The sequence below is a fragment of the Sprattus sprattus genome (assembly GCF_963457725.1).
Source record: "Sprattus sprattus genome assembly, chromosome: 7".
In the NCBI taxonomy this organism is placed as follows: Eukaryota; Metazoa; Chordata; class Actinopteri; order Clupeiformes; family Clupeidae; genus Sprattus; species Sprattus sprattus.
This window is the reverse complement of record NC_137926.1, coordinates 34,465,365-34,536,167: the sequence shown is the minus strand read 5'-3', so window position 1 is coordinate 34,536,167 and position 70,803 is coordinate 34,465,365. Positions and strand designations below refer to the sequence as shown.

At 44.7% G+C, this 70,803-nt stretch overlaps 1 protein-coding gene across 5 annotated transcripts; it reads left to right on the top strand.

Moving 5' to 3' along the window:
• Window positions 1-11,893: 11,893 nt before the first annotated feature.
• On the top strand, window positions 11,894-52,036 carry kif21a (kinesin family member 21A). Of its 5 annotated transcripts, none has more exons than XM_080841932.1 (34): window positions 11,894-12,270; window positions 22,162-22,384; window positions 24,759-24,941; window positions 26,001-26,150; window positions 26,346-26,477; window positions 26,814-26,984; window positions 27,354-27,469; window positions 28,597-28,792; window positions 30,547-30,736; window positions 31,098-31,161; window positions 31,279-31,488; window positions 33,702-33,792; window positions 33,868-33,985; window positions 34,066-34,254; window positions 34,571-34,770; window positions 35,220-35,327; window positions 35,792-35,860; window positions 36,128-36,264; window positions 36,524-36,668; window positions 37,511-37,705; window positions 37,880-37,981; window positions 38,213-38,378; window positions 39,033-39,053; window positions 39,775-39,832; window positions 41,309-41,363; window positions 41,703-41,914; window positions 42,844-42,975; window positions 44,706-44,842; window positions 45,266-45,440; window positions 46,812-46,976; window positions 47,070-47,187; window positions 47,482-47,652; window positions 47,930-48,129; window positions 50,025-52,035. In XM_080841932.1, exons 1-34 carry the CDS (start codon window positions 12,227-12,229, stop codon window positions 50,113-50,115), a joined length of 4,734 nt encoding a protein of 1,577 aa, XP_080698058.1. In that variant the 5' UTR covers window positions 11,894-12,226; the 3' UTR covers window positions 50,116-52,035. The 5 variants fall into 5 exon arrangements, with proteins under 5 accessions (XP_080698058.1, XP_080698061.1, XP_080698059.1 ...); XM_080841934.1 differs by lacking the exon at window positions 11,894-12,270 and adding an exon at window positions 14,325-14,396 and having other exon boundaries at window positions 50,025-52,036; XM_080841935.1 differs by lacking the exon at window positions 42,844-42,975 and having other exon boundaries at window positions 50,025-52,036.
• Window positions 52,037-70,803: the final 18,767 nt, after the last annotated feature.

The following is a 70,803-nucleotide window of genomic DNA, read 5'->3' as shown; positions in this document are numbered from 1 at the left end:
TTGCGCATCCTGCCCTACCTGGACGACTGGCTGATATGCTCCCGGTCGGAGGCCCAGGCCCGCTCCGATGTCGCACATGTGCTCTCGCATGTTGCGGAGCTGGGGCTCAGGGTCAACCTGAAGAAGAGTTCGTTGGTTCCAAGCCAGGAGTCTGTATTTCTCGGCATCCACCTGGACTCAAGGTCGTTGAGGGCTACTGTCTCTCCGGCCAGGATCGTCGCCATCCACCGGCTGCTCGGACGCTTCAGGCGTGGCAGGTCACTCTCCCTCAGGTCCTTCCAACGCCTCCTCGGCATGCTGACCGCTGCCTCTTCTCTGGTCCCGCTAGGGCTGCTGGAACTGCGCCCGCTCCAGAGGTGGCTGAACGACCTCCGCCTCCACCCTGCCTTGCACGGGCACAGGCTGGTCAAGGTCTCCTACACCTGCGACAAGCTCCTCCGTCCTTGGAGGCAGAGGGCTTACCTCCTGCAGGGTGTCCCCCTGGCTGCCGTCCCTTCCCGGCGGGAGGTCGTCACCACGGACGCCTCCCTGGAAGGATGGGGTGCGGTCTGGCAGTGCTGGACGGCCAGAGGCCGCTGGAATTCTCTGCAGCGGCGGCAGCACATCAATGTGTTGGAGCTGCAGGCTGTCTTTCTCGGCCTGCAACGCTTCCTCACGGGCCTGGCCGGCAGACACGTTTTGGTGAGGTCCGACAATTGCACGGTGGTGTACTACATCAACCACCAGGGTGGCACCAAGTCCCTCCAGTGCTTGAGAGTGGCCCAGCGTCTGCTGCAGTGGGCCCATCGTTTTCTCCTGAGCCTCCGGGCTGCGTATTTGCCAGGGGCCGCCAACAGTGCAGCGGATCTGCTGTCCCGGCGGGGCCCCGATCCCGGGGAGTGGCGGCTCAACCCAGCGGTGGTCCTCGCCATCTGGGACCGCTTTGGCAGGGCAGAGGTGGACCTCTTTGCTTGCCAGGAATCGACACACTGCCCCTTGTGGTCTCCACGGCCCCAGTCCCCTGGGCCAGGACGCACTGGCACATGCGTGGCCGCGGCGACGGCTTTATGCGTTTCCCCCGCTACCTCTGTTAGTGCAAACTCTCCACAGGGTTATGGTGGACCGTCATTCGCTCCTGCAGGTGGCTCCTTGATGGCCGGGGAGAGTGTGGTTTCCTCAGCTGCTACAGCTTTTGGATGAAGACCCCTGGTGCCTGCCAATGAGGCAGGATCTTCTGTCTCAGCTGGGGGGCCAGATCTGACACCCGGATCCGGCCCGGATGCAGCTCTGGGTTTGGCCCTTGAGGGGCCAGACCCCTTACTAGGGCTTTGCGAGCCGGCGGTGGTCAACACCATTGCCAGCTCGAGGGCGCCCTCCACCAATGCCCTCTACGCCAACCGGTGGAGGCTATTCTCCGATTGGTGCCTGGCGCTTGGCGTGGAGCCTACACGCTGCCCCCTGCCTACCATTCTGCGGTTCCTCCAGTCACTGTTTGACAAGGGTCTGGCACCTTCCACCATCAAAGTGTACGCTGCTGCCATCTCTGCACATCATGCCAGGGTTGAGGGACGTACTGTGGGATCCCTCCCTTTGGTGGCTCGCTTCCTCCGGGGCGCTCTCCGTCTGAGGCCCCCCCGGCGGGCCTGGGTGCCCACGTGGGATCTGCCTTCTCTGCGGTGCGCCATTTGAGCCCTTGCTGACAGCAGATGTTGCATGGCTCTCCATGAAGACGGCATTCCTTCTGGCTATTACATCTGCCAAGCGCGTTGGGGAATTGCACGTGCTGTCGGTTAGCGGGGACTGCCTGCAGTGGCACCCCGGCGACAGTGGGGTCACTCTGTGGCCTAACCCCTCTTTCCTGCCGAAGACCCTCTCTTCCGGTCTCTCAGCCTGTCTGCGTTTGCAGCAGATCAGGGGGAGAGGTCAGAACTTTTATGCCCTGTTCGTGCCCTAAGGATGTACGTGTCTCGTACTGAGGGCTTCCGTCTAAGTGATGCCCTGTTCCTGTGCCACACCGGACCAAGGAGGGGCCTGGCACTCTCTAGGCAGAGACTGTCCAAGTGGATAGTGGAGGCCATACGGCATGCCTACGGGCACAGTGGCTCCGCGGTTCCTCGGGATGTCCGGGCGCACTCCACTCGTGGTATGGCGGCCTCCTGGGCTTCGCTGAGCCTTCGCTTCGTCCCAGCAACACTGAGTACGGGTAGGCACTCCTCGTGACTTTGTTGGTATTGGTCATCCATGTGCTGTAAGCACCGCCTCTGGCGGTCAGTAGGAACGATATAGAACGATGGTTATGTATATAACCACGGTTCTATGAGTTCCGGATGACCGCCAGAGCTTGGCAGTCACTCGGGAGTCTATGCGAGAAGATTTGCCAAGAGACAGCTTCCTGGGTCCACCGGTGTCTTAACCCCTGTCACGGGGTCACCGGGTGACGTCACCCAGGTCACGTTTGACTTTGTTGTTATTAAGTCTCGACCTGCATGTTCCGTGTGATAATATCCATGTGCTGTAAGCACCGCCTCTGGCGGTCATCCGGAACTCACAGAACCGTGGTTATACCCCGCAAACAAGGAACGTCCCCAGGACGTTAACAGGACATTCGCAAGGTCCCCAATCGTCCCCAATTGGTCCCCGGCACAACGTTCGCTAAAGGACGTTACCAGAACGTTTTTGACGTTCGTAGCAAGTCTACGTTTGGTCCTTCTGTGACGTTCGCATGAGTCTTAAATCGGACTTTTAGGAAACATTATAATTTGGTCTCTCAGCACACGTTCTCAGGACGTCCTTCAAAAACGTCCCTGTTACCTTATCCTGCAGGTCCTCTGCATGACGTTCGCATGAGCCTTAAAACGTACTATTAGGGAACGTTCTTATTTGGTCTCTCAGCATACGTCCCCAGGACATCCTTTAAAAGCGTCCCTGTTACCTTATCCTGCAGGTCCTCTGCGTGACGTTCGCATGAGCCTTAAAACGGACTATTAGGGAACGTTCTTATTTGGTCTCTCAGCATACGTCCCCAGGACATCCTTTAAAAACGTCCCCGTTACCTTTACCTGCAGGTCCTCTGCGTGACGTTCGCATGAGCCTTAAAACGGACTATTAGGGAACCTTATAATTTGGTCAGCACACGTCCCCAGGACGTCCTTTAAAAACGTCCCCGTTACCTTTACCTGCAGGTCCTATGCGTGACGTTCGCATGAGCCTTAAAACGGACTATTAGGGAATGTTCTTATTTGGTCTCTCAGCATACGTCCCCAGGACATCCTTTAAAAACGTCCCCGTTACCTTTACCTGCAGGTCCTCTGCGTGACGTTCGCATGAGCCTTAAAACGGACTATTAGGGAACGTTCTTATTTGGTCTCTCAGCATACGTCCCCAGGACATCCTTTAAAAACGTCCCCGTAACCTTTACCTGTGGTCCTCTGCGGGAAGGAACCTTCACCCAACAGTTTTGTTTTTTTTACAATGAGTGTTATGTAAATGGTAACTCTCAAATTGTCACAATCGGTGGGTGTAATATTTAACCATAAATGTCACTGCTTTGTCTCTTGTACAAAAAAAAAATACAATTTTCTTTCTTTTTTTCTTTTTCAGCCAACAAACTTAGTCATTTTTTCCGAGGGTTTGAGAAAAAGCATATTGTAGCGATCTCAGTCAGGGTTTTCCGTAATGATTCCTTTTTTAATTAACATCCATGGCATGGACGTGCGGGCAGGGAGGCAGAATAACTAGCCAAACTAAGAATGATGAAATAAAATAAATATGAATGCTTCTCTACTGATCTGTGCTATAAATTTAATGTCTGCATGATTCCAATACAATGCATAGCCTACATAGGAAGGTCTATCAAGTCTAGCGTTAACATTGAGCTTTCCACAGGCCTTCAAAGATGCTGCAGCAGAAAGCTCACCGGTCAAATTGTCTGGTTGGAATTTCTTAAACATCCCGTCTCGCAAACACAATCTGGATTTGACAACAATCCAAATATTTAGGCCTATAAAGCAAACGTGCACTGCCCTTATTATGTTTTAAAGGAACAGGCTAATCTGCCGTTAGAAAGTTATTTAACAACACGCATATGTTGCATTATACTGTCTATGCCCGTACGTGAGTGCGCCGGAGCCGCCAGAGCTCGCACTCGCAGCATATTGAAAATTGGAGCTGTGAATTTAGTTAACATTTTTGAATTATGAACAATGAACTGAACTAGTTCATGTAGAAATTGAACTTTCCAAAAACTGAATACCTGAAGCCCTAGATGTTCGAACAGCTTCACCAGAGAAAAGTCCGAAATGTCGGGCGTTTATGTCATTATGGAGTGACAAGTTCTAAGGTGCGAGGATATTGATAGTCACAGTAAAATGTTTTGTTAGCAATGTGAAAAGGCTACGCAAAGGATTCACAAGAGGGTCGAATAATTTTAGAATCTCTGCTCTCATGGCAATGACCATGTTGCGGCGCTCATTTTAACGCCACAGCAGGTTGCGATGGCCACTTATTGACGCGCATCAGACATTAATGTTTTTGTTTCCCATTGTAAACTTAGGAAAATAAACATGTTGCATTCTAAACTACCTGATTATGTTATTTTTTTAAGCTATGCAGGCCGTCAGTTTTCTTCAATAGGCTAATTTAGAAGCAGAAATAGATATTTGGCCGGCTTATCATTAAAATGTCCTCAGACCACAAAGCTGTGCTATTTGACACCTATCTGTCCATTAGAAAAGCAAAAGTTCAGCGTGTCATGTCTTACCGCAACATAAAAAGGTAGAGCCAGAGGCATTTACTTCACTAGTTGCCTCCTATCCTTGCCCTTCTTCCAATGCTTCAGCAGCGGATCTGGTTGACCACTACAACAACTGTATGTCTACAGCTCTTGACAGTCTTGCCCCCTTAAGACACGGACTGTTTCATTTGTGCACTCTGCACCTTGGTTCACTCCTGAGCTACGCCAAATGAAGTCCATGGGTTGACGTCTGGAACGACTTTCAAAAAAGACTGGTCTTGCTGACCACCAAGGGATGTACTCGGAGCACATACTTCAATACAAAAAAGCATTCTTCGGCAAAGAGCTCACACTATGCAAGGGTCGTTAATGAGGGAAAAGGAAACACCAGGGCTCTCTTTTCCACTGTGAATGGCCTCCTCAAACCACCTGATTGTACCATCCATCAGAGTGTCTCTGTTGAACGCTGCTCAGCCTTCCTGAACTTTTTCCATACAAAAATTGAGGCTATCCACCAGCAATTGGAATGTTCAATTACTCAGCTGAAACAACCATGCTTGATGAACACTCTGGGATCTCACAACAATGAACTCTGTAAAAAAGTGCAACTCCTCCACCTGTCAGCTGGACCCTCTTCCAACAAGCCTGGTTAAGAGCTGCCTGCCATCCATTGCTCCGTTGATTACATCAGTACTCACCACCTCTCTCCTCTCTGGCACTGTACCATCATCATTTAAAACTGCTATTGTCAGACCAATGCTGAAAAAACCTGGACTGGACTCTGACAACTTCAACAACTACATGCCTATTTCCAACTTGCCTTTTCTCTCCAAAGTTCTTGAGAAGATAGTGGCAACTCAACTCCAGGATCACCTGAAGGCCAATGATCTCTTTGAGCCATTCCAATCTGGATTCCGTCCTATGCATAGTACTGAAACGGCCATGATCAAGATTACTACCCTGTAAGCAAAATGACGTCCCCTAGACGTCCCGTAATGGTCTCTCTGAACGTTCTAAAAACGTAAATGTGTATGGTTCCCGTGACAACTTTAGGACGTTTTGCACGACGTTCCAAGACCGTCCCGAGGACGTTGCGGTGACAACTGGGAAACGTTTTCTATAGGTCCTGGGGACGTTATGCAGGACGTTGCAAGCACCTCCCGAGGGCATTGTGGTTACGTCTGGGGAACGTGTTTCTATAGGTCCTGGGGACGTTCTGCAGGAAGTTGCAAGAACGTCCTGAGGGCATTGTGGTGACATCTACAAAACCTATTTTAGACGTCCTGGGTACGTTATTCAAGGATGCACCGCGGACGTAGCAGGCACGACCGTTTTTGCTGAGCTAAATGAATAAAATAAAATAATAATAGATCGCGGAGCCGTCATTTTGCTCACAGTGCGCGCACACACACACAAGTTCAAGTTCATTTATATTACACATTTCATATGATATGCATAGACACAGACACACACAATTACAAACTTGATTGCGGGCATGGGAATTGAACCGTCAACCTTCCTATTACTAAACGAGATCGCTACCTACTGTCCTAACACTGTCTGATTACTATAGTGCCACTTTAACAGGTTTATCACAGTGTGAGACAGCCAACAAACTTAGTCTTTTTTTCCGAGGGTTTGAGGAAAAGCATATTGTAGCAATCTCAGTCACTACGCATTGAGGGTTTTCCGTAATGATTCCTTTTTTAATTAACATCCATGGCACATCACGGACGTGCGGGCAGGGAGGCAGAATAACTAGCCAAACTAAGAATGATGAAATAAAATAAATATGAATGCTTCTGTACTGATCTGTGCTATAAATGTAATGTCTGCATGATTCCAATACAATGCATACATAGGAAGGTGACCAAGTGTCTAGCTTTAACATATTGAGCTTTCCACAGGCCTTCAAAGATGGTGCAACAGAACGAAGAGCTCACCGGTCAAATTGTCTGATTGGAATTTCTTTAAAAATCCCGTCTCGCAAACACAATTTTGACAACAATCCTAATATTACGTAAGGCCTATAAAGCAAACGTGCACTGCCCTTATTATGTTTAAAAGGAACAGGCTAATCTGTCGTTAGAAAGTTATTTAACAACACGCATATGCTGCATTTTAAAGCGCAAACCCTCGGTTTCAAACGAGGAGCGAACTGAGTGAGAAGGATCCAACATGGCCAAGCAGACTAGCCTTAAAAGCTTTTTTTCAGAGTCCAAAAACATCTGATGAGGGTAAACCTTCTGACGAGGATGAACCTGTAATACCTGCAGTGTTGCGCGTTTCCTTTTATTACTGTGCGTGAGCGCGCGGAAGAGCCGAGAGCGGTATTGCAGACAGAGATTTTGAAAAATTATAGCACTCGCCTCATATTGAAAATTGGAGCTGTGAACGTAGTTCAAAATTATGAATTATCAACAATGAACTGAGCAAGTTCATGTAGAAAGTGAACTTTCCAAACACTGAATACCTGAAGCCCTAGATGTTCGAACAGCATCACCAAAGAAAAAGCTGAAATGTCGGGCGTTTATGTCGTTATGGAGTGACAAGTTCTCTTGGCTCAGGTGCGAGGTAGTTGATAGTCACAGTAAAATGTGCAAAGGATTCACAAGAGGGTCGAATAATTTAAGAATCTCTGCTCTCATTGAACAGAGCAATGACCATGTTGCGGCGCTCATTTTAACGCCACAGCAGGTTGCGCTTAAAGGCCACTTATTGACGCGCATCAGACATAAATGTTTTTGTTTCCCATTGTAAACTTAGGAAAATAAACATGTTGCATTCTAAACTACCTGATTATGTTATTATTTAAGCTATGCAGGCCGTCAGTTTTCTTCAATGGGCTAATTTAGAAGCAGAAATAGGCTAGATATTTGGCCGGCTTATCATTAAAATGTCGGGCAAATGAAAATCATTTTTCTCTAGCGGAACTTCTGGTTCAGAGAGGACCATCAGAGGACCAAATAAGAACGGTCCCTAAAAGTCCGATTTAAGGCTCATGCGAACGTCACGCAGAGGACCTGCAGGTAAAGGTTACGGGACGTTTTTAAATGACGTCCTGGGGATGTGTGCTGAGTTACCAAATTATAACGTTCCTTAATAGTCCGTTTTAAGGCTCATGCGAACGTCACGCAGAGGACCTGCAGGTAAAGGTTACGGGACGTTTTTAAATGACGTCCTGGGGACGTGTGCTGAGTGACCAAATTATAACGTTCCTTAATAGTCCGTTTTAAGGCTCATGCGAACGTCACGCAGAGGACCTGCAGGTAAAGGTTACGGGACGTTTTTAAATGACGTCCTGGGGACGTGTGCTGAGTTACCAAATTATAACGTTCCTTAATAGTCCGTTTTAAGGCTCATGCGAACGTCACGCAGAGGACCTGCAGGTAAAGGTTACGGGACGTTTTTAAATGACGTCCTGGGGACGTGTGCTGAGTGACCAAATTATAACGTTCCTTAATAGTCCGTTTTAAGGCTCATGCGAACGTCACGCAGAGGACCTGCAGGTAAAGGTTACGGGACGTTTTTAAATGACGTCCTGGGGACGTGTGCTGAGTGACCAAATTATAACGTTCCTTAATAGTCCGTTTTAAGGCTCATGCGAACGTCACGCAGAGGACCTGCAGGTAAAGGTTACGGGACGTTTTTAAATGACGTCCTGGGGACGTGTGCTGAGTGACCAAATTATAACGTTCCTTAATAGTCCGTTTTAAGGCTCATGCGAACGTCACGCAGAGGACCTGCAGGTAAAGGTTATGGGGACGTTTTTAAATGACGTCCTGGGGACGTGTGCTGAGTGACCAAATTATAACGTTCCTTAATAGTCCGTTTTAAGGCTCATGCGAACGTTACGCAGAGGACCTGCAGGTAAAGGTTATGGGGACGTTTTTAAATGACGTCCTGGGGAGGTCTGCTGACAGACCAATTCATAAGGTTCCCTAAAAGTCCGATTTAAGACTCATGCGAACGTCACAGAAGGACCAAACGTAGACTTGCTACGAACGTCAAAAACGTTCTGGTAACGTCCTCTAGCGAACGTTGTGGCGGGGACCAATTGGGGACGATTGGGGACCTTGCGAATGTCCTGTTAACGTCCTGGGGACGTTCCCTGTTTGCGGGGTAATGATCTCCTCTGTGCAGCTGATGATGGACTTATCTCCATTCTGATTCTCCTTGATCTCAGTGCAGCCTTCGATACTATCTCTCACCATCTTCTGCTGGAACGTCTAGCTAATATCGGAGTGTGTGGCAGTGCTCACCAGTGGTTCACCTCCTATCTCTCTGGAAGGACACAGTACGTTCAAATGCTGAGTTGCAAGTCTGAGAGTACTGCTGTGACAAGAGGGGTGCCCCAGGGGTCTGTGTTAGGCCCTCTGTTGTTCATCATCTACCTCCTCCCACTTGGCACTATCCTCAGGCAACATGGTGTTCAATTCCACTGTTATGCTGACGACACCCAGCTCTACCTTTCAACAAAGCCCACTGCTACTCTTCCGCCAGCTGTACTTACTGCCTGCCTCCATGACATCAAATTATGGATGACACAAAATTACCTGAAGCTTAATAGCAGTAAGACTGAGCTGCTAGTGGTTGGCTCCAAATCAGCTCTTGCTAAGATGGAACCTTTCACCATATGTGTAGATGGCAGCACCATCCCTTGCTCCAACCAGGTCAAGAGCCTTGGTGTCATACTGGACAATACACTTTCATTCAGTGCACACATAAACAGTATGTCAAGAAGTGCCTTTTACCATCTAAGGAACATTGCACGGCTTCGCCCAGCGCTCACCCAGCAGAGTGCAGAAGTCCTTGTGAATGCATATGTGACATCCCGCCTTGACTACTGTAATTCCATCTTGTCTGGAATCCCAAATAAGCTACTCCACCGGCTCCAACTCATCCAGAATTCTGCAGCAAGGATTGTAACACGCTCCAAATCCATCAGCCATGTAACACCATTGCTTATGCAACTGCACTGGCTTCCAGTATCCTACCAAATTGACTTTAAAGTCCTGCTCCTGGCCTACAAGTCCCTACACAACAGTACCCCCACCTACCTCTCTGACCTCCTGGAAGCTTACAATCCTGCCCGCTCACTGAGATCCTCCTTAGCAGGCCTACTGCATGTTCCTAAGGCGAACCTCAGCACCCTGGGAGAGAGGGCTTTCAGCTACATCGCCCCCAAGTTGTGGAATTCACTGCCAGACTACATAAAACACTGTGACTCAATTACTGACTTTAAAAGCAGACTTAAAACTAATTTCTTCAAGATAGCTTATGGACTGACTGACTGACTTTTATTTTTCTTATTTTTATTTATTTCTATGAGATGTTTTGTAATTCTCACAACCTGTTTGTGAAGTGACCTTGGGTGTCATGAAAGGCGCTTTAAATAAAATGTATTATTATTTATTATTATTATCATTGTTTATTCAGGGAGAATTGCCTTATGTCTCTCTGCCACTCCAACCCCTTGCGGTTGGGTTCCGCTGCTCTGCTGCTGTGGTTTTTTCTTCTTTCTTGATTTATTTTGCCCCTATGTTGGTGTGGTGGTTTTTCTTCCAGATTTTTCTGTCCTGCTGTCCTTTTCCTCCACTTTTTGGACTTTGTCTACCATTCTCTCAACCTCAGTTTTTTTGTTGTGTCTCTACTTCAGTTGTTCTTTTTCTTCCCTATTAATCTCTTTCTATCTTTCCATTTTCATCAGTTATACCTTTGTTGCTTTTCATGCTGTCTCTCTAGCCTTTCCTTTTCCATACTTCTCTCCCTCTCTCTCTCTCCATCCTGCTTCTCTCTCTCTCTCTCTCTCTCTCCATCCTGCTTATCTCTCTCTCTCTCTATCCTGCTTATCTCTCTCTCTCTCTCTCTCTATCCTGTTCCTCTAGTTGTTTCTACAGTGTTCTCTGTCTTTCATACAGCTCTTCTTCAATGTCTTAATGATAGTCTAGTGACGGTGAGGGAAATAATTGACGCCCTCCTATACCCTCATTTTCAATGTTCATAATTTTATGTTTTAGAGTCGACTAGAATAGATTTACATGCCTCAGTGACAGTGATTTCTCTCATACTGAACATCTCTGAACAGTTTTTCCCACTGGGTGTCAGTATTTCCTTTCTGAAGCACTTTGTTTTCATTCACAGTCTAAAGCCCTGAACAGGGCTGTCTCAAAACACCAGATACTTTTTATGGAACCCTAGATAATACTGAGAATGTGAATGGACTAGGGGAATACGTTGGGCTATATTCCCTGAGAAGTCACAAAGATCCCCACTCTGGAGAGCCCCATAAAGAGACATACTCATGTTGACGGGACAGACCTTGGACCTGACCCCAAACGTCCTGCTTAACTCACTTTTCAGTTGTCAAAGTTGCCAATCATCATCACAAAACTCAGAATACTGATGCACCCACATGTGATCTGTGTAAAATAACAAAGAGGGCTGAGAGTGTTTAAGTATGTCTTACTGATGAGGTTTACTGTCTTTTATTCAAAAGCAACAAATTACCCGATTACATAAAAGTATTTCTGATTCCATGTTTATAAATATGAGGGAGACAGAGAGGGTATCTAGGGGAAGTACAAGAGGGTGGGAATGATGCAATGTGGGTTAGTGTGAAATAGGGATAAACACAAACTACTTAATTTAAAATGTAAATGTATTAGTCTGTGAAGCTACACATTTAGACAAAGTAGGCAAACTTTGAACATCATAGAATGCCCACACGAGGGCGCACATACCATATGATACCTGATCACTGCTATTCTACTTTGCCTTATTCTAAGGCCTTCAATTGCAATTGTTATGCTGTACAGAGATAAGCAGAACAAAAATAAATGAATTAGGAATTCATCTCCATTCCACTTTGCCTAGACTACCACCTCTATTTCGCATGACATGTGTTTCAACCATACACCCCCACCTATGTAAAGATTTTACCCTGCAATGGCCGGGTATTCCTGGAACCGACTAATGCAACGCAAGATTTAATCTAATGTCTCTTGTCAAAATAGTGAAGGCTATTCTAGCTAGGCCATGATTAAAACAGTTTCATCGCATAGTGATGTCAACTCTGAACCATGAGAGTGTTCCGGCGCGGAGGGCGTGGTCTTGTGATGCATTGCGGCTCAGTTGCTGTAGCCGGTGAAACGTATGCCCAGTTAATGTGAGGAGTTGAGTTGCCTGTGGTCCACTCCCAGCGTCCACTGGACACCATGCTGAAATGAAATGATACGGCACGCCACCACTAGGCATTCCGCAAGACGAGAATGGAGGCAAAAGGGATCAGGAAAATATGCACCACTGCACGGGAGTACAGCCGTCTATTCTTTTAGGGCAGTCGTATAGTTTTTCAGCATGTATGGGGTAAAACAGAGGTGAGTTGGGCTGTTGATTGCCCTCTCACTGTTTTAGAAACTGCGCACACTCGCCTCATTGACGGCTGGGAAGCGCACCACTTGCGAGTCTAGACTGGTAAATATTTCCTCTCCGAAATCATAATACACGGAAATCATGACAACGGGACAAGACGAGAGCTCGGTTCGAGTGGCCCTACGGTAAGGTGCTGGCATCACCCTTGCTCAGTGATGCTGCAACGTAAGCTACCATATTTCAGAGACTAACTTGGCCTCTGTCTACCTGCCGCCACAAAACACGCATGTCTGTCAATACCAAGGGACTATTTATTTAAAAGCAGGTCTGCGTCTACTGCTCCAACCCTCAGTAGAAGTTACAATGATTTCATTGAAGAAAAGCCTGCATATATTTTCGTTTCTCTTACTATGGTTAGTGCACGGTGCTCTTTATTTTTTGCCTTCGTGTTCCTCGAGGAGATTTTCAGCCCAAATCCAAGCGATAAACGTTGGCATGGTCACGATAATTTGTTGTTTATGTTGATCACGTTAGTGACGGCGCAGGTGTCAGGGAGATGGAAAGATGATATCGATCACCGTGCCCCTCCGTACTCAGCTCAGGCCTAGCCAAGTGGCCCAGCGTCCTGATAAAGCCACGCAGCAACAAATAGGCTACACATCATGGGCCTTTGTAATCACTGAGTGACGAATTGAGTATTTATTTATTTCAGTTTAGTCTTTGCATATATTTAGGTCAGTGTAGCAAATGTGGAAGCTTGATTTCAAAGCAGGTGGTTGAACGGCGGGTAAATCAATGAAAGTAAAGCGTTATCGACCTTGTCAGGAACCTTCAGCCGGTTTAGGGGGCTCATACTGTCTAAATGTTCAAATGAATTAAGTTCTTATGGTGGTCACTGGGGTGTATTCTATGAAATGTCCTTAAGTTGGCGTAGCATAGTACCTTTTGCATGCAGACTCGCCATTGTGAACCAGTTCCAAAGGCAAAGACTCACCACCTGCTAGAAGTGCATACTTAATATTGCACGGTTCATAGTTTCTCCAAACCTTCAGTTTACTCTGTATCAGACCTTTGGGGGTGTGGAATTAAATTGGGACACAGAAACGGCCTAATGTAAATACATTCATTGCATTGAGTTATGTCATAGAGGGATCTCTCTGCCTCCCCTATAGCAACACAGGTTTATGAAATAAAGAATGTGTCCTCCATTGTGCAGCAGCAGAATTGGCAATTCATTTACAGAAATATTTTGCTTTATAGGCAAATTGATGATTGAATAGATGTCTCAATTTTCCTCCACTGTCCAGCTGGTGACTGGTGTCCATGGATTTCACCCTAAATTAGGCCCAGTGTCCTGAGGTCTGCCTCTTGGGGCCAGAATGGCTAGATGGAGAGACTCACAGAGAAACCTCAGAAGGGAATATCAGTGTTACTGAGTCTGTCCATTGAGTCTGTCCTGTCTTCAGGCTGTTGGAAGCTATTGGAAACGTGTCCATATTAAGGTTAACATATTGCAAAGATAGAAAGATGATTTAATCCTTCATAATGTAGCCTTAAATACAAAAATAAATTGTGATTCAGCAACTTATTCAATCAGTAGTATCGTAGTAGTGTCCTGCAGTGTTGACTACAGGGCCATAGCAGTCTCATTAACAAAATGGCTTTGCAGAGTATCAGTGCTGCACATTTGACCTAGCTGTGTGTCTCACAGCTTCTTACACGCTGTCAACACATAGTCCTCAAGCTCATAGTCGTCAGCTAGGCTCATCAACTGGTTTGGCTCACTTAGTTGCAAGTTCTGCTTGTTGAGTGTGTGGTTCTGACTGTGTGTCTTCCTGTAGAATAATTAAGTGTTCTTTTTTTTTTTAAAGATTTATTTTTCCGCTTTTATGCCTTTAAACGGACAGGATAGAAGAGAGAGACAGGAAATGAGCTGGAGAAAGATTCGGGAGAGGGATCTGGAAATGACCGCGGGTCGGACTCGAACCGGGTCCCCATGGGTATTCCAACCCACTTATGGTATAGGGCTGCTGCCGCTTGCGCCACAGCCCCCCATTAAGTGTTCTTTTATCTGAATTCTTACAATTCTGATCTGTGTCTGAAATTATGCTTTATTTAACTTTGTTAGCAAATACTTAATACTCATTGAACAAACAATGATAATCAAATGAAAAGACAAGATGATTTGATTGCTATTTTATAGCCTTCTACTGCTGAGAAACATATGTGATGTTGACAGTTTTTTCAGATTTGCTTTTGCATAAGGCTGGGGTAACAAGATTGACAGTACTGGTTGAACCAGCTGGAGGAGGTTAGTATGTACCTAGTCAATGTTTAAGATCCAAGAAATGCTACAATGAATGGACTGAAAAACAAAAGCCTTCATGAGCACATCATTCAGAATTGTATTTTTGTAGTATACAGTAGATATGTGGCCATCAAATAACATAATAATAATAATAATTATAATAATATTAATATAATACAATAATAATGCCTCTGTGTCCATGATGTAGGTACTCATGGTTTTAGCTGACCAATGACAAAGCGGTGACAGTGCAGTTTTAGTGTGGTGACAGACCTACTGTGGCCATTACTGGATGAGTCAGCGTCTCCAAGAACAACTGGCGTCTGCTCTGGCAAGGCATCCTTCTCAGGGCTGAATAGATAATGGATTTACATTGGATATGAAATCTCTTTCTTCAGCAAACACTTCTCCTTTTTATTCACATAACTTTGAATTGAAGTTACTAAGTCAATCCATGGGATAATGTATGCTACTTTAACTGTATATGGTTCTGATTCAGTGATCTAACAGCCTCAACCCAGTGCTAGGGATGAAGACTTTGAGTTTGCTGAAAAAATACTCTGTGATTGACTTAATCTGATTTCATGAGCAGTTAAAACATACAAAAGTTAAAAGTTCCTCCTGCTTTGGTAATGATTATTAGGTGTGACTGTATCTATGCTTGCACTGAAATATATGAGTGGTGGAAATCTTTCTGTATACAAATATATCCTATTTCCTAAATGTGTCCTAGAATATCCCTTTTCTGTGTATTTGTTTCGGTGTTTTCTTCTAACCGAGTCCCAAGCATAGCCCACAGTTAGTCTGAGGGTGTGCTAAAATAGACATCAACCTCTCCTGGAGGAGCACTGGGCCTTTGAGTTGACTCCAGTGCAGTAGGCATGTTTTGAGAGTTGAATCCCAAACAGTGTGAAAAACATGCAGCTGTGGAGGCTGTCAACCACTCATTTTTCTTTCATGTTCTTAAAAGGGCCAGATAAATACAAGCATGTCAACGCTTCATGTGCTACGCTTACAGAGCAAACAGTCTATGCTAAACAGATCAGGATAATTATACAGTGGCTGGCATGCATGCCCCACCCATCCTCTCCCTCGTATTTCACATTTCCCTGCTCCTGCTTTGAATGGTTGCAGTGTGCATCTAAGGTGAACTTAAGTCAAACAGCATTATCACATGTTAATGACTACTGGACATGCCCATGCACCAGAACATATAGAGGAAGCATATGTCTTCCCTTCAGTCGAGTACCTCTTTGCCTCTGAACTACTTCTGACCCCACCCAACACTTGAACAGTGTACACACCTGCAACCCCTCTGCTCCCTCTGCAGCCCGAACACTATGCTGTTAACAGGTTGCCCTTATGACCCCTGGCAGGAGGCGTTCATTGGCATGTACTAGTCATCTGTTACCATTCCTGAGTGTAATTCAATACTAGCAAAGGTTGAATTAGGCAAAGTGCTTCCTAAGAGGCCATGTACTTTTGTTTGTTGAAGTATTGTGGATATTGGAGTATTTACAACTTGCTGAAGGTTATTACATCTTTTGACTGCCATGCATCATCTAAAGGTTTTCAGGTTTTGTGATACCCCAAGAGCTGCACACACGCACACGCACACGCACACACACACACACAGTAGTTGCTGCCTGCTTTGTGTGGGATGGCACACTGTGGCCTGTCAGGGCTCTTGTTGACACCGAGGTGAGACTCCTCTCTCTGTCAGCTTGAGTAGCGGTGGCCTCTGCACTGGGGGGTGTGAGGCCTCATGAGTGCTGACAGCGGTTTTTATGGATGTTGATTCAGTCTAATTGAAATGTGTCATTACCCACCATTACATCTCTCGACATATAATGCCGATCATGTTTTGTGTTCAGCTGGTCACGCAGGAGCTGAAGGGATCCACAGGACTAGAGCCCCATACTGCTGACTTTATCCTCAAACTCAGCATTCACGGGATTAAGAGCAGATTAGAGTGGATACTCTGTTTTTTATGTCATTTTAGTGTACTAAAATGCATGCTACTCACTGGAGTGTGCTTGTTTACCCACATATCACTGTGTGATGAGGAGCACTGTATACCTGGAACATAGGCCTATACCTGCTGTTAATTGGGAACATGTCTTACTTTGTACTGTATACCAGTAGGCTACTCATTTTTTTTGACAGAAGTAAGTTGTCAAGCAAACATTAAATGAAAAGAAACAATTAACATAGCTTGTATTCCAATCACTGATTTGACTGGATATTGTGGTATATTGTGAATTATTCTGTGTAATTGTAGGGATGTATATTGAATCTACATATTAATGCATGTAGTGTAATCATCTCACATCTAGCGTCTAACCTCAGTGCAAATAGTGGTCAAGTCTCATAAGCAGTAGTTAGACATAAAGAGATAACTTAAACCTGTCATTTGGCTTGTGATTTGTGCCTTGAGGTGAAACAAACTTTGACATCGCCTGTAAACCAAATGCTTTCTCCCCCTACTTTAATGGCCTTAGGCTGAATAGTGAACACTTTGCCTGTTTGGGACTTGTTGGTACCTGCAGAACACAGAACATGCTTTTCTTGACCTACAGTTGCTGAAGACATGTGAGAATCATCCAGAAAGTGTTAAAGCAACAACACCACCACTGCACTGGGGGCACTGCACAGGTCTCAGTTCAGTGTTCACTAAGGTGTTGAGGAAGGGGAATGCCTCAGTGTGCTCCTGTATTATTCATCAGTCCAGTGAAGAAGGACCTCAACAATCTGACAGTTATCCAGCATGATGATACAAAAGCCCAAGCTGTTTAAATGCAATTTATATTTGCATCCTTTTATTATTTATTTGTTATTTGCATTTGCAAAAGATTAAAGTCCCTCTCCTAGCATTGATTTAACTGCTAAAACCTCATCTCTGTTCCTCAAAATCACATATTTAAAATTACATCTTTTTTTAAAAGCAAAAAATACCTTCATGGCCTTGATGTAGTATTCACAGAGTATGCAAATTAGTCCTGACTGTGTCGGCCGTCGGCTTGACTACCTAATAATGTGTGTTAATGTTAGATAACTTTGGTCCCGTCGCCAGCTCTGACTTTGATCGAAATGGGCCGTGAGGGAGTAATGTTTTTAACTCTGTCTCTGAGGAAAGCCATCTAGTTCATCATAAGTAATATCACACTGTTTGTACATGTATACTGATGTTACTTCTTCCTCCAGCCAGGCAAGTTGATAGGATTGGTTCCTTAGGTTTGTGTCGTATGAAGCCAAGGCTGTGGTTTGGAGACTGTTGCCCCTACTCCTGTTGCCCCTACTCTGCCTTAGCATGTGGTACCCTTATATTACTCATCTGAACCCCTGCCTATAGCCTATGGTATGCTAACACTTTGGAAAGCTATATGAAAGCAGTAATATTTGAGTTTTAAATTCTGTGGGGAGGAGTTCTTGCCATATCAAGAGGTCAGCAAAACAAGGACGGCCTTGTAGGCAGATCGATCTATTATTCTGCACTGCAGCCTGTTGTGCAGCCTGTGAATAACAATGAACTAAGCTTGAGGGAGCTGAGCTTGTTTGCTATAAAACAGATAGAAGTTGAGATGTGAACTGAAAGCTTGTTTGTTGTACAGGTTGTTCAGAAGGGATACTTACTCTTGAGGTAATGCTTTTACCGTAATGTTCTTTAAGGTTACTTGCAGCTCAGTTTTATGAAAGTTTAAATAGTCTGTGAGAGCAAAACTTCAATCCTGATATTGTCTGATTTACTATGAGTACTCTCAGTCTATGCAGACCTGTTTTATCTGCACCCATACACGCCTTGATAGTGTACCCTTTATTTGGAAGGCCCTGCCTTTGTGTCTTGTATAGAAGAATGTACTTGGCAGAAGCAAATCATTTGACATCTCAAATGGCATTATTCTACCAACACAGGAAGTCTCACAACGTATAGCATAAGGGTTATGCTGTTTTTCACTTTCACGTTACAAGCATTAACCACGGTGTGACCTTTGTTCTGGATGAACCAGTCCTGAAATAGAGTAGCCATCCTGTGGAGCTGCCATCTATCTGACCTGGTCCAAACGGGCCTAACCTCTGACCTGCAAGCTGTAAATGGAAGCTCATGATTGGTTGTGATGCAAATAGCTTGCTCATCAGTGAACCTCTAGGTGCAAACATACTCACATCCCCTCAAACATTATTCACTCCAATCAGGAGACTCTTTAGACCGGTGCCAAAAAGACAACCGCACTGCTACAACTATGCTGATGTGTTGTGCAGCATTTCTATTTTGAAGTAGCTGCATTCTCAAATCAAATACATTTTCATGGAATATGTTCATATGGAGTAGAAATAAACGCCCACTAGCTGCCCAGGCTATTCACTATTTTGGTTTGTACTCAGAAACCCACACACCCTGAACACCCCCGACTTTACAACCCAAATACACCGGTTAGCAAGCTTGCTACCCTTAATCAGTATCAACTGTTTTAGTGGTGTTGGTGTTTGCAAGACAAGTTTGTTGGCTTTTAGCTACCCAGGCAGCAAGCATATATCGGTCCACCAGTGGATTTTGGTCGGCACCTCAATGGTGGCTTGCCACTTCTGGTCGGATTTTTGACCACCACCAGTTTTAGTGTTTAACCCGGTGTGTATATTAAGAAAATAAAATGTTATCAATTCATGGAATTTCTAGGCCATATCCTTAGCATAGTCTACAAACATTTATAACATCTATAACAGCTAAACAAATGTGATGGGTTGGTGAAAATGAATGAAGACGTATAAGTAATGAAACATTTTTTTAAAGCAAGTGGCAAAACGGTGGGCCAGTTTGTCTGCCCAAAAACCGATGGGCAAAGGCCAGCAGAGCGCCAGCTTTGCCCCCAGTGGGCAGACAGTGGTCCACTGGCCATCTGCTATCTGGGGTAGTCAGCTAGTTTTAGACTCAAACTGAAGATTGCCTCTTCAAACATGAGATGTTTCACATATGAGGTGTCCTTCAGGCAAGTGCTGGTTGGTCTTGCCAAATGATGATGTGACACCAGACAGCTCTGTGGCTGTCTTCCTTTCTTCATGGCATTGTACCTGCTCATGATGCTCAGGTCTCAGGTTCCCCCTGCAAGCCTCAGCCTGTTCTTCCGGAGAGATGGAGAGCAAATTCACTAGATGTGAGAAAGAAGAGGGATAATCAGGATTTTGGGATAAGCTAGGAACTCGGTCGGAGAGGAGATCTAGACAGAGCAGGATTACACAGACAACTAGAGAGGAAACAGGCTGAAATAGAGATCAAAAGAAACCGCGCTAATGGAGTGGTTTAGTTCCATCTGTTTCACAAAATGCAAGAAGGATTCAGTGTGATCCTTGGTTGTCTCTATAAGGATCAAACGAGTATGAATCTTAACCCTGAAATGCACAATGGTAATGTCCGCCCTTTTAAAGCAGCAATAAGTAGTTTTGTTCAAAAACTAGCAAGCTAACTACCTTAACACTAATCAGTCTATACCCCTCGTCCGGGATATTTTTTTGTGTGTGTCAAAAACAATGAAAGGCTCCGGGAGTTTTCGTCTTAGAGACATAAAAAGAACAACCACGGAAACATTGAACCCTTTTCTTTTATAATATATACAGTTCAAAAATGTAAAATAAATAAGCACTTTGTCAGGGGAATAGAACTGATGTGTTGCACTTTTCGGCATCTGAGTGGGGTTTCTGCTGCTAAGGACCCACCCATTAGCAAATGACAGCTATTCATATGATAAGGGGATGGTGATTCAGTGATCTCCATTGGGTCATGGTGTGGCAAGATCACCTCAGGGGGTAGTGGGCCACAAAGACATTCTAGGGCCATTAGGCAATGCCCTTTGTCTTTGACGAAGGTGTCACAGGTTTGTTCACACCAACTCATCAATATGCATTTGTAGGGACACAGACTTAGGAATGGCAAAGGACACTCTGAAATTATAAATATGTGGTAGTGAAATAAAACACACTTTCTGAATGCTAAACTAACATGTGTTTAGCCAACACCTATGTTTACAAGCTCAGAAATAAAAAGTCTTTAAAATCTTTACAATGTGTTTTTGTACAAAGTCTGAGCACTTTTGAAACAAGGTTTTTCCAAGGATATGTTTACATACTTTTTTTTACTACATTCCTTTTACTTACATGATATTATTGCTGAGGTTTTTGAGAATAGAATCATATATTCCATCCAGCATCAATGTTTTTAGTTAAGGGGAATGTACAAAAACGTCTAAAAGGCCTTGGACTGTAGAGTGTTAAAGGCATGCAAACACAATCAACAGACCAGTTGGCACTGATATTAGTTTGCCAACACACTGACTGGTGTCTTTTGGCAGTGTAGCTGGCAATATCATGCTGTTTACAGCTTTTCTACCATTTTTGCAGGGTTTTCCAGCTTGGAACATATAACTACATAGTGCATATCCTGGATGGTTAGTGGGAAAGACACAAGTGTTCATCTGTCTTTTACATGACCTTGCTATCAAAATGAATTTGAGGATGGTACCAAAACTAGTTGCCTGTAAAACCAAACCTCAAGAAGTGTCAAATTGTTGCATAGTGTTGCTTTAAGATTGTGTTTGTGGAGTATCCCAAAGCTGCAGATAGCCAGTAAGACCTTCTTACCTCAACATCTCTCTTTACATCAAATGCTTAGGGTTCTAATCCCATTTTGAATGTTAGTTATATTTTACCATGACCTGTATCAATTTCACAGACATTTTCAGAAGTGACTTACAATTCGGTCCAGTTTGGAGTTCAGAACCAAAACTGCCAGGTTAGCTAGTTTTGTCCAGATGTCAGTGGAGGATTGGCACTTGTTCTGTCTTTCTGTAGAGAGCATCCCTGAGCCTAGACTCAAAGAAGTGCACATAGAGCCTGTCCTCTGCCTGTCCTCTCACATCCCTTCATTCCTTCTTTCTTCGAGCTTGATCTCTCCCTCTCCCTCCCTCTTTTCACGGTCCAGTGCGAAACTGTGCCAATGGCCAGGTCCTGTGTCACCCACAGACACAATGGAGGCACTGTTGTTCTCCCAGCACTGATTGTCCCCTCTGCCCAGAGCTCAACAAAGCTGCTGTTATGCAGCCTGGGATAGGCAGATGAAGGGCCCAGGAGGGTCCGGTGGCTCTCTTGGCCACTGCTTTACTTCCATTATGGGCTGATTTCGGTTTTCAACACTTTATTTGCTCTTAGATTGAGCCAGATTTATGACTTAACCTTCATGCAGGACAGACAATATGCACTGAAACAGAGGCATCTTTAGGTAAAGGAATGTTGTGATCTGAATCTGTATCTGAGTCCTTTAAAAGTACACCTGTAGGTTTTAGTTTGTCTGTCTGAACTGAATATTCAGCCCCAGAAGCATCACCTGATGAAAAATGACTAGACATTAATTATACTAGCTACTTAACAGAAACAAAAACTCATGTTAATCATATTAAAAATGCGTTTGGATTTGAATCTCTCATTGCTAATAAGTTTACAACCTTTCTGGGGTGACAGTGATGCAGGAGGTAAAGGAGCCGTTTAGGAATCCGAAGTTTAGTTAGTTCCATTCCCCACTCCTTTTTACCGAGTGTATAAGGGTCCCTGAGCAAGACACTGAATAAATGCAATTACTTTGTACCTGCTAAATGACAAAATGTAAACATTTAAAAATGTAAACAAACCTGGCTATGGTGCGTAAATGCTTATGAGGGCCTCAGTTTGAAAGAGGGCTTGAGGAAGCACTAGCATTTAAATGTTTCTGTCTCTTTTCTGTTAGGATTCGTCCACAGTTGGCCCGAGAGAAGATTGAGGGATGTCACATCTGCACATTTGTGAGCCCTGGGGAGCCCATGGTCATGCTGGGAAAGGACAAGGCCTTCACATACGACTATGTGTTCGACATGGACTCCCAACAGGACAACATCTATGGCAACTGCACAGAGAAGCTGATTGAGGGCTGCTTCGAGGGCTACAATGCCACCATATTTGCCTATGGACAGGTTAGTGAGCAGGAATGCTGAAGAAGGCTCAGAGCAAACATGTGCCTTTGTGCCCTATTTCAACCTGAACTTATAGCAAACACATTCACATCTTCAGCAAATCCTGGTCAAATTAGAATTTTTCACCAAAGTTCCTGTTCTCCCATTTTCTTAAATGTACTCAGAAAGCTAATACAGCGCAGCAAAGATGAAGGAGTGATGTAGGGTTTCTGTGATGGAGTGATGTAGGATTTCTGTGATGGGCTGTATACAGATGAAGGAGTGATATAGGGTTTCTGTGATGGAGTGATGTAGGATTTCTGTGATGGGCTGTATACAGATGAAGGAGTGATATAGGGTTTCTGTGATGGCTGTACACAGATGAAGGAGTGATGTAGATGAAGGAGTGATGTAGGGTTTCTGTGATAAAGGAGTGATGTAGGGTTTCTGTGATGGAGTGATGTAGGATTTCTGTGATGGGCTGTATACAGATGAAGGAGTGATGTAGGGTTTCTGTGATGGGCTGTATACAGATGAAGGAGTGATGTAGGGTTTCTGTGATGGGCTGTATACAGATGAAGGAGTGATGTAGGGTTTCTGTGATGGAGTGATGTAGGATTTCTGTGATGGGCTGTACATAGATGAAGGAGTGATGTAGGGTTTCTGTGATGGGCTGTATACAGATGAAGGAGTGATGTAGGGTTTCTGTGATAAAGGAGTGATGTAGGGTTTCTGTGATGGTGTGATGTAGGATTTCTGTGATGGGCTGTACATAGATGAAGGAGTGATGTAGGGTTTCTGTGATGGGCTGTATACAGATGAAGGAGTGATGTAGGGTTTCTGTGATAAAGGAGTGATGTAGGGTTTCTGTGATGGAGTGATGTAGGATTTCTGTGATGGACTGTACACAGATGAAGGAGTGATGTGGGGTTTCTGTGATGGACTGTACATAGATGAAGGAGTGATGTAGGGTTTCTGTGATGGACTGTACATAGATGAAGGAGTGATGTAGGGTTTCTGTGATGGGCTGTACATAGATGAAGGAGTGATGTAGGGTTTCTGTGATGGGCTGTATACAGATGAAGGAGTGATGTAGGGTTTCTGTGATAAAGGAGTGATGTAGGGTTTCTGTGATGGAGTGATGTAGGGTTTCTGTGATGGAGTGATGTAGGGTTTCTGTGATGGGCTGTACACAGATGAAGAGGTGTTGTGGGGTTTCTGTGATGGCTGTACATAGATGAAGGAGTGATGTAGGGTTTCTGTGATGGACTGTATACAGATGAAGGAGTGATGTAGGGTTTCTGTGATGGACTGTACACAGATGAAGGAGTGATGTAGGGTTTCTGTGATGGCTGTACATAGATGAAGAGGTGTTGTGGGGTTTCTGTGATGGCTGTACACAGGGGGACAAGCGTCTGTCTCTTCCAGCTGACTCAGCAGTGGCAGTCAGTAATCCCATGTGTTTACAGAGATGAGCCTCTCCCTCCATTTCCCTGTCAAATCCTGCTGATTACTCTCTCCTCCAAGCGTCCTGCATTTCGACTTTTCATTTGCCCTCTCTCTCTCTCTCTCTCTCTATCTTTCTGTCTGTCTGGCTTACACTGTCTCTCTTTAAAGATCCTCCCACAGAGGATGACAAGTTTAGCTCCAGCAGCTCCCTTCCTTACTTTCCCCCTCACTGAAGTTGCCATGACAACCAGTCTGTGTGGCTCACTCAGAGGGATTTAATTATGGTGTAGTGGTAGGCGGAGCTGTAGTGAGTGGAACTTCCCGGAAGCATTAAGAGCACACTTCATCTGTATCCATGTATATTTCATATTTCATCCCCCTCCACCATGCGGTAGACATCAGTGATGACCTACATCCCAGGAGCTGCTCTGCTCTCCCCAGCGAGCCCATTCCACCAGCCCCATTCCACCAGCCCCACGTCTGCCTGCCTGCCTGCCTGCCTCCCTGCCTGCCTGCCTCCCGCTCATCCCTGTCCTCTTCCGTGTGCTAATCCCGGCTTTGTAGCAGCTCCGCTGTGTGACCTCAGCCCCCAGGCCATGAATGCCACCTCTGGAGAATCGTCACTTTCACTGTCATGACTTTGTCTGCATGATTGTTGTCTTTTAGGCTTGAACTTTTTATACTCTTAGTAGATTTATGAAGGGGTACACCTCACATAATGTCCTTTTTTGGCTCATGATCTGTAATAACTTGTTTATCTCACAACACTGTGCTAGATTTCGATTATACCAGTATTACTGAAATGTGTGTCAACAGATACTTAGCAAGCTATGATTTTCCCCCAACTCCAACTCCTGGTTCTACACAAGACAAGCATGTCCCCCAGGAGGGAAGCTGCTGGAAATAAGATCCAGTTTGAACTCCTCTCTGTTGTCTTATCACACAGACTGGCTCTGGGAAGACGTACACCATGGGCACGGGCTTCGATGTCAACATCATGGATGAGGAGAAGGGCATCATCCCACGGGCAGTCACCCACCTCTTCCAGGGCATCGAGCAGCGGAAGCAGGCCGCTGTCGAACAGGGACGCCCTGTGCCTGAGTTCAAGATCAACGCCCAGTTCTTGGAGGTACAAGAGCATGCTGAGATTTGGTCTTCCGCATAGGACCAATGCACAGGACTGTTGTTTTGATTAGCCTCTGAATTCAGCTGCTCTAGGTTTGACCCTAATGCATTTGAGCAAAGAGGGCTTTCAGGTTATTTATTCTGTTTATTGTGTTATCATGCCAAGCCGGCTCTGGCATTGTCAGTTAGCTGTGTGAGCCTTTACAGCACTGCCAACTCTCTGTCCACTGTAAGGGCCTCAGTCCTGAGTTCCAAATGTGCGTCCACTGTAAGGGCCTCAGTCCTGAGCTCCAACTGTGCGTCCACTGTTAGGGCTTCAGTCCTGAGTTCCATGACAGGTCTCTTGGGTTCACGGGTCTATTTCGGTCCCAGTTTATTGAGGATGGGTGTTATTTATCGTGTCCTTTCCCCTCCTCCCGCCTCGCTCTCCTTCTTAAATTAACCTCTGACAAGTGTCTCCCTCAGCTGTTTTACAGGGGCAAGAGAGCGTGGGGTTAGGCAGGAGGGTTAGTTGGGGGAGAGAGACATGGGGAGCTTATTAGTCAAGCACTATACTTTCAATGTCCATCATGTTGACATAGCCTCCTCCTTATATTATATGTTTTGAAAATCTCTTCAGGATGTTCCTAGTAGACATAAGGGTTTCTTCTCAAACTGTAGTTCTTGTAGTTTACACAGCAGTGATGTTTATGTATATGATGTATACCTTATCTGTAATGTAGGAACCTTTTCTTATATGATTTGTTGAATGAATTTAAATGCAATAGTGTGTGTGTGTGTGTGTGTGTGTGTGTGTTCTTGTGTGTGTGTGTGTGTGTGTGTGTGTGTGTGTGTGTGTGTGTGCTCGTGTGTGTGTGTGTGTGTGTGTGTGTGTGTGTGTGTTCTTGTATGTGTGTGTGTGTGTGTGTGTGTGTGTGTGTGTGTGTGTGTGTGTGTGTGTGTGTGTGTGTGTGTGTGTGTGTGTGTGTGTGTGTGTGTGTGTGTGTGTGTGTGTGTGTGTGTGTGTGTGTGTGTGTGTGTGTGTGTGTGTGTGTGTGTGTGTGTGTGTGTCGGTTTGGTGCAGCTGTATAATGAAGAGGTGCTGGATCTCTTTGACTCCACACGGGATATGGAGGCACGGAAACAGAAGTCTCACATAAAGATCCATGAAGATGCTAATGGAGGGATCTACACAGTGGGGGTGACCACGCGCACGGTCTCATCAGAAGCTGAGGTACGGAGATGGCAAAATGGGACCCATCTTTATCTACTGTGTATCTGAAAGAAGTGGAAACCTTTCTTAAATCAACGCGTTCTAAAACTTAACATCAAAAGTTGAGTGTTTGTGTCATGTGTAGTTATTTCTCTCTCTCTCTCCCTCCCTGTGTGTGTGTGCGTGTGCGTGTGCGTGTGCGTGTGTGTGGCTCAGATGTTGCAGTGTCTGAAGCTGGGTGCCCTCTCCCGCAGCACAGCCAGCACCCAGATGAATGTCCAGAGCTCCCGCTCCCATGCCATCTTCACCATCCACCTGTGCCAAGTGCGCGTCTGCACCAGTGACAATGTAGGCTCACTGTCCCCCTGCACCGTTTCAGAAAGCAGTCACTGGAACATTTGATGCCCATCTAACTTGATGTTCCTTCAATCGAGATCATAATGTCAAATTTTTCAAACATCATTCATTTAAAAGGGGTTAACTGCCTAATTATGATTTTTCCACAGTATGTTTGGTGTGTGGTTCAAATGTGAAAATCTTGCATTGGTAATTGGAGCTAATATTAGATGTACACATGCAACACATGTAGGTACTGTATGCTGCTGTGATAGTCAAGCCAGTCTGTCAGGCATAGAGGTGGTCATAGAGGTGGTCATAGACTGTTTCTTTCCTTGTGCTGTGAAGCAAGGTGATGAGACTGACAATCGTCTGGCAGAGGGCTCGTCTGAGATGGATGAGTTTGAAACCCTCACAGCCAAGTTTCACTTTGTGGACCTGGCCGGTTCTGAGCGCCTGAAGCGGACCGGAGCCACGGGGGACCGAGCCAAAGAGGGCATCTCCATCAACTGTGGCCTGGTGAGGCTCAGGGCAATCTCTAGTCTTTTTTCTGGTGCAGTCTGACTTATCTATGTTAAGTGTATTGCAGCAAAGACATTGAGGTTCTTTTGAAGTGATATATAAAATGATGGGAGTTTTTCAGCCAGTGAAGGTTGATTTCTTTACAGATGCCTTTCTATTGATTGGGTGTGTTTATGCACTGCTCATGCTGGCAGGAAGCTGTACTGTCTACGAAAGGATTCCATGTTTCCAGCCTCTATCCTTTTTTGTTGACTTGATGGCCATCTAGTGGCCACAAGTGACATTGAATTCTTCAAGCAGTTGAAAGTGTATATAATTGACCATGTCTAGAGGTTTAGTTGAATGATCTTCTTTTTCTTGATGCAGTTGGCTTTAGGAAATGTCATCAGCGCTTTAGGAGATAGAAGCAAGAGAACAACCCACGTGCCTTACAGGGACTCCAAACTCACACGCCTTCTGCAGGACTCTCTGGGAGGAAACAGGTATGTGAGCAGCATGCAGTACTCTCAATGAGTTCTCACGTCAGTCTGATACGTCCACATGAACGTGCTGTGTGTGTCTGATACGTCCACATGAACGTGCTGTGTTTGTCTCTGTTACCGTCCACATGAACGTGCTGTGTGTGTCTGATACGTCCACATGAACGTGCTGTGTGTGACTCTGATACGTCCACATGAACAAGCTGTGTGACTCTCTGATACGTAAACATGAACGTGCTGTGTGTGACTCTGATATGTCCACATGAACGTGCTGTGTGTGTGTCTGATATGTCCACATGAACGTGCTGTGTGTGTGTCTGATACGTCCACATGAACGTGCTGTGTGTGTGTGTGTGTGTGTGTCTCTCATACGTCCACATGAACATGCTCGGTCTGTGACTCTTTGAAACGTGCTGTGTGTGTGTGTGACTCTGATACGTACACATGAACGTGCTGTGTGTGACTCTCTGATACGTCCACATGAACGTGCTGTGTGTGACTCTCTGATACGTCCACATGAACGTGCTGTGTGTGACTTTGATACGTCCACATGAACGTGCTGTGTGTGTGTCTGTGATACGTCCACATGAACGTGCTGTGTGTGTGTGTGTGTGTGACTCTCTGATACGTCCACATGAACGTGCTGTGTGTGACTCTGATACGTACACATGAACGTGCTGTGTGTGTGTGTGTGTGTGTGTCTCTGATACGTCCACATGAACGTGCTCTGTCTGTGACTCTGATACGTCCACATAAACGTGCTGTGTGTGTGTGTGTCTCTGATACGTCCACATGAACGTGCTCTGTCTGTGACTCTCTGATATGTCCACATGAACGTGCTGTGTGTGTGTGTCTCTGATACGTCCACATGAACGTGCTGTGTGTGTGTCTCTGATACGTCCACATGAACGTGCTGTGTGTGTGTCTCTGATACGTCCACATGAACGTGCTCTGTGTGACTCTCTGATATGTCCACATTAACGTGCTGTGTGTGTGTGTGTGTCTTTGATACATCCACATGAACGTGCTGTGTGTGACTCTCTGATATGGACGTGCTGTGTGTGACTCTCTGATATGTCCACATGAACGTGCTGTGTGTGACTCTCGATGTTGATGTGCTCACATCTCAGCCAGACGGTGATGATCGCCTGCATCAGCCCGTCCGACCGTGACTTCATGGAGACTCTGAACACGCTCAAGTACGCCAACCGGGCCAGGAACATCAAGAACAAGGTGACGGTCAACCAGGACAAGGCCAGCCAGCAGATCAGCGCCCTGAGGACCGAGATCGCCAGACTACAGATCGAGCTCATGGAGTACAGGACGGTGAGCACTCAAGGGTTACGGCCCAAAATCAAAGCTTCTAGTAATGTGGCTCAGAATATACACATCATGAACCATCATATCCATGAGATTAAATATACACATCAGATCCTGCACATCCATGAGATTAAATATTCACATCAGATCCTGCATATCCATGAGATTAAATATACACATCAGATCCTGCACATCCATGAGATTAAATATTCACATCAGATCCTGCATATCCATGAGATTAAATATACACATCAGATCCTGCACATCCATGAGATTAAATATTCACATCAGATCCTGCATATCCATGAGATTAAATATACACATCAGATCCTGCACATCCATGAGATTAAATATTCACATCAGATCCTGCATATCCATGAGATTAAATATACACATCAGATCCTGCACATCCATGAGATTGCGCTAGCTCTAGGGTGTTCAGGTTTGGGGCTCTGTTAAGTGCTTTGAGGCGATATCTGTTAACCCTAGAATGGTGCTTTATAAATTATTATAAAACAATTGGGTTCCATCGCGTTATTTAGCTGTATCTGATTGGACGAGAGACGTTCCATGCGTTGGATTATCCCAGAACAACCCAACGAGGACTTTTCACAGCCAATAATAAATCACTCCGCGATGAAACATTCTATAGCGCATTGATGATAACCGTTAATTCAAAGTTCTTATAATTCCAAACCAAGACGTTGACAATGGAACTATTTTTTGTTGCAGAGAAACAATGTCGAAATACAATTTTTTTGTATCAATATCTTCGTGTTGAAATGTTAATTGGGTGACTATAAAATTGTTTTATAAAAGCAATATAGCACGAGTGGGAGTGGGGTAGGTAAGGGATATTCCCACGTGTGTTGTTGCCTACGCCACTCGGCCTCCGGACTCGGTGGCTACGGCCGAACACCACCCGTGGGAATATCCCTTACCTACCCCACTCCCACTCGTGCTATATTGCTTAAATAACATTGAATTGAATTCTAGAGTGAGACTATGAATGAAGAGACCCAAGAGAGAGGTATAGAGGTAGGCTAGAGTGAGACTATGAAGAGACCCAAGAGAGACGTATCAAAGAGGTGGGCTAGAGTGATACTATGAAGAGACCCAAGAGAGAGGTATCCTAGAGGTGGGCTAGAGGGAGACCATGAAGAGACCCAAGAGAGAGGTATCATAGAGGTAGGCTAGAGTGATACTATGGAGAGTAGATTTTGGTCAGTTTCAGTTGTAGTTTATTTAAGTTTTATACCAAAGTGTTGTTTGAGGTACTAAAGAACTAGTTAAGATTCAGGCATCTTACAAAAATAGAACTGCTGGCATCTCTGAATCCCATGGCTAGCAGTTTTTTCTAGTCCAAAGCTAATTACAGTTCTGTCTGAGATGTGCAGGTAGTTTTGGCACTGCAGGCAGCAACCTCAGCACAGTGACAGACAGACAGACAGGAGAGACTGAATTAGAGCCAGCTCCTGAGGGCTCTGTCCTGTCGAGTCGACATCTGATGGACATTTCCCCCTAGTATGAACTAGATTAACAAGAGGGATCAGGTCAGGCTAGTCTACTGTAGCTTGACGGCTCTTTTAGTCGACTGGATGACATGATCGCTGAGTACCAAGCTGGTGACAGACTTATATAAATAATATGTCTGGCCAGAGTATCTGGGTCAAGCCTATTTAAAAAGCCTGTACAGTGAGTTTCCTCTTTGCTCTTTTGAGTGGTTGAAGATGATTGAGTCATCCTCTGTCCTGTCACAGGGGAAGCGACTGGTGGGAGAGGATGGCCTGGAGAGCATCAACGACATGTTCCACGAGAACTCGATGATGCAGACGGAGAACGCAAACCTGCGTGTGCGGGTGAAGGCCATGCAGGAGACCATTGACGTCCAGAGGGCGCGTCTAACCCAACTCCTGAGCGACCAGGCCAAACATGCGCTGGCTAACATGGGTACGAGTAGAGCTCAGTGGGTGGAGGGCAGAGCAAAGCCCCCAGAATCAGCTGTGCTCCTGCTGTGTCATCATGACAGGGTTAGGGCACAAGACCACAGCAGTACTATTCCTATATTTTTACACTTTATATTTTTAAACCTGAATGTCTCTTGATTCTGGGCCAAGTCTTTATAAAGCTCTATAAGCTGCCTAAAGCCCTGTGTTTGAGTCTGCATGGCAATCAATGAGGTGATATTTATTTGAATTCCCAAGAGATATGAAACAAAATGTAATGATTGTTTTATAACCCATGTCACCATTAACAAAATAAATCACACACAAATCTTTTTTTTCTGCTCTATCCTGCTCTACACCTCCAGGTGAAGGGAGTGAGGAAATTGGTAACATGATTCAGAACTACATTAAAGAGATTGAAGACCTCAGGTACAGTCTAGGGGTCCCTGCATGTACTCATGCTGCTGTCCTCAGATCAGTCAGAGTTTGTTTGTGTGGATATGTATGTACACTATTTATATGCGTGTCTCTGAATGTCATTTGAAGGGCAAAGCACCTGGAGAGTGAAGCAGTGAATGAGAACCTGAGGAAGAACCTCTCGCGTGCCTCGAACCACTCTGCATTCTATGGAGGACCCGGAGCCTTCTCCTCCGCCCTCCTGGGGCCCGGGCCAGACAAGGAGGCCTCAGACATCATTGAGCTCGCCAAGAAGGATCTGGAGAAGCTCAGAAGGAAGGAGAAAAAGAAGAAGAAGAGGTAATGAGGACAGAAGTGGGCACATATGATGGGATCTGGGTGGTCTTCTCTGGACTGTAGAGGGTTTTCTTTAAATTCATAATGCCTATTTATGTCATCAAAAATGACATGGGTTTTGTTGCGTTGTAAGGTGTATTAATAAAGTAGTAGTTGCACTAAACTAAACTGTATTCTTAAGCTAGTAGTTCAGGAGTAATACACGGACACGTCATTCCTCATTCCTTTCTTTACTTCTTCTCAATTCCGAATCATCTTCTTTCATACTAAAACATCTTACATTCAACGCATAGTCGCCACCTAGTGGTGGTGCGTTATAGAACACAACAGGTTTGATATCACAAGCTAATCTTTGTGGTTTTTAATGTTTTCTTGTATGTTTTGTCTTTGGCTCCTTTTATCTGTATACCAGTGTAACAGGCCATAGTATACCCCTGGCCCGGACTATACCTAGGGTTAAAGGGGCCTAGGCTAGATTATACCCCGGATAAATATGGCCTAGGCCAATTCATACCCCCTCGGGCCAGATTATACCCCCATGATATCAGAAGTGTTGAGTGATATACACAAGAATTAGTTTATTTTTCAACATTTTATTGGGGGTTCAGCTTTGTCAGGTAAGTTAAGTGAGAGACTAACTGACTTAAATCTTAAAACTGTAAAACATAGACCTTTATTACTTCAACCAGAAAAACAGAAAAAATATTAGACTTCCACAAAGATCAAAGATTACTACGTCCTGAAACTTCAACTTCTAAGACTAGCAAGTCCTCGCTACAATATAAATGTTCAAAGTTAAACACTGAAAGCAACATCAAAACATCGACAAAGAACTAAGATTACTTCAACACTTCACATAACGACATCACATAACATAGTTATTGACAGTTACTAGCTTATTTGCCATAGCATAAATTACAGGGTTGTGCGCTTTCAGGTGCCTCTTGAGGTTTTTTACCGTTTATCTCCCGTTTTTGCAGTGCATTGTGTTTTATTTTCTGTCAAGTTATAATAAAAGAGTGTCCAGATATCTATTCTTTTTCTTCCAGTACCAGGAAATTAAGAGACCACTTTTTATCAGTTATCACAATTATCAGTCTCTCTGGTTTTACTATTTATTGGTATGTGTTAAAGTAAAATGGCCAATTTAGGCCAATTTAAACCCCGGAGTATAAATTGGCTTAGGCCATATCATACCCGGGGTATAATCTAGCCTAGGCCCCTTTAACCCCAGGTATAGTCCGGGCCGGGGGTATACTATGGCCTGTTACACCGGTAGAAAGTAGTTGACTATCAGTGACTGCCAGTGGTAACAGACTCATATTATCACACAGAGATAGACCGTGATATGGGTGAACCCACTGCTGCCAGCAAACTTCACATCAAATGACACTTGGTCTCAGTCCTGCTCTCTCCATCATCTCTCATCTCTTTATCCCTCTCTCTCTCTCTCTCTCTCTCTCTCTCTCTCTCTCTGCGTGCGTATCTCCCCTCCCCCGCCCCTCCCTGGTGTCATGTCACCTCTGAGTGAAGGCTTCAGCACCTGCTGGAGGAAAGGAGGGAGGAGGAGGAGGAGATGGAGGAGGACAGGTTTGTGGTTTGTCGCGTTGCCCTCTGCTCATCCTTCCACCCAACCCTTTAAACCCTCTTTCTTTAACAGGTAGTTGCCACACCTGGAGAAGAGCCTACTAACACTCTCCAAGTCCAATAATGCCATTTGACACCAGTTTAGCCATGAAACCATCCCCATCCTTCACCCGAGAGATTTACTGACCGCTCATGTGTCCATTTGGACAGATCTATAATTTGACTGTGATACTAACACATAACATTCAAAGTGCTATTTTTTCGCTATTGTGTTTCAGTGGTCTGGTAACTACCTATTTTCCTCCCCACACTGATTTGTTTAAATTTTGAGTTGCTGTAAACAAAACTTTTTTTTCTTTGTTGTAATTATTTTTTCAAATTTCTGATTTTTCATTGAAACATTTTGACTTCATGAGTCAGACTTATTTAGCCTTTGCCAAATTCATGTCTTTTGCAGTTGGATTTTTGTTTTTGTTTTGCATGTTTTCTTTTTTGTTTTCTGTACTTATCAGTGTGATTCATTTTGCATTTTCACTGCCACCATGAAGTTAAGCTATTATTTCAGCTACTACTTCAGTCAGTTATCTTCTAATTTGACATGCTCTAACATGCCTTCTTGTATCTCTCAGCAATGTTAAGGAAGAGGTTCCAGACAATGACCAAGAAAAAGGAGTGGAGAAAGAGCAGTCTGAGCCAGCCAATGAGGATGCTGCTGAAATGGTACGTGTCACTGCCTACATTGTCTTTACTGATTGGCTGTGGAGATGTTTGCTTGATCATCATGTGCTTCATCAGGGGCAACAGGATGGGAGTGACCGTGAGGAGGGTGAGGAAGAGGAGGATGACGATGAAGAGGAAGATATGGATGCTGAAGAGAGCTCGGATGACTCTGACTCTGATCTGGATGAGAAAGGTAATATGGCCTCTGAAATGCAACCAGCTATTGCATAGCTATTATAAATATATATTTATATATATTCCTTTGCGTATCAGACAACTTCCAGGCTGACCTGGCTAACATCACCTGTGAGATCGCCATCAAGCAGAAGCTGATCGATGAGCTGGAGAATAGCCAGCGGCGGCTGTACACCCTGAAACAGCAGTATGAGCAGAAGCTCATGATGCTCCAGAGCAGGATCAGAGACACCGAGTTGGAGAGGGACCGCGTGCTGCACAACATGGGTACGAGGCCCCTTAGCCAATTAGAACACTACAACACACTGACAGCAGGCCCCTGAGCCAATCAGAACACTATAAAACACTGGCAACAGGCCCCTGAGCCAATTAGAACACTACAACACACTGGCAGCAGGCCCCTGAGCCATTCAGAACACTACAACACACTGTCAGCAGGCCCCTGAGCCAATCACACTCCACATGAGGGAATAGTGACTTTCGGTCATTTCAGGGTGGAGGAACTAAATGAAGTGTTGCTGTGTGGATGTGGATGTTAATGTGAATGTGAATGTGAATGTGAATGTGCTTGTATTTGTCCCAGGCTCTGTGGAGACGTGCACAGAGGAGAAGGCCCGTAAGATCAAAGTGGAGTATGAAAAGAAGCTGGGTGTCATGCACAAGGAGCTGCAGAAGCTTCAGGTGGGCCAGAAGGAGCACGCCAGGCTGCTGAGGAACCAGTCGCAGTACGAGAGGCAGCTCAAGAAACTCCAGTCTGAGGTGGTGGAGATGAAGAAGGTCAAGGTGATGGGATTGGCACTGTCTGTCTGTTGACCCAGGAGACCCATGGCACTGTCTGTCTGTCTGTCTGTCTGTTGACACTTGACTGATGAGACCCCTGGCACTGTCTGTCTGTCTGTTGACCTTTGACTGATGAGACCCATGGCACTGTCTGTCTGTCTGTCTGTCTGTCTGTCTGTTGACCTTTGACTGATGAGACCCATGGCACTGTCTCTCTGTCTGTCTGTCTGTTAATCCTTGACTGGGTAGACCTATGGCACTGTCTGTCTGTCTGTCTATTGACCCTTGACTTGGGAGACCCATGGCATGTGTCTTATCTCTTAAAGTGGTTGAGCTATATCATCCTGAGACAGTGGACAGCCATATGCAGACAGCCTCTGTAATTACTGGTGGTTACTGTGACTGCCTCAGGTCGCGGCTGTTGATAGTGTCCGTGTCCATGTTTGTGACAGGTGCGACTCATGAGACAGATGAAGGAGCAGCAGGAGAAGAACCGCATGTCGGAGTCCCGCAGGAACCGTGAGATCGCCACCCTGAAGAAGGACCAGAGGAAGCAGGAGGTGAGGGCTGTTTGAAAAGATGGAAAATAATATAAAACCTGACATCAATGAAGCTCAGGCAGTTGGTGTGAAAAGCAGGCAATCTTGAATGGTAAATGAAACCGCTTAAAGAACTGACCTCTGTTAAAACATTCCAAATGAAGCCCTGGGGAGTAGCAGAGAAGCTTTTAGAAACATGTGGTGAGACCAACTATAAGGACATTTATCAAAGAGGCAAGCTGCACCTGTTGAATTGATTTAAAGTGCAGTGTGAATCTAGTAGTGTAGTCTTTGCATCCTGCTCAGCAATCCTGTGTGTGTGTAATTGAGTGAGCTAGTGAGTAAGTGTGTGTTAGTGAGTGTGTGTTATTGAGTGAGTGTGTGTGTGTGTGTTAGTGAGTGAGTGAGTGAGTGAGCACAGCGTGTGTGTGTGTGTAAGTCTGTAAGGTGGGCTCTTTTTAAAACATATCCACTGTCCTTTACAGCACCAGCTAAAACTTTTGGAAGCCCAGAAGAGACAGCAGGAGCTGATTCTACGCAGAAAGACTGAAGAGGTTAGAGTTGTTTAGACCAGAAATATGCCCATGATCGCACCAGAATATGCATCATTCAGTATTTAAAGGATGATGTAGGCATAAACAACACTGTTTACTTTTAAAGACAATACTTAAACCCTGTGACTGCAAGAGGGCAATTGTGAATACATCTGTTTGCTTATTAAAGTTGCTTCAGTTGGTTAAGGGGTGTGCGTGTGCGTGTGCGTGTGCGTGTGCGTGTGCGTGTGCGTGTGCGTGTGCGTGTGCGTGTGCGTGTGTGAGAAGGTCACTTCTCTGAGACGGCAGATGAGGCCTGTTTCAGGAAAGATCAACCGTAGGGTCAACCCCCAAGACTCTCCCCAGGACTCTCGCCACAACACAGCAGTGCGCTCTCACACAGGCTCTGCCATGAACGGATCCAGGTAGGCGTGTGTGTGTGTGTGTGTGTGTGTGTGTGTGTGTGTGTGTGTGTGTGTGTGTGTGTGTGTGTGTGTGTGTGTGTGTGTGTGTGTGTGTGTGTGTGTGTGTGTGTGTGTGTGTGTGTGTGTGTGTGTGTGTGTGTGTGTGTGTGTGTGTGTGTGTGTGTGTGTGTGTGTCTGCCAATGTGTGTACATGTGCCTGTACATGTTTAGTGTGGAGGCTGGAGTGAGGCCTCTCCTGACGATGGTGTGTTGTGAGCAGGCTGTACCTGCGCAGGACAGCGGGGGTGTACTCCACTCGAGTGGCTCGGGGGAAGTGGCAGACCCTGGAGCGACGCATCTCTGATGTCATCATGCAGCGCATGACCATCTCCAACATGGAGGCCGATATGAACCGTCTTCTGAAGGTAGGTGGCCCCGTCACTCTAGTAACACACTGCACAGTGCACACACCCCGTCACTCTAGTAACACACTGCACCCCGTCACTCTAGTAACACACTGCACCCCGTCACTCTAGTAACACACTGCACACACCCCGTCACTCTAGTAACACACTGCACACACCCCGTCACTCTAGTAACACACTGCACAGTGCACACACCCCGTCACTCTAGTAACACACTGCACCCCGTCACTCTAGTAACACACTGCACACACCCCGTCACTCTAGTAACACACTGCACACACCCCGTCACTCTAGTAACACACTGCACAGTGCACACACCCCGTCACTCTAGTTACACACTGCACCCCGTCACTCTAGTAACACACTGCACACACCCCGTCACTCTAGTAACACACTGCACACACCCCGTCACTCTAGTAACACACTGCACCCCGTCACTCTAGTAACACACTGCACACACCCCGTCACTCTAGTAACACACAGCACCCCGTCACTCTAGTAACACACTGCACACACCCCGTCACTCTAGTAACACACAGCACCCAGTCACTCTAGTAACACACCTTCACAGCACCCCCTCTCTCTAGTAACACACAGCACCCCCTCTCTCTAGTAACACACTGCACAGCATGACCTTAGACTGGAATCCAATGAAGCCAAAAACAATGGCGCTAGCAAAACATGTATTAAATCAACACACATTTCACACTTCAACACTTGAGTTCCATTTCTCTCCGAAGCATTATGACATTTTGACAGCCTGTGTGTATCCGTTGAATTCTTAAAGCCAGCTTTTATACAGTGGTGTTTCCATCAACATGAGTTCTCCCTGTCACCCACAGCAACGTGAAGAGCTGACCAAGCGTCGGGAGAAGGTGTGCAGGAAGAGGGACAGGCTGTCGTCCGAGGGGGCTGAATCCGAAAAGGCCTTCCAGTCTCTGAGCGAGGAGCTGGAGTCTCTGGTGGCCAACATAGACTACATCAACGACAGCATCGCCGACTGCCAGGCCAACATCATGCAGATGGAAGAGGCTAAGGTGAGTCGGCCGGGCTGTAGAATTCAGTAGGTGAAGAGGCCCAATCTCAAGGGGTTCAGCCATGCAAGAAATAGAGCGGTTTAATTTGAACATGAACTACGGTTGAATTTCAGTGACATCATTTCCTGTCTATTGTGACCTTCTCCTCTGTGTGCCTCCCTTCATGTGTTGTAGGAGGAAGGAGACACTGTGGATATTTCAGCAGTCATCAGTTCTTGCACCTTGTCAGAATCACGCTTCCTGATGGATCATTTTATGACCATGGTCATTAATAAGGTACAGAGACACACTCCATTTCTACATCTTTCTCATCTAGCCCTGTAGTACTGCAGCAGCTCACAAGCCAAGAATGAAAGGTGACGGATCTGTCAAGGGAAAAGGTATGTTGTGTTCGCTTAAGCTGTGCCATCTGTGTTTGCTCTTACGCACTCCCTGGTGTGTGCATATCGCCCATGGGTTCACTAGGCAGATCTGGGGGATAAGTGTGCTGTGTGCTCCTCTCTGTAGGGCCTGCAGGCAGCCCAGAAAGAGTCTCAGATCAAGGTGATGGAAGGTCGTCTGAAGCAGACAGAGATCAACAGTGCTACTCAGAACCAGCTGCTGTTCCATATGCTGAAGGAGAAGGCTGAGTTCAACCCCGAGCTGGACGCACTGCTGGGGAACGCACTGCAAGGTAGAGCACCCCCCCCCCCCCCACAGCACCTCCCCAGTCAATGCCAGGTTACAGATATTAGCCAATCAGAAGCCCTGACTACACATCTGATCACCTCTCTCCCAAAAGCTTCTATTAAAAAAAAAATCCTCAGTATTTCTTTATGTGCTAGGTTCTTATTCATCTCCTAGTCTGTTTAGTGGTCCATGTATGTGTGGATGACTGACGACTCCAGGCGTGTTTCTGAGAGAGGCTCAGGGTGAGAGTCAGAGGTGCCCTGCTGTGCCAGTGCATGGCCAGGTCTGCTGCCTGCTGCTCTTCTACTGGGTGTCTGGGGCTGCATAGGTGCTGGACGGACACAAAGATGAATTGTTATAGTAAACTGAAGGAGGCAAGTTATGAAATGTGAGCTCCCTTTCTTTGAACTATTTACTTTTTTTATATTTGATGTAAGGGGAATACTAGGAGCCTCCTGTAATTTGTTTATTTTTTTGTCCAGTTTGGACAGCATCTATTCACCTTTATCAGGATACTCTGTTAAAGAGTGGCAGCAGCACCGTTTCTTTTTCTTTGCAAGTTTGGGTTTATTTTGGTTTGACTTGGGGGAATGTGTTTTGATTTGTGTGTTGCCTTTTTTTCTGTTCCCCCCATCCCTGTTTATTTGAATTGAAACAGAGCTAGGCAACATGCCACTGGGTAAGTAGCAGATGCAGATCTCTCTGTTAAATGTTGTCTGAGTGCATGGATCCCTTCTCCTGAGACTAACCTAAGACTGTAACAACATGAGCGAGTGCATGAGGTGTCGCGCTGTTGGGTATCTCTCCATCTGTCTGCTCCCCCTGTACCACCATGTAAATACCCCCCTGACCCCAACCCCATGCTGCAGCTACCTCCCATTTAGCAACATGCTATCTGTTAGCAAACCATTACAGCCGAAGGACCCAGGAAGCTGGTCACGGTTTAGGTTGGTTTTGCAAGCTGACCTGAATTATGTGCAGCCTACTAATGTTTTTCTGTCCCATAATTGCTTTGGATTCTGCCCCCCCCCCCCACACCACCCCACCTCAGGCCAACCTGCCCCGACCCATACCCTGCTTACTGTTTAGCCAGACTTCAGTCTCCAGTCCTCTCATTCCATGTCTGAAGGTAGGTAAGGTAGGGAACCACAGCTCATGGCAATCAAATGAAACAATAGCATGGCCCTGCTGAGCTGACCTCTCACCAGCATGGCCCTACAGCTGACCTTCCCATCTGCTTTCCTCATAATTTAATAAAAACAGAATGTCAACTGCCCAACACATCAAACGGGTGGAGGTGGATATGACTTTGTTCCCATGGAAAATAATCTAGGTGTGTAGTAAGTACATTTTTAAATTAAGTTATTGACTTCTTCCCTCTCCTCCTGATCCTGCTGCAGAGAATGGGGATGACAGCAGTAGTGATGAATCAACACAGAGTCCAGCAGCAGATGGAAAGTAAGCATCCCTCTCTTTCTCTACTTTTCTCAGCTTCTCTTTGATGGTCCATTTGAAAAATGAGTCTGTATGAAATGCTTCTGCCTGTGTTTCTTTGCCTGTTGCTCTATCCATTAACAACATACATTCTTGTACTTTTGGCTAGACCTGTATTTGAGCTCTTACATCTAGGTACAGCATGGTGTATATTCTGGTCACTTGGTAACCCTTAACTAGGCCATTTTGTTGGAAAATGTCCAGTGCCAGTATCCAGCATCTGATGCGGGTCCTGTTGGTCATAACTGGGTCCCAACGATCTTGTAAAGAAGTTCTCAGATGCATGCCAGCAATGAAAAGTTGCAAGTTATATGGATTGAAGATGCCACACAGTGAAACATTGTACCCAATAGGAGGCCAATGTTTAAATGCAATCAGGATGAATTCTCTCCAGTTTAAGATTTTGAAATAATCAGCAGTCCTTTCACAGTATTGATTTACATGTATTTCAAAACAGATTTTATAAACATGTGGGAATCATTAGGATTGTCAAAGTTAAAATACATTTGAAGCGTGTGAATCATGCCACAGTATGAAGCGTGTGAATCATGCCACAGTATGAAGCGTGTGAATCACAGTATGAAGCGTGTGAATCATGCCACAGTATGAAGCGTGTTAATCATGCCACAGTATGAAGCGTGTGAATCACAGTATGAAGCGTGTTATAAAAAAAAAATAATAATAATTTAGTGTTAATCATGCCCCAGTATGAAGCGTGTGAATCACAGTATGAAGCGTGTTAATCATGCCACAGTATAAAGCGTGTGAATCATGCCACAGTATGAAGCGTGTGAATCATGCCACAGTATGAAGCGTGTGAATCACAGTATGAAGCGTGTGAATCATGCCACAGTATGAAGCGTGTGAATCATGCCACAGTATGAAGCGTGTGAATCACAGTATGAAGCGTGTGAATCATGCCACAGTATGAAGCGTGTGAATCACAGTATGAAGCGTGTGAATCACAGTATGAAGCGTGTGAATCACAGTATGAAGCGTGTGAATGACAGTATGAAGCGTGTGAATCATGCCACAGTATGAAGCGTGTGAATCATGCCACAGTATGAAGCGTGTTAATCATGCCACAGTATGAAGCGTGTGAATCACAGTATGAAGCGTCTTAATCATGCCACAGTATGAAGCGTGTGAATCATGCCACAGTATGAAGCGTGTGAATCACAGTATGAAGCGTGTGAATCATGCCACAGTATGAAGCGTCTTAATCATGCCACAGTATGAAGCGTGTGAATCACAGTATAAAGCGTGTTAATCATGCCACAGTATGAAGCGTGTGAATCATGCCACAGTATGAAGCGTGTGAATCACAGTATGAAGCGTGTGAATCATGCCACAGTATGAAGCGTCTTAATCATGCCACAGTATGAAGCGTGTGAATCATGACACAGTATGAAGTTGCTAACAGAAGTTCTCCCCCCTCAGCACTCTATCCTCTGACCTCATGAAGCTGTGTGGAGAGACCAAACCAAGAAGCAAGGTGCCATCTTCTGCATTTACTGTTCTAACCTTTTAAGAGAGCACCCATGTCATCACATTTACTGTCATAACCTTTTAAAAGACAACACATGTGATCACATTTCTTTTTTAATCTAGATGTTGTGGGAAGAAGAGTAAAAATACTGAGAACTTTTATAATGAGTCAGTACATCTGCCATGATGGTGTTACCACAAGCGTAGCCATTTACTATATAGTCATTCTGTGAGTGTTCATTGCATTGAATGCTGCTGCAGATGGAGTGGACTTCTTCTCATCTGAAAGTGTGTGTGAACTTGTGTGTGTGTGCGTGTGTGAACTTGTGTGTTTGCCCCCTCTCAGGCTCGCAGGAGAACCACCACACAGATGGAGCTCCTGTATGCCAACAGCAGTGAGAGCACCCCCGACACCACCACTGGGGAGCTATCTGGCGCTCTTCACCCATTGGCTGAGACTCCAGAAGGTGGCGGAGACCTGGACTCAAGCGTCTACTCTGTCAGGGACAGGGACTCAACGGCTCCTGCCTCAGGCTTCTCCTCTAGACTGGGTAGCATGTAAGTCAGGGCTGAGGCTGGAGATGCCATCGCTGCCTGCATGCCCACACTGCTGCTTGTTGTTTGACATTTGCATGACATTTATACAGTTCCCAACCCTCCCCCTCCAGTACCCCCTCCAGCAGTAAAGATGGCAACATCCCCAATGGATCTATAAGAGCTGAGCGTGCTGTAGGGCTGAGACTGATCTAAATTACCTTTAAGAGCTGATGAGCAGGCTGTAGGGCTGAGACCTAAAGGATCAATAAGAGGTGATGAGCAGGCTGTAGGGCTGAGACTGACCTAAAGGATCTATAACAGCTGATGAGCGTGCTGTAGGGCTGAGACCCTTAAGGATCTATGAGATGAGCGTGCTGTAGGGCTGAGACCCTTAAGGATCTTAAGGGGTTAAGAGTAGGGCTGTAGGGCTGAAAGGAGCACCTCCTACTGTAGACTCTTCTATTTCTGAGGCGGCTGGTGTGCATTGTTTCTCCGAAAGACGACTAATCAGCCTCTCACCTGTCTCACGAGGCAAAACTCACACTTTCTCTCTGCCTAGATCTCTGAGATGCTTCACATAGAATGGTCCACTGCTTAGCTTTCCTGGCCTTGCTGTCTTGCTTTAAACTCTTTAACTCTTCACATAACATATCTCTAAACCTTCTCATTAATAGTAACACAGAGTAGTCAGATTGTTGCAGCGAAATAAATACGTGTTTTATACAAAGGACCTCAACAGGGTGCTTCAACCCAGTAGCAGGTAACTGTGTGTGTGTGTGTGTGTGTGTGTGTGTGTGTGTGTGTGTGTGTGTGTGTGTTTTATCGGTTCTGTTTTATGTTTTTTGATTTTGTGTGATTTGGTGTTATGCTGGTTCTGTTTCCTTTATATTTGCTTTATGTTTCTGTTTGTCTGTGTGTGATCCTCACTTGGGGAACTTAAAACATGACAGTCCTGGCTACAGACCTCCATCAGGGCCAGAACCTCAGAAAAGAGTCACAGAACCTTCCCCACTCACCCGGCAGAAGACTTATGACAAGGGACAAGCCCTGACTGACAGGGTTAAGAGCAAGGAAATCAAACAGTAAGCATCAGTGGCCACCAAGCTGCCAGTACCTCTGCACTGCAACATTAAATAGCCATCATGGCAGGTTTACAGATGCTCTGTGCATATGGAGTTTAATACTGATTCAAGGTTAACAGATGCTCTGTGCATAGAGATTAATACTGATTCAAGGCTAACAGATGCTCTGTGCATAAGGAGTTTAATACTGATTCAACAGATGCTCTGTGCAAATGGAGTTTAATACTGATTCAAAAGATGCTCTGTGCAAATGGAGTTTAATACTGATTCAACAGATGCTCTGTGCAAATGGAGTTTAATACTGATTCAACAGATGCTCTGTGCAAATGGAGTTTAATACTGATTCAACAGATGCTCTGTGCAAATGGAGTTTAATACTGATTCAACAGATGCTCTGTGCATATGTTATCTGTATTCTATTTGACTCAGCATTAAGGTCTGTGTTATCTGTATTCTACCTGAGATGACTCAGCATTAAGGTCTGTGTTATCTGTATTCTACCTGAGATGACTCAGCATTCAGGTCTGTGTTCACAGGGACTGACCAGAGTGTTCCCCTAATGATTAGCCCCTTTTGGGGAAACATGCTGTCTGGCTCAATCAATCAGCAAATGGTGCCGTGTTTAATAAGCACCCAAGTCCTGTCCTGAATGTCACGTTATCTTCAGCTGAAAAGAGGGAACAAATATGCCCATTTAAGAGCCACAGGGGTATGCCCACATGGACATTAAAGAAAAAGAGTCCTTTGTACATTGAATGGTTCTTGAATGAAGAACATTGACCGTTTAACTGAAGTCTTTTGCTTAAGTACCATGTGAAATATATAAACTCTTTAAATTAAAGACTCTTCTCCTCTCAATCCTTATGAGATGATATTTACAGGTTCCAAATGCTCCAACCCACACAATGCCATCCAAAGAGCAGTCACACCCAGCATCCAGAGGATGTGGTGATCAGTTTTACAATACTGAGGGTGGGGGAGATGCATGAGACTGCTCATACCATAAGAGTAGTAGAGATGGATTCAACTGTGTGTGTCAAGGCGTTTGAGCAGTTAGTCAAGCTGACATTTTAAGCTAAGTATCAGTGACAGACAAATCTTGTCTAAAGATGGGCTGTACTAATCCTAGTGAAAATCCAGTCCAACTGTAAGAGTTTAGTAAAGACCTGGTGTGTTTGTGTGTATGGCTGCTCATGTTTGTAATGGTTGAGGTGTGTGTGTGTGTTGTGTGTGTGTGTGGCTTCTCATGTTAGTCATGGTTGAGGTGTGTGTGTGTGTGTGCTAGTGTGTGTGTGTGTGTGTGTGTGTGTGTGGCTGCTCATGTTGGTCATGGTACTGTAAGAGTTATTTGAAGAGTTGTAATGTTATGGTCATGTGACTGGAAACTGACTATGTTAAGATAGGGAAGGATCGCTCTACTCATTCATATTTTCATCATTGCCTTCATTTGATTTCGCTGCATGTGGAAGAACGGCTGTATAAGGTCCAAAAGCATTCATGCATGCATTTGTGTATTATGTCTGTAATTCTTGTTCAGTTCTGATTACCATGGTATCGTCCTATGCAGCATGCTGGAAAAATGGAAATAAATGCTGTGGTGCTAGACGACAGGATTTTAAAGAAATTGAAATGTGTGTCTGTGTGTCTGTGTGTCTGTGTGTCTGTGTCTGTGTCTGTGTCTGTGTCTGTGTCTGTGTCTGCGTGTGCGTGTGCGTGTGCGTGTGTTCCAGAGGTGTAATTGTCCCAGTGCCAGTACCAAAGAGCAGTCGCTCAGGGACCCTGCAGTGTGTGCACATGGCAGAGGGCCACAGTAAAGCCGTCCTGTGTGTGGACTCCACTGATGACCTCCTGTTCACCGGATCCAAGGGTCAGTCTCTGTCTGTCCCACACACACACTCTCTCTAGTGGACACATACATCTCTACACATCAGTCTGTGTCTGTCCCACAGACTCACTCCCTCTAGTGGACACATACATATCTACACACTCCTCCCCTTAGTGGAAACATACATATCTACACATTAGTCTGTGTCTGTCCCGCGCACTCACTCCCTCTAGTGGACACATACATATCTACATGCTCCTCCCTCTAGTGGACACATACATATCTACACATGAGTCTCTTTCTGTCACGCAGACTCACTCCGCACTGTAGTGAAAACACTCGTCCCTCTGGTGGACACATACATATCTACACATCATTTAAAGTCTTTTATATTTGAAGACAAGAGAGCTGCATTGATGATGCAGAAAGAGTGACTGCAGTGGTGGGTTTTGTGTGACGTGACAGATCGGACGTGTAAGGTGTGGAACCTGGTGACCGGACAGGAGATCATGTCTCTGAGCGGCCACCCCAACAACGTGGTGTCGGTGCGCTACAGCTCCAGCCTGGTGTTCACCGTCTCCACCTCCTACATCAAGGTGTGGGACATCCGGGACTCGGCCAAGTGCATCCGCACGCTGACGTGAGTCAAATGATGAAACTAGTATTGCTAGATACTCAATTCAGTTTTATTTATATAGCGCCAAAACAATAAAATGGTCTCTAGCCACTTTACAGAGCCCAGAGCCTGAACCCCTGTAGAGCAAGAGCAAGAGCAAGGGGGAGGGGCCTCTACCTGTGACAAAAGGGGACAGGGCAATCAGAAACATGGCAGAGGAATTCATACACGTATTAGGATGAGCATGTTAGCATACATGTGGTGAATTAATGCTATACATTCAAATATAACATGGTATATACATGATGCATACCAAATTAATAGTGGAAGGTGGGGAGAGAAAATTTAAGTATTGTAGAACAGCTTAGTGGGTAAAGAGTGTGCTCGTAGGTATTACAAGGATAAGTAATGGAACAGAATACTATGTTGATGGTGGCAATTATTTACACTACAGGGTACGGGGTAGAATAAGAAAACTAATTAAAAATAATTCTTCTCTGTCCCAGTCATATATGAGCCAGAAAATACTTTTTGCGTTTGCGGTTTCTATTGACCCCCAGCAATACTATGTTGGGGGTCATCCTCGACAACACTGTCCAAATCATGGAAAACAGTTTAATGGGATTTTTCATCTGCTGAGAGCTGAGAGGGCTGTGTCCTTCACAGGTCCTCTGGTCAGGTTAGCACCAGTGATGTCTGTGTGTGTGTGTGTGTCCTTCACAGGTCCTCTGGTCAGGTTAGCACCAGTGATGTCTGTGTGTGTGTGTGTGTCCTTCACAGGTCCTCCGGTCAGGTTAGCACCAGTGATGTCTGTGTCTGTGTCCTTCACATGTCCTCTGGTCAGGTTAGCACCAGTGATGTCTGTGTGTGTGTCCTTCACAGGTCCTCTGGTCAGGTTAGCACCAGTGATGTCTGTGTGTGTGTGTGTGTGTCCTTCACAGGTCCTCTGGTCAGGTTAGCACCAGTGATGTCTGTGTGTGTGTGTGTGTGTCCTTCACAGGTCCTCTGGTCAGGTTAGCACCAGTGATGTCTGTGTGTGTGTGTGTGTGTCCTTCACAGGTCCTCTGGTCAGGTTAGCACCAGTGATGTCTGTGTGTGTGTCCTTCACAGGTCCTCTGGTCAGGTTAGCATCAGTGATGTCTGTGTGTCTGTGTGTGTGTCCTTCACAGGTCCTCTGGTCAGGTTAGCATCAGTGATGTCTGTGTGTGTGTGTGTGTGTCCTTCACAGGTCCTCTGGTCAGGTTAGCACCAGTGATGTCTGTGTGTGTGTGTGTGTGTCCTTCACAGGTCCTCTGGTCAGGTTAGCACCAGTGATGTCTGTGTGTGTGTCCTTCACAGGTCCTCTGGTCAGGTTAGCACCAGTGATGTCTGTGTGTGTGTGTGTGTCCTTCACAGGTCCTCTGGTCAGGTTAGCACCAGTGATGTCTGTGCAGCCAACACCAACAGAACGGTCTCCATCCCCGCGGGCGAGAACCAGATTAACCAGATCGCCCTCAACCCCACGGGCTCGGTGCTGTACGCCGCGGCAGGGAACTCTGTGCGCATGTGGGACCTGAGGAGGTTAACACACAACCATCTCTTCATCGATTTCTTTATTTTTTTCTTTTTCCAATTCTCAATCTCCATCTCCTCATCTCTCACTCGTTTCCCTAGGTTTGTCTCTACAGGAAAGCTTACTGGTCACTTAGGTCCAGTTATGTGTCTGACAGTGGACCAGACTAGTAATGCTCAGGACCTGGTCTTCAGTGGATCTAAAGATCATTACATCAAGGTGTGTGTGGTGTGGGTCTGTCTGGGTGTGTGTGGTGTGGTTCTGTCTGGGTGTGTGTGTGTGTGGTGTGGGTCTGTCTGGGTGTGTGTGTGTGGTGTGAGTCTGTCTGGGTGTGTGTGTGTGGTGTGAGTCTGTCTGTGTGTGTGTGTGTGGTGTGAGTCTGTCTGTGCTGATTGATTTGACTTCTCACTGCTGCATCTGCCTTGATGTTTGCTGTTCTCCAGATGTTTGATGTGACTTGATGTTTGCTGTTCTCCAGATGTTTGATGTGACTTGATGTTTGCTGTTCTCCAGATGTTTGATGTGACGGAAGGCTCCCAGGGCAACCTCAGTCCCACACACAACTTTGAGCCGCCTCACTACGACGGCATCGAGTCCTTAGTGGTGCAGGGGGACTGTCTCTTCAGCGGCTCCAGGGACAACGGCATTAAGAAGTGGGATCTGGCCCGGAAGGATCTACTGCAGGTAAGAAAGAGAGAGAGAGAGACAGACCGTTTGCTCTGGGATTCTCCTATCCAAATGTAAAACTTTAGATAGAAAGAGTATCAGGTATGGTGCCATGGTTTGACCACTGGACCATTTCCCATCATTGGAGACTCTCGTTCCTCCATATTGTTTGCGTTGTCTACACTTAGCAGAAAGACTGCACTGATGAGGAGCCTGTTTGTGTATGTTTCCTGTGGTCAACCCTATGTGCTCATGTTGACAGTATCTGTGCTGGTGTTGTGTTGTGTGGCCACAGCAGGTGCCCAATGCCCACCGTGACTGGGTGTGTGCCCTCGGGGTGGTGCCCGGGTCTCCAGCACTGCTGAGTGGCTGTCGAGGGGGCGTGCTGAAGCTGTGGCACTCGGACACCCTGGCACCGCTGGGTGAACTGAAGGGGCACGAGAGCCCCATCAACGGCATCTCCACCAACAGCAGCCTTCTGTTCACAGCCTCTGAGTGAGTGGGAGCACAAACACAAACAGACAGAAGCATTTCATATTACCTTCAAAACATTTCATATAACATTCAATACATATCATTTGACCTCCAATACATTTCATATGACCTCCAATTAATTGCATTTGACCTCCAATACATTTCATTTGACCTCCAATACATTTCATATGACCTCCAATACATTTCATATGACCTCCAATACATTTCATTTGACCTCCAATACATTTCATATGACCTCCAATACATTTCATATGACCTCCAATACATTTCATATGACCTCCAATACATTTCATATGACCTCCAATACATTTCATATGATCTCCAATACATTTCATATGACCTCCAATACATTTCATATGACCTCCAATACATTTCATATGATCTCCAATACATTTTAAATGACCTTTAATACATATCATATGACCTCCAATTAATTTCATATGATCTCCAATACATATCATTTGACCTCCAATACATTTCATACTACCTCCAACACATTTCACATTACCTCCAAATTACATAGACTTAAATATATTTCTCCACATTCCAATGTCCATGCCACTCTTATTAACATCATGGATCTGAATGGATCCATGGTACTGATCTCTGTATCTATGCTCTGAAGGAGATTGTCTCTAGGTACAAAAGTCTTAATTCATCTGTATTTTTATGTTTTATTGATGCTTCCAAAGCTTTCGATAGAATTTGTCATGAAAAACTGTTTATGAAGCTGCTAGCGAGAGGTGTCCCTAAACCTCTTGTGAGGATTTTGGTGTTCTGGTATGACAATCAAACTTTTCATGTTAAATGGGACAATGTTGTATCGGCTCGGTTCTATGTTGGCAACGGAGTTCGACAAGGAGGAATTTTATCTCCATTTTTGTTTAATGTTTATATGGACGACTTATCAAGCCAGCTGAATAAGACAAATACAGGCTGTCTTGTAGGGGAATCTATTGTCAATCATCTGATGTACGCAGATGATTTGGTCTTACTCAGCCCATATAGTGCTGGGCTGCAACAGATGCTGAGGGTGTGCTCTAAGTATGGCATAGACCATGATATTAAATATAATGCAAAGAAAAGCCACATAATGATAGTCAGAAGTAATCAGGATAGGAAATGAACCTTCCCTACCTTTAATCTATCTGGCAGTCCCCTTGGTGCCCGTGAGGAAATAAGATATCTGGGCCATGTCATTTCTGATGATTGGACTGATGACAACGATATACTGTATATCGACAGCGCTGCAAAATATATTCTCAGGCCAAATATTTTATTAAGAAGGTTTTCTATGTGCTCAGATTCAGTTAAATGTTCCCTGTTTAGAACCTACATAACACCAATGTACACTGCTCATTTGTGGTCTAATTACAGGAAAAGGAGTATGCAGAGACTGAAAGTAGCTTACAATGATGCTTTTAGATTGCTGCTTCATGTGCCTAGGTGGCGTAGTGCTAGTCAGTGGTTTGTTTCTAAGCACGTACCAACTTGTGAGGCGCTCTTGAGAAAATTGATGTATGGTTTCATGTGTCGACTGGACAAGTCTGAGGACTGCATAGTAGAGGCTCTGGTCAACCCTCTAAAGAGCTGTTATCGATTTACCTCGAACTTAAGACATTGGCACAAAAGTCTTCATACTTTTTAATGCATTGTATTATGTGTGTATTTTTGTTTTTCTCTATATATTTTTTTATAATTGTATGTCTGTTACTTTATATGGAACTTGGAGTCTGAAATAAAGAAATAAAGAAAGAATGGGTTTTAGGATTATTAGTAGATTATTATCAGTATGAATCAGCATTAACATCATGGATCTGATAGGGTTTGAGGATTATTAGTAGATTATTATCAGTAGGAATCAGAATTAACATCATGGCCTTGTGTTTTGGCAGTGATCGGACTGTAAAGATCTGGCGGGCAAGAGGGGCTCTGGATGCCACTTCAGATGGGATGGACAACACAGACGAGGCTGGTGCCAGCTAGGAAGGATGCGCCCTCCTCTCCGTCACGGAGGGTGGGCAGAGGCCAGCGCCCATTTGCACTTTGACCCCAGCAGCAGCTTCTGGATATATTACATCCTCTTTGTTGTGGTCATCGAGCTGACCTCATACTGTACTCTGATCTCTTCCCACATAAAGGAGCCTGCAGTTCTCATTTCATTAAGACGTGGCTTCTTCTATTTGGCCCCTTGGGTTTGTTCCACTTTCACTGTGCTACTGTAGCTCATTTCTGTAGCACGTTCAAAAGAAAGCCTCAATATTGCTCCATGGCACTGTTTGTATTGTAGCTGATTTCCACCGTGTCAAGCCCACTTGATGTGGTTGGGACTAATGGGGATGGCTGTGGATGCCTGCAGCTGATAAGAGCAGAGCAGTTCCTCCCTCTGGACACTTATGAGTTAGGGATATTTCAGCATGGAGGCAAGTTGCAATTGAAAATAGCTTTGTGGGAATGGGCTGGATTCACCATACCCTTAACATGTGCCTCTGTGGTCTGGCGTTGTTGGTACCTACAGATGCTTGCCAAAGCTCTTGTCATCCATGCCATGATCCAAATGATGCCGTAGAGTAGCATATTACCACAATCAAAGGAACGTTTTCTGTGTAGTGTCACCTAGCTTCTAGTGTTCCCCCTCACTGCACGTCTCTGTAGGACATCATCTCACTCTCACTTTGTGACTCACTGACTCATTTGAAGTTGACATTACCCCACTGTTGGCAAACGTTCTCTCTCATGTGAATTAATGTTTCTGCTGCTACAGTCTCACTCTAACCTGCGACCTTAGAAGGCTCTCTTTAGAAGGCCAGTTGGGTGGCCTTAACTCAAAGGCATATTGTACTGTATGAATGAAGGACAGAGGAGCATACCTGTGCCTGTAAGCCTAATAATGTAGACCAGACTTCGCTTAAACCTGGTTCATGTAAACTGTTGCTGCCATCGTCACTGGCTTTGTTTATCTTCAGATCTCCAGAGTACTGGAACTTTGCACCTGTGAACTTTAAACAAATAAATGACTGATGCTGTGTATGCCTGTACTAACCATAGGTCTTAAACAATTTGCAGTCAATTGGAATTCATCAAGAATTTAGACATTCTGGCAACTGATGAACCAGGTCTGGCAAAAGGCTGTCACTGACTGCACCGTAGGAGCACTATGATCTCTCTGCTCACAGTAGGGTTGTTCTCTGTCCTGCATAGAGCAATCCTGTTTAGTGTGCAGAGTGGATTTCACGTATGTATTTATGTATGTCAGAATCCTGATTTGCCTGTTTTAGTAGGCAGTCAACAAAGTTGAAATCTAACAATGTCAGTGTCAGATGTTACTTGAATTAAATGGCATCTGTCAAAACCAGTGTATTTATTTTGCATAATGCCGCCATACTGATCCATGTATTTTCATTGTATTTTCTTTGTTTCCATGCAGCCAGCTGACTCTACGATTAAATAAAAAAAATATCTTAAAACAAACAATGCTTGGAAAAATTGGCAAATGGCAAAGATACAAATTATACCTTTTTCCAAAAGACGGTTTCCCTTGAAACATGTTATAAACTAACAATGGTCTGTTAGTCATTGCCTGCTTGAAATATATATTGTTTTGACATGCCTATAGATATTATACAATGGAAAGTGAAGGAGGTTTCAGTTACTGTATGGACCATAAACATGATGACATCTGTAAGTCTGTAAGACTTCTATAACTTTCATACATGCACCATTTAAAGAGACTGTATTGACAAGCGTGATCTCTTAAATTAAAATGTGGCTGTGTACTGTATAAAATTAGCATGGGGAAAGAATTTATTAACTTCAGGCTCTCTCCAGCCTCTTAAAGACGACCTATTGTGCTCATTTTCAATGTTCATAATTACATTTCTGGGTCTACTTGAATAAATTTACATGCTTCAATGTTCCAAAAACACATAATTTTTCTCTCTCTTTCACCCTCTGGCTGAAATGCTCTGTTAGAGCTCCTGTGTCTATAAGCCCACCCTCCCAATGAACCCAATGTGCTCTGATCAATCTGTCACCTAGGCAGGCAATAAGGATTGTGTTACGTCCTCTTGTAACAAAGGAAAAGGGATGGAATTCCAACAAAACGTTTCAGGCAGCTGAGAAAAATAGTTTCTGTGGGAGAGTTGCTCCTTCTGAGTGTGCTTTGGGCTTTGCGAGTTTGCAGACCGTTTACCTGCACAAAAAGCCATATAACACATTAAAGAAAAGGGGAAAACCAGAAAAGCATAATATGTCCTCTTTAACAAAATACATTTTGGGCCCCTTTAATTGTCCCAGCAGTTTTTAGCCCAGGGTGGTAAGGGCTGCATACAACAATTAATGTGAAAGATGTCCTGCAGCAATATTGTAATGTCTTCAAATGAGACAGTTTTTTTAGGTGAATGTTGAAAACCAACTTGTGTGTCTAGGGGGGAGGGGGTTGCAAAGTTAGTAAAAATTGATAGAAATCTGATAAATTACATACAAAATATACAATTATAAAACAATTGGGTTCTAGCGCGTAATTTAGCTGTTTCTGATTGGACGAGAGACGTTCCAGCAATATAGCACGAGTGGGAGTGGGGTAGGTAAGGGATAATCCCACGGGTGTTGTTGCCTACGCCACTCGGCCTTCGGCCTCGATGGCTACGGCCGAACACCACCCGTGGGATTATCCCTTACCTACCCCACTCCCACTCGTGCTATATTGCTTAAATGACCCTTAAACAGGACATTTGCGTTTTAACCAAAAAAAAATCGATTCAGTTACAAATCGCGATTCTTGTGTGTGACGATTTTTTAATCGCCACGCTGCCTCAAATTTTTTTTTGTCTAGCCTGCTTTTAATTATTGTATAAAATGTTGCCGCTTATAATCCTACATATTGCGCAATGCATTCTATTCGTGAGTTCCTTACAGCTAGAAGCTCAGCTTCATACATAATAACTAAGTAGGAATACAAAGGCTAACATGTTGGACTGCAAACATGTCAGACGTTAGTTCCGAAATTTATGCTGCACCTCAATAGTTTAAATCGCACGTCTGGAAGAACGTTGGCCAACTCTGTAGCAGTTTGGGTTGCCGGTAGTTGAAGACAGTGGGCTGACTGAGGTGATTCGAATGGCTTACCCCTAGAGGGGCACCATTGTGTCTCGCATTCCTCGTATGACGGCGAGAGAGAATAAAAAAAACAGCAGTGTCTAAAATACACACTGTCTGAAGTGATTACTCGTTAATTTATAAGATGTAGTCTTGAAAATAAAAGCAAACTTTTAATCGCGATAAATTTAGAATCATGAATTTCACAATGTTTTAAAATCTATTGACAGCCCTTATTTTAAGAAAACTTGCACTGATCTATTTAATTTACCTTTTATTTATTGTTTAAAAGTAGCCTAAGTGGCATTCATTTCTTAATCTGTCTGTGTGCAGTTTACAGGGGCTATACACTAAAAGGGCACATTTGTATTTATTTTCTCTATTGGCTGCCCCTGCAGTCATTAAGTTAATGTTAAGATTTAGGAATTTAAACTTGAAATTAAACTTGGAAAGCTCAAAGTGAATTAGACTGTGATTCAACTGTTTTCCATGGTCCAGTTAAAAAAAAAATAATAACCAAAAGAAATTGCAAGAAATCGTTATATCGAATTACTTACAAAATCACAATACCCACATAATCGAAAGTTACGTATGTAACTACGGTTCTATGAATCACTGGATGACCGCTAGACGGTGCTTTCAAGCACTAGATGATCCATCTCGCGCACGCGCAGGTCGAGGAATAATACCAACATTGTCACCTCGTGACCCCGATGACCCCCGGATAGTCTATATCTTCCGGTGGGGTCAGGGAAACTGTTCCTTTCATCTTCTCGCTCGCAGGTAGTTGTGTGTAAGGAAACCAAAGCTTGAATTAAGTGCTTAATCCTGTTCCGTGCCGTTGGCCTTGCAACATAGTCGGAGCTGCGAGCCCTCCAGAGGCCGCAACGTTCGTATTGGATCAGGGAAACTGTTCTACACAATCTTCTCGCGAGAGCACGAGGATTCTGAGTGACAGAACGGTCTAGCGGTCATCCAGTGATTCATAGAACCGTAGTTACATACGTAACTTTCGTTCTATTTCATCCTTACTTACCGCTAGACGGTGCTTTCAAGCACTGGATGAAAAAATACCAACAAAGTCACGAAGAACTCCAGCACTTACCTTACTGAGAGGAAGCAGCAGAGTCGAGCAACAGGACCACAGCCAACGGCTGGGGAGTGGCAACATACACCCGGTAGAACCTGGAGAAGGTACTAGGTGATGTCCATGACGCTGCCTTGCAGACATCTTCCAGGGGAATGCCCTGCGAGGCTGCCCAGGATGGCGAGACAGCTCTGGTGGAGTGGCACCTCACCCCGGATAGCAGGGGGTGCCCACTTCCCTATATGTCTAGGTGACAGGATCACAGCCAACGGCTGGGGAGTGGCAACATTCACCCGGTAGAACCTGGAGAAGGTACTAGGTGATGTATATGACGCTGCCTCGCAGACATCTTTCAGGGGAATGCCCCGCGAGGCTGCCCAGGATGTCGAGACAGCTCTGGTGGAGTGGCACCTCACCCCGGATGGCAGGGGGGTGCCCACTTCCTTTATACGCCTGGGTGATGGCCTCCACCACCCAGTGGGACAGTCGCTGCTTGGAAAAAGCAGAGCCCCTCCTAGGGTCACCATAGCAGTGGAAGCTGATTCGACCGCCGAATACCTGCGGTCGCAGCCACATATGCCCTCAGGGCCCGCACAGGGCACAGTAATTTCAACCTGTCTTCCCCCTCAGGGGGAATAAGTTGCGGCAGGTGGATAGGTCGATTGAGGTTGGCTGTGTAAACCTTCAGAAGAAACTGAATTCGGCCACAGGGTAACCCCTGGGCCATCCAGACGCCACCTCAACAGGAGCCGCTCATGGACAGTGCATGGAGCTTCCCAACGCGCTTCGCCAACGCAACAGCGACGAGAAAGCCGTCTTGTAGAGACCCACTTTAGCTCTGCCTGAGCCAGGGGTTCAAAAGGAGACAACACAAGGCATCAAGCACAAGGTGCAGATCCCATGCTGGGGCGCGCCGTGCTTGGGGGGGGCGCAGCCATAATGCGCTCCTCAGAAAAAAAGGGACACCAACCTGTGGCTCCCCACCGTGTCATTATCCACCAGAGCATGTTGGGAGGATATAGCTGCCATATACACCCCCAGGGTAGCCGGGGACCGGCCCTTATCCAGGAGTGAATGGAGGAACTCTAAGGCGCTCGGGACCACGCAATGCACGGGGCCCTCGCCATGCGGCAAACAGCTGCCACCTGTTCTCATACTGCGCCCGGGTAGAGGATGCCCGGGCATTCAGTATGGTATTACGGACAACGTCCGAACATCTGTCAGCAGCGGGTTAGGCCCTGCGGCGGCCAGACCAACAGCTGCTACCGATGAGGGTCGGGATGCCATATCCGACCCTGTAACTGAGACAGGAGATCCTTCCTGTCGGGGAGGCGCAGCGGCACCCCGCTGCAGCCTGCACAGAAGTGGGAACCACGTCCTCCCTGGCCAGAAGGGGCTACCAGCAGCAGTCTGTCAGCTTCCCTAGAAGGCGCAAACCGCAGAAACCGTCTGTGGTGTGGCGCTATGGGTACATGAAAGTAGGCATCCTTGAGGTCTACTGACGTAAACCACTCCCCCCTGGTTATTGTACGCAGAACCTCTCGCCATGCTCAGCATGCAGAACCTCAAGACCTTCGGGAACCTGTTGAGGCCCCTCAGGTCGAGGATGGGACGGAGTCCGCCGTCTTTCTTTGATACTATAAAGTAGGTTGAGTAGAACCCCCCGGGTTGCGTCAGGGGGTCTACCGGCTCGATGGCACCCCTGTCCAGGAGGGTGGACAGCTTGGTTGCATCGCTGGGCCAGGGTATTTATATTTACATTGTCATTTAGCAGACGCTTTTATCCAAAGCGACATACAATGTAAACACATTTCTACATTTACACTGATGGCACACTGCACATCAGGAGCAATCAGGGGTCCAGTGTCTGTTCAAGGGTGCTTCGACAGGGAACCAAACTAGCAACCTCGTCAGCTGTTCAGGTGACAGACCCAACAGCTGCTCCACCCCAGCCAATCTAGCTGCCCTCACTGCCTGCGGCATGTAGCTGCAATTCATGCAGGGGCCGTCTGAAAGCCCTGCCCTCAGGTGCTCGACACCGAGACAAGAGGGGAACCAATCACGGCCACCCTCCAACTGCAGAGGGAACCGCTGCCCTCACCGACCAATATCCTCAACCAACAATTACAAACCACACTTGTGCTGGGAGCGGGGAGCGATAGCACTACCCTCACCAGGAGAGGGGGATGGCTACCCTCAATGGGTTACACAGTGTAGACTAGATGCCGGGAGAGGGAGGCAGGAACCGCTGACCTCACCGACCAATATCCTCAACCAACAATTACAAACCACACCTGGAAATAGGAACCGCTGCCACCAATTACAAATATTTGCAGGCCAACAACTTACAAATACATGCATAACATGGTATGAACTGAATGAACGTTTGTGGTGGGTCGGAGGGGCCGTTTGGCGCCGACTGGCTGCCACGCTTCCGTCAGTCTGCCCTAGAGCAGCTGTGGCTACTGATGTAGCTTACCACCACTGGTAGGATTATCTGAATGTATGGCCTAGGCCAGACTACTATGTAAAATGTCTTCGAGTATTTAGAGAAGCACTATATAATTAAATTGATCGGCTGGTTGATACAGACCACACCTGTGCTGGGAGCGGGGAGCGAGCACACTGCCTTCACCAGGAGAGGGTGGATGGCCACACACAATTAACTGAAACAACAGTATAATACTGGGCTTTCCCACAAATATTGCAGGGACAACTTCTTTTAATGAATCTGACTCAATTCAATTGAGGATTCAATTTAGTGCCAGGGCGTCGGAGGCGGGATGCGAACCCTGGTCGCTGGCGTGGTAAACCAGCGACCTGAAAATTAATTCAATCGTGAATTCAGGGTTTGAGTGAGGGCGCCGGATGTGGGTTGCGAACCCTGATCGCTGGCGTGGTCAACCAGCGGCTTTTCAAGTGGGCTAAAGCATCACTGAAGAAAATAATTAATTGTAGTCACATAGGGGTTCACCATGCGCAAGTAATTCAGCTAGCGGAATTGCAATTGCGTTTCCTCTAAGCACTGGAAGAAGAAGCGAAAGCGCGTCCTTCCAGCGGCTATGGGTGTGGGACAACCACTATGACAATTAATCTTTTTTCAGCCACAATAAAGCAATCTACTGCCAATTCCACCGCTAGACTGGGCCAGTGGGGGTAGCGTAACAATCGCAATAACACAACAGTGTAGTATGGACGGTGGGAGAGGGGGCGGACACGCAAGCCTTCACCAATTACCAAACAAACCAGCGATTTGAAAATGAATTCAAAAATGGACCACTTTCACAATAGAGCACCAGAGGCAGGATGCGAACCCTTATCGCTTGCGTAGTAACCGGCGACTTTCCCAGTGGGCTAAGCCAGTAATTCCCCTAGGGAATTGTAACTGCGTTTCTATGAGCGCTGGTAAAAGGAGCGAACTACAACACCAGTAGGTAGTTATCGCAACACAATGAATGGTGGGAGAGGGGACGAACACGCCGCTGTCACCACGATATCAAACACTTTTTAGCGGCATCAGCTGGTTAGGCAACGTAATTTAACTGCCTACGTGGTGGGAAGGGGTGAATACGCTACCTAAACCACAGCATAATTAATTACGGCCTTGCATACCTATCGGCACGCGCAGGCGATGCCAATAGTTGCAACCAGCAATAAATTGAGAAAAGACCAAAGTACTTATCCAATACGAACGTTGCGGCCTCTGGAGGGCTCGCAGCTCCGACTATGTTGCAAGGCCAACGGCACGGAACAGGATTAAGCACTTAATTCAAGCTTTGGTTTCCTTACACACAACTACCTGCGAGCGAGAAGATGAAAGGAACAGTTTCCCTGACCCCACCGGAAGATATAGACTATCCGGGGGTCATCGGGGTCACGAGGTGACAATGTTTTTGTATTATTCCTCGACCTGCGCGTGCGCGAAATGGATCATCCAGTGCTTGAAAGCACCGTCTTGCGGTCAGTAAGGATGAAATAGAACACGATACATATCGGATCGCCACCTAAGTATCGTGACAGTATCGTATCGGGAGGTCCCTGCCGATTCCCGTCCCTATTATCAGCCCATTTGTTCTATTTCTACGAGGAGAGAGTATCAGAAACATCAGTGAACAAAGCCTTCTCTGGGTTTGTTTGATATGATATGACAGTAAATGCTAACACCCTTAAGCAGGGTATGTAGACTAATTCACTTCAGCCTTAAGCAGGGTAAGTAGACTAATTCACTTCAACCTTAAGCAGGTTAAGTAGACTAATTCACTTCAACCTTAAGCAGGGTAAGTAGACTAATTCACTTCAGCCTTAAAGGGATAGTTCGGGATTTTTGACATGAATCTATATGGCATCCCCATCACCAGTGTCATGCAATCACACTGACTTACCCCTGGCAGCGTCCTGTGAGCAGAGTTCTCGTCCAGCTTTGGTCAAGCCGAAAGTAGTCCGGCAGGTTTGCTAGACCCAGCAAAATAAAACGTTTCTCTTCCCAAAACATTATGTGTTCAAAAGAGTGATATATTTGTATCCCAAAAACATGGTAGTGGAAAAAGTCACACCTCGTTAGGCTATCACTTGGCCCTATTTTCTCTCTGTTCGTATCAGTACGCGCGATACCGCAACCTGACAGCTAGGCTCTAGCTCTAAAGCTCTAAAGCATGTATTTTATTTGATTAGTGTGTATTGTGCTGTTCATGGAATAGTTTTGTCCATCTGCTGAAAGTTTAGTCATATTGTACATACCACGAGGTTCGCCAGCTAGTTCGCTGGGAATTCCCCATTCCTGTCGCTCCGTGAGCTAGCTGACGGTACAGCAGTACTGAATGTATTTTGTTTTGATTTTATTGGTGCAGATGCTGTGATGTTTTGTGAATGAACAGGTATGTTGCTGTTTCAATAGTGTAATATGTGAATTACGTGCATTGTCCGTTAAATAATTTGTGCAGTGTATTACATGTGTTTGATTGACGTGTTGTTTGGAAGACACGTCAGAAAGAGTTTGCCTGACAACGATGCTGTGACGTTTTGTGAATGAACAGGAAATAAAGAAGTTTGTTGAAGAGTTTGTCAGGTCCTCAATTTGACCACCGTCACACTGGGTCTAAAGCTCTAAAGCTTAAAGCTCTAAAGCTAGCTCGTTATCGTAGCTTGTCTGCGAACACAGCTCGTAAGCACTGAAATGAGCTAGAAAAGTTGAGATCGCTGTCAGAATGACGGCGCGCACTGATACAAACAGAGAGAAAATAAGGCCAAGTGATAACGAGGCGTGACCTTTTCCACTACCATGTTTTTGGGATGCAAATATATCACTCTTTTGAACACATAATGTTTTGGGAAGAGAAACGTTTTATTTTGCTGGGTCTGGTACTTCAAACCATTGCGGCGTAGTGTGTTGCCAATGGTTTTCTTGGAGACTGTGGTCCCAGCTGCCTTTAAAACATTCAAAAGCTCCCCCTGTGTAGTTCTGGGGTTATTCCGCATCTTTCGGATGATCACTGATACTGCACAAGGGGATATCTTGCATGGAGCCCTAGACCGAGAGCGATTGACAGTTGTTTGGTGTTGCTTCCATTTGTGAATAATTCTCACCAAGCTGCTTGCTGATGGTTTCGTAGCCCATTCAAGCCTTGTGCAGGTCTACAATCTTATCTCTGACATCCTTGGACAACTCTTTGGTCTTGCCCATGGTGTTGAGGTTGAAGGTGTGAAGTATGATTCTTTGGACAGGTTTCTTTTATACACGTCACCAGTTGAGATCAGGTGTACCTTGTCAGGCCTAATGAGGACTAATCTGTGTGCTTTGTGGGCACATAACTGGTCTGCCAGAACTTTTGCTGTTTGGTAGGGGTTCAAATACTTATTTTCCGTGATTTATGCAATTCCTAGCTGTTATAAAAACTGTTATAAAATAAAATGTTTTTATGGATGTTTTTGTTGATATTCTGTCTCTCAATGTGGCCAAGTAGCCAAATTGCAAAATCGGCAGGGGGTCAAATTCTTAGTTTCCCCACTGTATATACACATTCACACTTGCACTACAGCGTAAATTATTTATATATTGCACTTTGCTAATTCCAATTCACTGCATCTTTGCCCTGCACATGCTCAAATGATTTATTATTCTATCTCGTAAAACATTTATCTTTTATTCTTATGTTTGTTATTTTGTTAGTATGTTTATATGTTTTATGTCCTATGCACCAACCACACCAAGTTTATTTCCTGTATGTGTAAATCTACTGCAAATGAAGATAATCCTGAGTCTGATTCTGAAAATAATCCTCTTTTGTTGCAGGCTATATAACTTGCAGCATAGAGAAAGATGTGGTTTTTAATATGGTATGCAAGAAATATGGTGTCTAGCTAGCAAAAAATGCACTTCTGTCCTCCTTTTTCGTCTCAGAATGCTTGTATGTCTAAGCAGGACAGTTTGACAGTTTTTGATTGCATCAAATTGGAATAATTTACTAATACACTTTGGCAGACGGGTAGGATTTTGACATAACTTTCGGGACGGTTCTCCCCTATTATGTCCATTCATGCCTGCATCACTGTAACTCATTTACTACTGTTAGACCAATCTAACAGTAGAAAATGTTGGCCCCCTTACAAATCTCCAATCCCCCCTCACTCATTGTGTACTGCAGCCGGCCTTGAATGTTTTAATGATTTATTTGTAGAACAACAACAAGGCAAACAGTTAGATCCTTTGTATGTTCACTTACTTTCATTAAAATGCAGCGTTCAGTGAATCTACATATTACTTGCTTAGTACAGCCTAATGATTACAAGCCTTGTAAAAAAGACATGTTTGGCTTTCTCTAGTCTGCCGCTTAAGTAGCACGAGGTTCCAATTGCATTGTTTTTGATGGATTCTGAGTCAGATGTCTAAGTTCAGAAAGTGGGTAACATTTATACCAGGCAGGTAGTAAAGTCAGCATAATTAGTCAGCATAGTCAGCATTAATCCGATGAGGTAGGCAGAGATAATAATAATTAAGACCTTTGTCAGGTTTTTAATGGCACACACACAACACCCTGGAACACACACATGCAAATATCTCACACACACACACAGGCTTGAGCTCGCTGTGAATTTATTTTCTGCTTTCTCCCATCCTGGGCCATCCTTCCTCAAGGAGCCCCACAGGAGCAGTAAGCAGCTTGTAGCACCCGGGGACCAGGTGAAGTGAACTGTCCATCTTTGGTCAGGGATGGACATGTGTTCTGTTATTTTGCAGGTTTTTTGTCTGTTGGTTCTTAGTGGAGGAAACCCCTTGTGAACATGCAAACTCCACACAGAAAGGCCCAGGAGATAGCCCACCTGAGCACTGAAGGTCTGGGGACCTGCCCCCCCAGAGCCAACAGCGCCCCAGGTGTGAATCAAACCCATGAACTTCTTGCTGTGAGGCGCCAGAGCAAGCAGTGCAAGCACCTAAGCCACAGTGCCACTGGATAAATGGCGTCTGCAAAGATGGTACACTGGTGACGCAGAAAACTCTCATCTAAGGCCAGGACAGACCATGTGGGTTGTTTCCTTTATGGCTATATCTCCTTCTGAGAACACTGGGAAAGGCCTGGTGAGCTGATAAGACAGCTGAAAGGACATGGCTTCTTTTACTTAACAGGGGAATAAGGATTTGAACAGGTTTGGTCAATTTCTTCAAGTGGTGTTGTCTGATGCTTTGTAATGTACTGTATCTTGATGTTCAAAGATATTTGAATTGTTTCTTAATACAAACGAATATTTTCTTATAAGAGGATTAAGTAAGATATCAAACTATTTAAAGAAACACTATGCAACAATTTGCTACTTCTTGAGGTAAGCCGGCCACTAGTTTTGGTACAATCCTCAAATTCAGGTGGGGACGGGGTTTTGAAGGGATTGCTACAGTTGGGACCATGCTGGCAGTGCTGATAGACCTCAGTTTGCAAGTTTACCGTATGCAAGAAAGTTTTGATGTATTTGTGCAGTACATTTGAAGTGTGTGTACATTCAAGTAAGGATTCGTGTTTACTGAAGATCTGAAAATTCGTTGCCTTTTATTTATCTCAAGTAAAGCGGCCAATGAGTTCTCACGGCACGCCTGTGGTGTGAATAAATGCCAGTAAAAAAGAAAAGAAAGACTTGGTTTCGTGTTTTGGACTTGAGAGGAGTAACAACAGATAAACACCTATGACTTTCCCACTAACCATCCAGGATATGCCCCATGTAGTTATGTGTTCCAGGCTGGAACACCTTGCAAAAATGGAAGAAAAGCTTTCACAGCATTACGTTGCCAGCTATACTGCCAAAAGACACCAGTAAGTGTGTTGGCAAACTTCTATCAGTACCAACTTGTTGGTGGTGTTAGCAAGGTTTTTACAGAACTCCTTATTGATGCTAAGTGTAAGTTCGTCCCCAGCTCTGAGCCTAACTCCACCCACTGCATAACTTTAAAATGCTATAAGCTGAGAGTTTACTCCCTTTCAAATCTATGTTTATCATGAGGTAGATATTTACCAACCATTCAAATCTACATCGGGATTGGACTTTGATGATTATAAACAGTAGATGGCATGTTAAGCTATTTTCAACCTATAAAATGCCGATTTTTATAAAAATGGTAATTTTGTCGATAATAACACAACTGCCGTTGCCAGTCATATAGTGTTTGTCAAAGATATTTTTTCCATCGATATTTTTCAATAATATCATATACTGATACAGAATAGAAGGTTTGTGGAGTAGCGCCACCTAGTGAATAATGTTCAAATCTAGCGCTTCACTAGGCACTATCTTCTGATGTAAAGGTTCACCCTTGATGACATTTGACACACTGCATCACTACCACAATAGTTGGATGCACAACAAATTTAGTGAAATTGTGTTCATAGGGGGAGCTGCAACTGACACATTTCAATCTCAAGAACCAATTAACATTTTTAAATTAGGTATGCTCATACTTGGCTATATTTGTTCCCATCTATTGAAGTTCCATTTGGCTTGCTCAACAAATTCAGCAGTCAATACATGCCTGTGATATCAAGGTTCAAACTAAATTACATTTTTGTAGAATAATATATAACGGCATATTGAAGCTATTTTCCCAATTAATAATAAATCAGTCACAACATATCACTATAGCAACCTAAATGCTTTCCTCTGTTCCTTTGACATTGTTTGATCTATCTTCAAAATTAATTTGACCTTTAAATCCTTTGTTACATTTACATGTGGTCCTCTTTCACTCGTTGAAGTGGTCATCATCATTCAACCTTTGGCCACTTGGGCCAGTTCACACATTCTACCTGGATCACTGCTTGCATCTATATTTAAACGTATTGTGGTATTGTATCCCCCTGAAATATACACATACATACAAAAAAGACAAAAGGGCCATCTTTGATTGGTTAACTGAAATTATCTGATTCACTAAAAGGAACTAGAACAGACATCACAGAGCCGCAGTCTTGGAGGGCCATGCCTTTCTGATTAGGCAGCACTCAAAACAGTACCACTGGATGGCAGTATTATCATCATATCTTCCAGTTTTAATTTGATGCATTCGATTTGCAGTTAATGTCAGTTTTGAGTATGACCTGCATAATGTACCAATCATGATAAATATACTTATTTCAAACAAAAACACTGGTTGATTTTTGTATAAACCTCTTGCATGCATTGCTAATGCTACAGGGTTGTCATTAATTATTTTCCATTCTCCATACTGGCGCAGCAGCAACCTTCACATATTTTATATGCTAAATATTTCACATTTTTAACTATGTATATTTGCTTTGAAGAATGAAAGGAGTCTGGATGTGAATGACTCCTTTTTGCTGACAACTGCCTTTTTCTGCAATAATTTTTAGAGATTTACAGAATGTATTTATTTAAAATGAAAGGTTGCCTTTTATGAGTCAGTTTTCTGAAAAGGACTTGCTTGCATCTTCATGCATAATGACTCATCATAACCCACAACACATGATTACAGTGAATTATACATTTCAGCTTTAAGGTCATCATGAGCTGTGTTTGTGCCATGTTTGTACCATACACTCAGAAGCCACTGGTGCAGGGAAAAAACAGGCCTTCTCTCATGGCTGATTTTGTGAGTTTTATTTTGTGCGGTGGCCTGCTCTGCAAGTGTATGAACTGTAAAATATTTATCATTTCTGGATGTACTTCGCTTTTGTTCTCAGGGAGACAATTCTTTGTGCCTATCCAAACAGCTATGCTGAAATAAAACAAGACTAAACATGTTTTTATTGTTTTGAAACTCATGAATAAATGTTTCAAGGCATTATGTCATGGACCTGGCATCAAGTTCAGAAAAAAATATTTTTGGAAGCTATAACTCACAAATTTAGCAAACAATTGACTATTAACATTATTACTACATGACTGAGCAATGACAAACTTATGATTAATGTGATTTCGTACAGTATACCCTATAATGTAATGACGATGACAGCTGCATAACATGGATATGAGAGCCCAGCGGGCATTCTGAATCTAACTGGATCTGAAGCATGTGTGCCCATCTTAGCTCACTGGGCTGTGTATACAGTATAAGGGCCAACCAGCCATTTCTGTCACTGTTACTCAGGGGCGTCGTTAGGCTGAAGCCCCCCTAAAATGTTCTTCAGCTTCCCCAAAATGATTTGGCATTATTGGCTTAAAAAACATTTTTTTTTTTTGGTGATGACATTTAATTAAACTATTGTTTCTCACATGGACACGTTTTTTATAACTCTCAAATGCTACATATGTGTGTGCGTGTAGGTTTTCTCCAGTTTAAAATTACAATCCAATAGCATATCATTAACGATAAAACGGGGATCTCGCAGAGGCTGCTGCGCTGGTTTTCTCACTCTGCCAAGTAAGGTCTCTTCAACGACATCCAAGATCATAGCCAAGGAGTTTAGCTCAAAGTAAATGATGCATGGAGTGAAATGGTAAGTAAAGGTAGTTACAGAATGTGGCTATCTGTAATTGTTAACGATTGTTAACTGTTTAAATTAAGGTTTAGGCTACTTGAGGTAAATTAAAGAGAATATTGTAGTGGGCTATGTTTACACTAAGCTAGCTAGCTAGCTAGATATTTTGTTAGAAACTGTCCCAGTGAGTGTGAACGAGCAAATTCGAAATACAAGAAATAACTATCGTCACCTCTCCATTCTTTGCATTACGTAATATATCTCTAGTATTTCGAAACAATAATATCAGTCCCTATAGAATGTTGTTGTTTATAATCAGTTAATGCTAGTGAATCCTTGTTTGACTTGATTATAGTGAATGCCTTCCATTTCAGCCCACCATACAATATTTATCACTTGATAATTAAGATGTACACAACTCAAAAGTAAACAAGTAAACAACTCAAAAGTTGATACTGTCAGTTCCATTCTCCACCCATAGTGTCCAAATGAGATAAATAAAAATATCACTTGTATGTTAAAACTACACGGACAACAAAAAAGATGTAAATGTTGGTCAAATCATATTCCCTTCTGCTCATAATAAAACAAGTAAACAACTCAAAAGTTGACACTTTCCCTTTAAGAATTAGGATTTGGGATCAGATATGAAAGCTAGTTTATCCGTCTTTCCTTTACAAGCAGGTCAATTATTTCTCTCTCTTAAATTGAGAAAAGTTCATATTTGTGTTGTCAAATTTCACTGTGACCCTGAAATTCTGTCTCTTGTGCTATCATATACTAAATGCAAGCAAAACTAAAGAGCAAAATCACAATTTTTCTGATTAAACCAATCTATGAACTGTCTGAAACAATGGATATCTGCGGCCCCAAATGGGCCCCCCAAAAAATGTCGCGCGCTATACGCGCGCAAATATCCTACTCCCCTTGGGGCTAAGCCCCCCCCTTTCTTTGAATCCTAGAAACGCCCCTGCTGTTAGTACAAAATGAACTAAATGTCCCGATGGAGTAAAACATTGGCCTCATTCATTTCAACTTTGTTGCGTTGTAAGGTGTATTAATAAAGTAGTAGTTGCACTAAACTAAACTGTATTCTTAAGCTAGTAGTTCAGGAGTAATACACGGACACGTCATTCATTCCTTTCCTTACTTCTTCTCAATTCCGAATCATCTTCTTTCATACTAAAACATCTTACATTCAACGCATAGTCGCCACCTAGTGGTGGTGCGTTATAGAACACAACATTCCCCTTTTACTTAAGAATGAAACTTCCATCACAACAGGGGAACATACAGGCAGATCATTACCTAGAAGTTATCAGAAAACTAACTGTAGCAATCTAAGGTTTAACAAGTAAGATTTAAGTAACAACAGTTACTGTCAACAATGTTAATAGTAATAGACAATGACATGGAATTAAACACTATTAAGTTTCATAGTAAGACAGAGAATAGTAGTAAAACAACAACAAAAACTCTTCAGTATCAGTGTGTCTAGATCTTTAGTATCAGTGTGTTTTTGGATCTTTACTATCAGTGTGGTTAGATCTTTAGTATCAGTGTGTTTAGCGCGGGACGAAGTCCTCAAGCCAACTCGGAGGCCGTCTGACACGAGCAGGGGTGTGAGAGTTCATGGCATCAGGTTGGTCAGGCTCAGGGACTGTGTAGTTGTCACTCACAGCATCTGGTGTAGAGCAAGTAAGTGTCTCTGGTGACGCAGGGGCATGGTATCCAGCAAGTCGTGAGGAATGCCATTTCCTACCATCAGATAAGAGGAAGGTGCTAGGGCCAGCTTGCTTTGATATCACCAGTGGCTTGGTGTAGCGTGAGTGAGCCTTTGGAACATGAAAAGGCTTCCGGACACGCACTCTGTCCCCTTCTTTTAAACATGTAGCGCGTGCTCCACGCCGGGAGTCAGTGTATGATCTCATTTTCTCCTGACGGGAGGACACTCTCTGGCGAAGCACATCATTGTCAATGCTTGTCAGCGGCGGACGAAGGACATGGAGGCGTGTGCGCATCTTTCTGCCATCCAACAACTCAAAGGGTGACATTCCAGTTGTAGCATGTGGAGTGGCACGATACACTTGTAGGGATTGTGTCACTGTAGCTTTCCAAGGCTTTTGTAGCAGGATGGCAGACTGTACAGATGCTCTCAGGACGCGATGGAAGCGTTCAATCGCTCCATTTGCTGCAGGATGGTAGACTGCTGTACGTATGTGCTTAGGCCCAATCTCAATACTTCCCCTTACCCCTTATCTTTCCCCTTACCCTTGAAGTTGCGCGTTCACGTGAGAGCTAGTGGTGTCTCAATACCCAATTTGATCAAGATTAAGGGGTAAGATTAAGTGGTGTATGGCCCTCGTTTTTAAGCTGATCGGAGAGCTACCTTGCTCCTCCAAGGGCTATCCCAGAGCACACAGCGAAACCAGCTCGGGATTTTTTTTTTAAAAATGGCTGCTTGAAGCGAGGAATATTTTACATGAATAAAGCTATCTACACAACTTTTTATATGTTTATAATGACTCAGTTTGATCTGAAATGTGCTACACGAACTATGCATAGTATTGTAGGTCTTAACTGAAGCTTTCAAACGGTAGTTTTAGGTTACAATAAGCGTGTATGCCACCACTTCATTGGATTATATGGTAGCTTGCTAGGACTAGCCTGACTCCATGCATGTGTACAGATAACTTTATTATCCACGAATTACGTTTGATATCTGTGAATGACAGCACTTGCTTTGGAGACATCGATCCGTGCTTTACATGTACCGTCCACAAAACAATTACACTAGTGCACTAGTTTTGTGCTCTATACAGTCGTATATATATTTGCAACCATAATTGAAACTTTTTTTAAATCGCTAGTTTCATAGCTCATACAGTCACGCATGTCTACAGATAACTTATCCGCGAACTCCGTTTGATATCTGTGAATGACAGCACTTGTTTGAAGACATCGACCTGTGCTTTACATGTACCATCCTGTATTATCCAGCGACGCCAAGTGATGTACCCGAAACCGAGTGGCGTCTCATTTCATAGGGGAAAGTTTTCAGCCCTTGGCCCTTACACTTAAGTGCTAGGGTTAAGACAAAGACAAAGACAAAGCAAAAGGGGCAAGGGGAAGAATCGAGATTCGGCCTTAATGTCACGTTTTTTTAGGAATGAAGCAAACTCTGAAGACAGGAATTGGGGCCCATTGTCTGACACAATGGTTCTTGGATTTCCCAATCTACTGAAAACTGAATCCAGAAAAGTTACAATGTTGGCTGTAGTAGCCGAGGGCGTGAAAGCGACCTCAGGCCATTTAGTGTGGTAATCTGTCAGTGTAATTGCATAACGACAGTCCGGTGTGGCACTCTCAAACGGGCCTACCACATCAACTCCTAGCTTCTCCCAGGGCTCTGCAGGGAACTCAACCGGTTGCAGAGGTGCAGCACAGGGAGCAGCAGACTTATCAGAGTCCTGGCACAGGCAACAGCTCTTTACCTGAGTGTTCACCAGATCATCCATGCCTGGCCACCAGTAGACATCACGCAGGCGTTGCTTTGTTCTTACAATGCCCTGATGACCCTCGTGAGCAAGGTCGACCAGAGTGAAGCGTAGGGCAACAGGAGCAACAAGCCTTAATCCACGAAAAGTGAGGTCGTTCTGCACCGACAGTTCATGGCGCAGTCTGTAGTATGGGCGCAGGACTGTACCCAGAGCAGTTGGAGAAGGAGGCCAGCCATCAGCAATCTGCGCACGCAGTGCACAGAGCTCGGGACAGGAAGCAGACGCAGCAGCACACTCACTGGAGGAGACAGCAGACAGGTGATCAGCAGACAGCATGGCTACGAACTCAGGCTCCACTTCTGGCTCGTCAGCAGCAGAGGGAAGAGGCAGGCGGGAAAGACAGTCAGCAGTATTGTTCTTTGCACCAGGTACATGAGCAACATCATATGAGTAACACAGCAGGCGTGCGGACCAGCGAGCGATACGCATACCCAGTGGCGTCGTAGGGGGGGGATAAAGGGGACTGAGTTACCAGGGCCCCATGTGGGGGAGGGCCCTTAAGGAGTGTGGAATTTTATTTTTCCTTTAAATATTAATATAATTTAAAGGTCCAAATTTTCTTGCTAACTAATATAATTTTAATCTTTTGGGTAAATAAATTGGTTGAATGATGGATTGAATTGTGTGTCCTAGTCTACATATAATGTCTGGAGACCCTCACCCCCCCGGCTCACGCACAAAATGGTTTAGTCCGCCTTCAGTGCGTTTTTTACCTATAGGCGCATTTGACGAATGTTACGTTCATTCGGCTGAGGCAACGGTGCGCATTGAAGATGTCCAAGAACGTTAAATCCGGGTTTCAGAAAAGAAAAGAAAGGCAGGCAAGAGAGAGAAAAAGAGACGAGGGAAAGCGACTACTAACAGACTTCTTTCCTAAGAAAGGTGAGCCCGAATGTGAAAGCAAACACCCTATTAAATGAACTCATGATGTGGTAATAAAACGAATCAATACCACCGCGATTGTCATTGCTAAAAACGGCATAACACAAAATAAGAAATAACATGCCCTATCTGTAATCTGAGGTAAACTCTAAATACATGTTTGTTTGCATAGCCTACCACAGTTGCAGAGTGTGTTGCACGCACATCCAATCCAGGTGCAGGGTAAAAAGAGATCCGTAAAAACGAAAGAATACCCACACTGTTGCTGTGGACACCTGACGAACACCTGACGAAGACCAACAATGGTCGAAACGTTGTGCCAATAAAATACACGGGAGCTGCAGCAACAGTGTGCGGGTATTCTTTCATTTTTATGCATAGCCTACCACACCATTGCAATAGTAGGTCTAAACTAATTAGAACATTTGGCTAAATTAATATTTGTTAGGCCATAACATAATTAGGCTAATAGCCTTTAAGTAGGGCTAGTCTAGGCTCAATAAGTTCATAAGGTTAGGCTGTCAAATTAGTTGGCTAGCAAAGTTAACTTGTGAAACATGGCACTCAGTTTCAGAAGCAGCTAGTGATGCAGACCCCTCATCCTCTGACACTGTGGTCTTGAGGCAAGGTGAGCAGTTTAAAATGAAAGTACATAATTGTAGCTATATATACTGTAGGCTTAATGTGTTTAGCAAATAGCAACACAGGCTGTTCCATCCAAAGGTGACTTTTTTTTGTTGCAATCAGGGTGTGAAGTGGATTTTAAGCAATATAGTAAAAAGTGTTCCAGGAAAACATCCCATACTCTACCTTTAAACATGTTCAGTCACACAAATTAGGCTACATTGGAATTGCCTGTTACAGTAATATCTATCAGATGCTTCATGCTTGTAGAGGGTTCTGTCCAGGAAGATGGAGAAAATGTGGTAGAGGATGACACAAGTGAAGGAAGTGATAGCAGAGAAGATTCTGAGAAAAGTGAAAGGGATGAAGAGAGGTCAGAAAGTAGTCAGAGCAGCGCCAGGGAGTGTATGCCAGAAGATCCAGCACTATGGACAGAGAAATTAACTAATGAAGAGAGAGACACAATTGTTCACAGACTGGCAAGCAACATAAAAACAAATAAAATTAC

Bases quoted from the DNA above. Each gene is read 5' to 3' on its own strand.
- kif21a (XM_080841932.1), top strand. From the start codon at position 12,227: ATGACAACGGGACAAGACGAGAGCTCGGTTCGAGTGGCCCTACG. The intron at 26,985-27,353 runs GTGAGGCTCAGG...TTCTTGATGCAG, and splicing joins TCTCCATCAACTGTGGCCTG to TTGGCTTTAGGAAATGTCAT. The intron at 34,255-34,570 runs GTACGAGGCCCC...TATTTGTCCCAG, and splicing joins CCGCGTGCTGCACAACATGG to GCTCTGTGGAGACGTGCACA.